A 72,089-nucleotide genomic window follows, 5' to 3' on the forward strand; every position below is an offset into this window, starting at 1 on the left:
CTGAAACTACTTTTGGCATCACCGGAATGTTTGAAACCACATTCGAAGACCTACAATTTTTCTGAATTGGTCGATCTATTAAAAAAAATAGAAAAGGACTCCCCTTCTATGGTTTCTTCTTTCTAAATTTCTCTTTTCTGAAATATGGTAAATTAAAATATTATGGTGCAACTGCAAGCATTTTGAAAGCTAAAATCTCAGTACAGAGATGGATAGGAAGAAATGAAGAAGCAAATAAACTACATTAATGTTTCTGAAATATGTACACAATGGACCCCAAGACATTATCCAACGCTTGGAACAATGAGTTGACTTGCTCATATCTTGGGAACTAAAGAAAACTAATTCCTACTCTTCTTAGTCAAAAGCAACAACAAAAAGACATAACAAAATTAATCAACTTTGAGTTGAGGACTGTTTTATTAGAGGCTGAGAAATTTTCCCAAATTCTTGATCAGGTGAACTCTTCACTTCCATTAGAAGTGCCACAACTTCCTTCATTGTTGGCCTTTCAACCGGTGATGAGTTGACACAGAACATCGCTATTCCAAGCGTTTGCAGCATTTCTTGGACCACTTGATCGGGTAAACCTTGTAGCTTAGCATCAAGAACTGTAACAGCCGGTTCAAAGCTTCCCATTTTCTTCTTTACCCACTCGACAATGTGAAGCCCATCACCTATCTGAGAATCAACAGCGCTGCGCCCACTAAGAATTTCTAGCAGCACAACTCCATAACTATAGACATCACTCTTTTCTGTTATATTCGCCGTATATCCATATTCTGCAACCATAATTAACAAATATTTGTGTCACACTCGACGAACTATGATTCATAAAGTAAACATTCAAAAAATGTTATGATCTATTTTGGCTTCTATGCCGAAATATTAGTAATTGAAATATCCCTAGTGCAATGTATTTGTTAAGTAATTAATACATTTCAGTTTGTATAATGAGAAGCAGATGCTTGAAAATGCATACCTGGAGCAATATATCCATAAGATCCTGCTACACTGGACATAGCATGGTGATAATTTGGCGAATTCATTAGCTTTGCAAGTCCAAAATCTGCAATATAAGCGTCAAACTTGGAGTCGATCAGTATATTATTGCACTTGACATCTCTATGAAGAATGGCTGGAACACAGTCATGGTGAAGATAAGCAAGGCCTTGAGCTGATCCAACTGCAATTTTGTACCTAATTTCCCAGTCCAAGTTTCTGTTACTTTGCAAGAGCTGATGAAGATTGCCATTTGAAATGTAGTTGTAGAGAAGAAGCTTAATGCTCTTGTTTGAACAATATCCCAATAACTTCAGAATGTTTCGATGCCTAATATGTCCGAGAATTTGAATTTCTGCTGCAAAAGAATCTACTGTCTCCTCGTCTTTCTTTGTTTTCCAAAGCTTCTTCACTGCAATCGCCTCACCGTTAGGCATTTCTGCTTTGTATACAACACCGGAACATCCTTTCCCAATGATGTTTTCATCTTTCAAGCAATCCAAGATGTTGTCGATGGTGAAATTGAACTTTTGAAAGGGGATGAAAGTCCAAGGGTAGGAAAAATCTTCTGCCCCTACTGAAGAGGCTGACATGCCTTGGGACTTCTGAAACACATATCTGTGGTTTCGCGTCACAAGAATCCATGTAGCCACAACTGCTATGGCTACAGAAATCAGAATCACCGCAACCAGTGCTATGGTTTTCGGTGACTTCAACCCGTTCCTTCCCATTATATGTGAAGAACAACTATAACCATCTACTGATTGACAGAGTGAATTCTCCAGAAAAGAATCTGAATTGAGAGTTCTAAAGAATGGTGTGACAGGAATAGGCCCCGAGAAATTGTTGTATGAAACATTCAGGGACGTAAGGCTGGTCAGGGAGCTTAGAATTGTGATGCTTCCACCCAACAAATTATGAGAAATATCAAGAGCTTGCAATTGTGTCAAACCGGACAATGTTTCAGGAAGTTCACCCGTGAAACGATTCGAGCTCAAATCCAAACCGATTGTTAAGCTTGTGACATAGCCAAGCTCGGATGGAATCTCACCAGAAAGACTATTTGAGCTCAAATCAAGTAGAGTTAACTTCTGCAAGTTCTTAAATGACTTTCGAATTGGACCAGTAAGCAGATTGTTACTGAGAATAAGTTTGTTCAAGTAACTGAGATTGCCAAAACTCGAAGGGATCTCACTGGTAAAGCTGTTCCGGCTAAGATCAAGTTGCTCTAAATTCACAAGCTCCCCCATCTGGTGTGGTATTTCCCCAGTTAGGTAATTGTTGTGCACATCCAACAGCTCAAGAACTGTAATGTTTGCAATTTCAGAAGGCAAGCCACCAGAGAAATGGTTCATGTACAAATCAAGAAACACGAGATTCTGCAATTGACCAATCTCCTTAGGAATCTGTCCGGAAAGCTGGTTCTCACCTAGCCTCAGCCTCACTAGAGACTGGCATCTCGCAACACTTCGAGGCAATCGTCCAGTTAAGGAATTCCCAAGAAGCAACAATTTACTCAGCTGCAACAAATCAAATATCTCCTCAGGGATTGATCCGGTGAGCTTGTTCCTCGAAAGATCAAGTGCATATAGCTCGGTACAGTTTCCAAAAGCAGCTGGAATGGTTCCTGAAACTGAATTCCCCCACAAGAAAAAACTCTGCAAGTACTTCAACTTACCAACTTGCCAAGGAATTTGCCCTGATAATTGGTTCTTATCTAGCTGAAGAGCTGTCAGGCTAGTGCAATTACTTAACTGCCAGGGTATAGAACCGGTAAGTGCATTATCAGACAAATGAAGCTGTTCAAGAACCAATAGCTTCCCCAAATCACTAGGAATTTCACCAGACAAATCGTTTGCAGAAACATCAAGAATCACAAGGGACGAACAGTTCCAAAGCTCAGCCGGGATAGGTCCAGTTAATGAATTTCCCCATAAAAGCAAGCTAGTAAGCTTTTGCAACTTGCCCAGCTGAGGAGGTATCGAACCAGTGAGCTTATTCATATGCAGATACAAGTACCTAAGCTCCGAAATCATCCCAAGTTCAGGCGGTATCGAACCGAATACTTCAGTATCATAAATTGCCAGTGTTTGAAGATTGATCAAATTCCCAAATGTAGGTGGAATAACACCGGAAAGACCGGTTGCCGCAACACCAAACATTGTGAGATTGGTGAGCAGGCCTAACTGTGCAGGAATTTCACCACTCAAATATGGATTTCCCCCAATCCTAAACTGCTGGAGTGACACTAAGGACCCTAACTGTGATGGAATTGACCCATTGAGGAGATTATCTTGAAGACAAAAGATTTCCAGTGAAGAAAGATTAGCTAACTCTGGTGGGATCTTACCAGTCAATCTATTTGAATTCAAGAAAAAGAACTGAAGTGAACTAAGCCCACCAAGTTCTGATGGAATAGAACCTGAAAGTGAATTAGAAGAAAGGTCCAAAAGCCTAAGATGAGCAAAAGAACCAAATGATGGAGGGATAGTTCCAGAGATATTAGTAGAAGAAAGATTAAGAAGCTGCAGGGATGAAAGGGAAGAGAGTTCAGAGGGTAAATAAGAGAGATTTAAGAATGTATTTGGGATAGAAAGTGAAATAACCCTTTCTTGAGGAGAACAAGTAATCCCTTGCCAAGAACATGGAGTCAAACTTGAAGGGTTCCAAGAAGAAAGCACAGAAGATGATGATTTTGCATAAGGGTCAGTTGCTTTAAGCAGAGAAAGCAAAGCTTGTCCATCAGAAGAAACAGAGCTCACTAAAAATACAGTCTTTGGGCTCAAACTTAAACAAGAAAACAAGAAAAACAAGAAATAACATGAAGGGAAAGTGAAAAAATGGTAGCTTTTCTTCTCCATTATTGAGTGAAAATCAAAATCAAGAAATGGGGTTGTAGAAAAAAATGGTAATGGTCTTTGAAAGTTCACGCTAAGAAGACAACATACATGTGGTGTTAATGGAGGTTTGCTTCAAACTCACACAAACTAAAAAAATTTACTTACCATGCATGTGAACTAAAAAGTTCTTGCTTATCTTTAATGGAACATTTATTAAACTGCTACTATTAAAGTTTTTTCTTACCGGAGATAATGAGCTCCTCCTCCCTGCTCCGCCGTACACGGCGGTGCTAGCTAGTAGCTACTAATGGTGGTGTTGGTAAAGATAGATGGTCACTAGAATGAACCAAAAGCATTTGTCATTTTGCATTTTCTTGGTGTTTCATGACCGCGGTGGACGGTGGTTGACGGCGATGGACGGTGGTGGAGAAGATTAAGTGAGAGTGACAGTTCTTGAGAAACTAAAGAGCAAACAAATGGAACTATACATTTAAATAGCAAAGAGCATATTTTTATGTGTTTTTATTGAACAAAGTGATTTGTAGAGCCACAATATTTTATGAATACCAAAATAGCGTACTTGTTTATTTTTATTTTTTTGGTTTTGAACTAAATTCCAAATTGTACTGAACTGATAACAATTAAAATCATTTATAAAATTGCCTTTTACAGGAGTATTATTAATGTTGGTTAATTATTCTCAAGATCATTTGCTGTAGGCATATTATTATGGACTTGTTTCTCTTTTGGTACTTATTGGAAATCCCTTTAAATGGCAAATGTCCTATTTTGTACATGCTAAAAAGAAAATATTTACATCAAATTAATGATAAAATTTATTTATATTCTATATTTATAATAAGGTATTGAAATATCCTTATACTTTATCAAATAAGTAGATCATAAATTCATCAACAAGACAAAAATACCTTAAGGCTCCTTTTATAAATAAGGATTTATTTGGTACCTGATTTGGAGGTGAGTTATGTAGGTATTAAATCCTTGCATAAGTAATTCGAAGGTAAGTTAGTTATGTAAAATAATAAATAAATTTCCTCATAACTAATCTTTATATTATACTAATATCTACATAACTCTAACTAGCTATCAAATAACTCCTAAATATTTACAATTACATATTAATCATATACTTTTAAAGACACATAACTTTATAAAAATCTACCGATTCAATAAACTAATAGTAGTAATAACTGATATTGGAGTGAGGCAGGCCAGCTTAGAAGATAGTGAAAGGTTAAAGAGAGAGATTCAGGATTATACAACAAATTCAATGTCTATTTTCTTAAACTTAAATATATTACTTTCTTCAATTTATCCCCGGACCCTGCGCATAGCGGGAGCCTTAGTGCACCGGGCTGCCCTTTTTATTTATTTTACTTTTTCTTAATCTATTTTTAAAAAAAATATTATTTTTTTATCAATTCTTTTATTTCAACTTTCACATAATATTCATGTTTAAGATTACAAAATTAAAATACATATCTTTAATTTAAAAAGACGATATGATTCAAACGTCTTTTTAATTTATTAAATTTTATGTCGAATCAAAACTAAATAGACAAATTAAAACAATGAAAATATATAGCATAAAAAATGTACTTCTCCTACGGCAAATGAATATTCAAATACTAATATGATGACTATGATTTAAGCAAAGGGCGTGTACTTAGAGGATAATTAGAGCATCTCTCTTTCTTTTTTTCTCTTCCTACCCTTTTTACTTGTATTTTTATATGTTTAAAAGTCAATCCGGTGCATTAAAGTTTTCCTATGCCCAGGATCTGGAGAAGGATCCGATCACAAGAGTCTATTGTATGCAGTCTTATTCTGGCAGAGGCCTGTTTCCAGGATTGAATCTGTGACCTTCTGATCACATGACAACAACTTTACCAATTACTCCAATACTCCCTTTCTCGTATTTTTATATGTTTAAGATAGTAAATTCAAAATTTTATTATTTTTTTACATCTCTACGTGGTGAAAATATGTAGTAAAAGGATAAGAGTGATTTTGTTATCGAGGAAGGTGTAGTGGGTGTGTTTTGGGAGTAGGGATAAAGAAAAATGTAATCACATGATATGAGAAAGAGAAAGGGTTTTATTAGAATATATTAACGCACAAGTAGCGATTAGGGTTTTTATTTTTACAGTCTTGCTTGTGCTTTTTACTGTATAGTCACACTAGATATCTTATCTTTTTTTTTAATATTGAGCAGAGGGTTATCTAGGGGCGGAGCTATATCTTAGCAAGGATAGTCAAATAAAAAATCTTCGTCGGAAAATTTTTGTAAATATATATGTTTAATATCGATATTTTTGGATATATACTAATTGTTTAACATCCTTGATATAGTAAAAAGATAACTCAATGGTTAAGGATGAACACCCTTTATTTGTCCTAAAGTATGAACACCCTTGAAGAAAATTTTGGCTCCGCCACTGGGGTTATTCGAAATAACTTTTCAACCTTCCAAGAATATGAATAAAGTTTGCGTATATCTCACTTTTCTCAAACTCCACTTTTGAAATTTAGGATTACGTATTGATCATTCGGTCTGATTGAAGTTTACCGATTTTAACTAATTGGTTATGATCAGTTTGTAAACATACTAAACCGTTGTAGAACCGTTAATTATATTGTCAATTCGGTTTATTGGTTATTGATTATTATCAGTTCGGTTATCGGTTTAACAGTTAAAATTTGACACTGAAAAAGTCATTGAAAATCACTTAGAAATAAAGTGATAAATCAAACAAAGCATGCACATGAGCTGACATATTGCATCTTACTCAAAAGTAAACACTGACAACTTTAGGATAACTGAGAGTTTGAGACAGTCAAAAATAAAAGCATGAAATTAAACCCTAAGCCAAGGACTTTATATACCGAATGGTATAAATATAATTTATTAATTTTCTATCGAATTTTCAGTTAACCAGTTGAAAAAAAGCCTCAAACAGTAAAAAAGATAACCCAATATAAAAAGTTATCAAAATTGTTAAACCAATAACTCATTATCGATAAATCAATAACTTTTTTTAATTCGAATTATTAGTTCTGATTCGATTTTGAACGGCTCCGGTGGAAATCTATCGGGTATATTGTTGTGGTAAAGCTTTAGTACTCCGTCCGTTTCTTCTTAATTATTTGTTTCTTATTGACTTGAGACATTATTTATTAGGATTTATTTTATTAAATTATAGTTATTAATTTTTTTTTTGTAAATCAAAGTTTAATTACTATGTATGTAATACTTTATATATTTATTTAATGATAATTATATAGTTAATGTTTACTAAGTTTCTCTTAATTTATTAAAATAAATAAGTAAAAAATAATAATAATAAATATAACTGACATATAAAAAGGAAAGGAGGGACTACTGCTTAATAAGGTTGAACATATTGTTTATACCTAATTTTACTAGTAAGTGGTAACATTTTGAGGACTGCGATAATAGTTAATGTTTGTATAGGTTTTAGTATTTGTTTCAGTTATTACAATGGCTTTGTGGTAACAGCCTATGACCCTATCTAAAAATTTACTGCACTTTGAAATAGTGATACAAATGTAACAACCTACGATCTATCTTGGGTCATGTCTTTGGTAAGCCGCAAATGTATCATGTCTTGTTTAATCAACTCTTTCAATACTTTTTCGATGTACCTCTCATAGTCAACCTTTCATACATTCTCACTGAGGCATCTGTGTATCTGCTCTTCACATACTCGAACCATCTCATATGAGTCTCGCCTTCTTTATCTTGTCCACCACGGGGCCACTCTCACTTTATCCCGAATATCTTCATTCTTGATCATATTTCTCCTGACATGCCTACACATCCATCTCAACATTCTCATTTTGGTTACTTTCATCTTCTGGATGTACTGCGAGTTCTTAATCGGCCAACACTCTACCATATATACAACATAGTTGGTCTGACATCCACTTCAATAAAATTTACCTTTAAGTTTAGGTGACACATTCTTATACACAAGGCACTTATGTGAGCCTTCATTTCATCCATCCTGCTCCAATTTTGATTTGTAACATCATTGTCGATCTCCCAAATTTCTTGATTATAAACCCAAGATATTTGAAACTTTCTTTTTTTGAGATGACTTGTGTATCAATCCTAACTTCCACATATGCCTCGTGAGTTACTTCATTAAACTTGCACTTCAAGTACTCTATGTTGATACTGCTCAACTTGAACTCTTTAAATTCCATCTCCAAATCTCTAGGACTCTATCGCTAACTCTATCGTAAGTTTCGTCAATCAAAACTATTTCATTTGCAAATAACACAAATCCTGGTATCTTCCCTTGGATATATTATATCAGTTCATCCATGCACCAATAATAGAAACATGTTAAGAGTTGATTTCTGAGGCAATCTATCAAGATTGAAAGTGTTTCAATCTCCTCCCACGTCCTCACTCGATCTAAGCTCCATCACACATGTCTTTATTTGTCATAATATAAATAGACCTTTAGCCTCTAAACATCTCCATATAATCCCCTAATAAAATTGTCATATCCTTTTTCCATATAACATGTCAGCTTAATAGTTAATATATATATATATATATATATATTCAAGAAATTGAACAAATAATTAGTGATACGACTCTATGAGCAAGGGTATAACTAAAGCACTCAAAGTTTAAATTTTTTAATAAATAAGTAGACAAAAGAATGAATTCTAGTTTTTTTTTCGTTTTCCATAAATTCTATTCACATGATATTTATTATCAAGTATTAGCTAAATTGGATCGATTCGACTTAATCAACAAGTCAAAATGAGCCTAAAAGAATATCAGCAAACTAATAATCTTAAAAATTCAGATAAAATGGATCTGCATTTCTTAAAGTTGACATATAGTAGTAATATATAATATCATCAAAATATATAATGATAGTTCTATATATTGATTAATTAGGGTTCCTTAATTAAAGGTAAGCCTCAATTCAATTTGGTAGAATATAATAATAAAACAATCTAAAATAGAGTTGAAATTTCTAAACGATTAAATAAACCTAAGAAATTAAAATTCTAATCAGTTGGTGTCTTTTTTTAAAAAAAAAAATATTAGTATTAATTTATTTTTTATTTTTTGTGGGGGTGGGGTGGAGGGGGGGGGGGTTCTTAGAGAGGTCCAACAAGTTCCCTTAGAAGGGTACAAAAGTCGGATAGTATGGGTTCAAAACGGCACAAGTTACATATACCCCCCCCCCCCCCCATTACTTTGTTTCTTCATTGTCCTAATACTCATATTTTTAGTATCTTACTCTTTTCTACACTTTTAATAAATACATATACATGTGCATACATAATTCTCATTTTTTTTAAAGTCAAACAGTTATCTTTTTTTTTTTCTTTTCAAGTATGATATATTCGAAATTCATTAATTTGAATAGTAGTAAAAAAAAAATACATTTTCTATCAAAATATTCTTCATTTCAAAATCCAAGCATCAGAGGTGAACCTAGGATTTGAAGACGATGGGTGCACCACTAATAGCTAATGCATGTTAGTTAAAGCATGTCACCGAATATCGATTTGTATGATATTTTATGAAACGTTAAATATATAAAACTAATGTACTAACGTATCAATAGGTGCATTTTGCACCATGAGTTTGCATGTTCGAAACTTTAATTTACTCAAAACAGGTTCCTTTAATTTGTCTCTTTCTTTTTTCTTTTCCTTCTTAAGGGTTGATCATTTCATGAATGTAGGAATATCAGTAATAAAATATTTTTAGTCTAAGTAAATCCTTAACGATGATGACCACGTTCTAATGAGTAATTTGGTTTACAACTTCACTTATATATTTGTTGATGGAACAACAACAACAATTAATGTGCAAATTTTTTTAATTTTTTTTTTCAATTCTTAATTAATCAATATTGAAAAATGATCTTATCTTAAAACGAATAATCTATTATATATTAATTTTAGTAACTCTGAGTTACATGATTCCATGTTTAATTTCATTGCTTCTAATCTACTACTTATTATTGATAATATAGGTAAACAATTGTTGCTTCGACCTTAATTTTCTCAAATGTCTTTTGGTTTCATACAGCCTTAAAGCACTACATTTTCATATTTTATAAGTGAACTAGAAATGAACTCTCTTTTTTTCTGAAACGGAGATCAATTCTTTTAAGTTCTTGTTTAATTTTTAATTTTTTTCTAAAAAAAATCAAAGAAGGAAAAAACAATGTTTCTCTTCTTTACTTCTGAAGTTGGAGGAAAATCTCCACTAAGGTTTATTAATATCTGTGGGAGTTTGCATCAGGGTAAGTTATCTATATCATATGGAGGTACGATTCTTTTCTGAACATGGTGTGAATGTGAAATGCTTGAATCGAACTGCGTGCCTTTTGTATAATAATAATTAGAAGAAAAAAAGTTATGGAAAAGGAAGTCAAAATAATTGAGAGAAAAAGAAGCAATAGTGGCAACCCAAATTCCAGCAGCCAAAACATAGTCTAATCTATTATTCTGCACTGACTTTAGGTCACCATAGTCCTATATTTAATTCTTGTTTATATTTATGGAGCCCCAAACCTAATTTCATTAGGGAAATAGGTACACTACTGACCCAACTCATTACACTTAATTAAATTAAATTAGACTACTAAAAAATTAATTTTCTAAACAGAATAGGATAAAGGTTCACTGAGACAAAATCATTCAAGCAGACATGAAAAGGACAAATAGCTACATATAATTTTAGCCATAAGCTCAAGATTTCCTATTCTTTTTTTTTTAGTTTTTTTTTTTTTTAAGTTCTTTCTTGAGAATTTAACAATCAAATAGGACAAGATAAATGGTTCACTTAAATGAAGGAGGCATCTTTTATGGGAATCTGCATTGAGCCAAGAAAAATTTTATGACTTTTTTGCAAGCTGTTAGATGTGAATTACATTAAACATATGTTGACATGGAGTAAAACTAAAGTGATACACACAGTCACACACCATGTATTATGGGATCTATTAACTGTAGATGTTATATGCATCCCTTTTGAGGCTCCAGGCTTTATGAAGTTTAAAGCATTTGCTTGCAAAACAAAGAAAATATTGTAAATAAATAAATCTGTGATGAGATACTTCAAGATCCCAGATTCAAACTATCTTCAATATTATTCTACATTGGATTGATTCAATTGGGTAGTACTGTCATTTTTTAGTTCTGAAAAGTCGAGAGTCTATTGAAAACAGCTAGATAGAGATAAAGTTTGTGTACACTTACCTTCCCTAAGCCCCACTTATAAAACTATACCGAGTATGTTGTAGTACTAGTAGTACTATCATTTCACTTTTTTGCCAAAGAAAATGGTTTGATTTAATGGTTAAGTTTGTGTCCTTACAGTCCATTGACCAAGAGAACAAAGTTGAATAATTAAATAGCCAGTCCTCCAACCTCTTAAACTAAATATAATCATCGGATGTATATTATATGTATAATATGTATATCAATATACATAATTAATATATATTCTATGTATACCAACTAAGAAAGTTAAACAGTTAATCCCATCGGCTATTTGTGTAAAAATCCCATCATAATTATTGTGTTCATTTTACAGCCTTACCCCACTCCTATAAGAATTTGAAAAAAGTATAAAGGTTGCAAAGATTGCTTCAAAGCATATTGGGGCCAATATATGAGACAACTGATTGAAGGCCCAACAAGGAAACTTCATAAGTCCATTTATGAAAGCATGATATTCCCAAAGGGATGTGAAACTTCAGAAGTGTGCCAAAAAGGAAAGTTAAGTAACAATGAGACTTATTAGTCACTTCAGTAAAGAATATAACTGGGATTTTGAACAATGATACTTTGTCATGGATGCTATCTAATGACCTAAAGACGTGCCGAAAGGATATACAGTTCAATACAATTTTAGTGTTGGGGGTCATGCCATGTTTACATTATCCCTCTCAAACTTGAACCAATTCCAATTAGCATACATATTTTCTTCATCTTCAAATGGTAGCCTGTCGGTTGGAAGGGGTTCTAGTTTCTTTGTTGCTGAAACAGTTCGTAGGCTCTGTCTGTACTTCTTTGCCATCTCTTTTGCTTCGGAAAATACTCTCTGCAGCGAAGGATGTACACTTGTTATGCAATTGTAGTTATAACGTTACGTGGAGTCTAAACTGTAGCTTTAAGATGTCGTGTTATTACACCATGTAAGGGAAACAAGCAAGGATGGCTGATTGTAACTAGCTGTGAGGTGAGCAATATTAAAGAGAGACAAACCTCCTTGTCCGATAAAAATAACCCTGGCTCACTTTCAAGGTTCGCAATACTGCATTTGACAAAAACAAGAGGATATCAAATTGGCAAACAATTTGCCTGTTACAGGAAATCAAGATAACAATTCCTTGGTGTGATTTTAGTTCAGAAATTTAATATGGAAAGTGAGGAACGGAACTGAGAATAAGCAGGAAAATAGTAAATCCATTGGCAGGAGCCTTAGCATCTCACAACTACAAAAGTATCTAGCCGCTTTTCTTGTTACTTGTTAGTGACATGCTAAGTAAGACAGGGCCTCAATAAGGAGATGCACACATGAGCGAAGGAATTGGAAAACCAAGCAATGAAAGTCATGTTTAATGCAATAAAACCTTTAGACCCATGTGAGATGTATTGTGTTATAGTCTTGTCCATGCACTCAAAGGTGTAGTCTAGTGGTCAAGAAATGGATTGAGAACCATGAGGTCTCAGATTCAAATCCCAACGAAGGTAAAAACACTAGGTTGTTTTTTCTTGATCTGTCCAAGCCTTGGTGAACAATGTTACCCCGTGGTCGGTACCTGTGATGTGGGAGGTAGCAGGTCTCCCGTGGAGTTCGTGGAGATGTGGGCAAGCTGACCCGGACACCATTGTGAAAAAAAAATAGTCTTGTCCAAGCACCCCAAAACAAACCCAGATTTTTAAGGTTGTTTGGAAACTATGTTATGTACTAGTATGAAGGCATCTCTTGTGACAGTCGTGCTGAGTCTGGTAATAACAATATACTGCTGTAGCTATCACGTTTAAGAGATCATCAGGTCATGGCATAACAGTTGTTGACTACATACAAGGGAACAAACATTCAATAAACTGAAGGAGCCTTTGCTGCCAATTCATCTACAGATTTATGTTTGCTCCGATGGGATAGCTAAATGTCTAACAACTCACACTTAGGGATTAGCCTTTCAATCATGCTAAATTCCCTACCAGGAGTGTGTGCATGGGTACGGTGACATGATCAGATCCATTGAGAACTCCTATTGCCTTATATTCCGAAAAATGGTACTAGTTTTTATGTGAAACCATTCGGTTAAATATTCTGTTTTTAGTGGTAGAATTTTCACTTACCATATTACTAGTAGTGAAAAACTATTTACCATATTATATGTGCCAAAATTACAATTTGGACCAACAAAACTTTATAATCATTAATCATCCTTGCAGTTCCAACATCGAAGAAGTAGCAACTAGACAAAACCGGAGCTTGAGTTGGAAATTCTGAAATTGTTATTTGACCTGAACTGGTTGCCCATGCACATTGATATAATTCACATGGAACTACAACCCCATCATGTATTTACCCCCTTCCAAATTTCAATCACAAATTTTAAATCTATTGCATTATCTGGCAAAGGAGATGAAAAAAAAATTAAAGCTGTTCAACGAACCAATGTACATAATGAGCACTGCTTTGAGCTAAGAATGATTATAATCGCTACCAAGTTGTGGACTTCAAAGGCTGCTTCATTCCAAATGGAGAGAAATGGATACTGAATACTCATATAGCCGACCCGAACTAACTAGAATTAAGGCACAGTTGTTGCATTCTATTTTTTGGTCTGTTGTAGTTAAGGGGGAAGGGACAGTAATTTGGTCTCTAGAAATGGGGTGACGAATGAGATACGATCCTAGGATCTCCAAAAAAGAATTGCTAGTAAAGGAAACTAACTTGTACACCTTTCATCTGAAATAGTTTGCAATATATATTACTTCGAAGTTAAATAGGACATGGATAAATTTGATAGTTAAAATATTTTTTGAAGCTATAGAAATTACAAGCAACACACAACTAGTTGAAAACTTTCCATCTCAAATATCAAAAAGTTGAAACATAAACAATCATAGTAGGTCATGCATCCAAAAGGTATTAAGGTAATCCTTGAGCCACATCTGATATCAACTTATAGGTGCATTTATCCCTACCACTGAATAGGGCATAATCAAGAAAATTATCTCGTACCTGAGAGATATTTTGTCAGGAAACATTGACCTCACAACCATAACTTTCACCTTCTCATCAACTGCTAACAAGTTATTCATGGAAGTAACCTTGCCTTGGGTGACATTTGAGATGTGTAGCAAGCCACTGAGAATTGAAAAGAAACAGACATATAAATAATTCGAACATATTACTTTCTTTTTCTGGAGGAACAAAGAGCATGGCTCACTTTAGTCAAAGATTGTATAAAACTTTATCTCCTCTCATTTACTCCCTAAATATATTTCATGAATTAAAACACCCGAATGATACCATAAAGTATTCAGGCAACAATCATAAATGATATTTAATTGAATTGCACAGGAGCTAGACTCCTTGTCACCTCTCCTGCTTCTTAAACACATGCACATGCATCTACAGTTCCATCGTAAGGGCACTATAGAAACAGATATAATAATCCAACACAAGTATAGACCTGCCATAAAATATGGTAAATCCCACAAATTTTACTATAAAAAATACAGATAAAATCAATAGAAAGCATAGCAAACCAAAGATATTATCCTACTAGTTGTTGTTTTTCTAAATTTATAATTAAAAACCAAATCCACACCTCAATCAATTGAACGTAAGACGAGCATATAAGATTCAAAACTCCAAACAAGAATAGCTTTTGTTTTTGAATTGCAAGATAGAATGAATAGTTTCTCTGAGTTGAAACAAGGAAACGGTCAAATGTGCCCCTGTATTATCCAAAATTGAGTAACTTTGTCCTCCGTCAAATATTTGGCCCAATATTGCCTCAACACTAGCAAACAGTCTCATTTTTGCCTTGACCTCAAACAGAGCTACAACCTAATGGTAATTTTAAACCTTAGTCATAGTTGAGGGGTAAAATTGAACCTGTCTTCTCAAAGAATTTGGACACGTGAGTACACCCATTGCACACCGGAATTTCGTTAATGGCAAGAGTAAATATGAGACGATTTGCTAAAGACGGACCAAAAGTGTAATGGAGGGAAAAAATGGGCAATTTCAGGTTGTACAGGGGCAATATTTGGACCTTTTTCATTGAAACAATTTAATTTCTACATGATATTGAACAACAATAGTGGTTTACATTACTCTACAACTCTATATCATCGCATATACCTATTTGTGCATAAAAACAAGAAAATACATGTCGATCACATTTTGCACCCATGGTCCGACAGCAAAAGTTCAGAGTTATCCTAGACCAGAGTTATTAAGTTTCTTAATATTACAGGCCAGTACTAACCACAGCTAAGTCCGACTTTTTTCTCTGGAAAGAGTAGCGTAAATTACCTTCGGTTTGTTTCACCAAGCCTTATCTGTGCGCCAAAGGGAAAAAGTTTTTTCACTGTTCCTTCCACAAGGGTCCCCTCTTGCAGATTTAACATTTGCTGTGGAATCCAAGATTCAAGATGAAAAGAAATAGAGTAAGACAAGAAAATAATCAAGAGAGGTTCTCAAACAATAAATAATTGAAAGAAAGTCTTGATAAAATTTGGAAAAAAAAAAGCAATAGAAGAAAGGAACCACCCCTAAAAAAGAAAAATGTGATAGAGCATAAAAAAACAATGAAATAATTAGGCACAAGACACTGGGGAATCATAGTGACAAGAACTAACCCAAGCTTCCTTCTCACTAAGTATTAAGTCATTAGTTTCTTCGTTTATTCTGGTAATAAGCACATTAATTCGACGCCCCACCTGAAATAACAAAACATAGATATAATAAGAAGCCATAAATACAAAAGCAATCCATGTCAATGGGAGCAGAAGACTCACATTGTGGAGATCTCACGAAAGGTTTACATAGTGCAGAGCACATTCTGGCCACCAAAAATTTGCACTTTCCTTTTTATTGTATTTTTTATAACAATTTTAAATTTTTGGGAAAGATGCCAAAGAAGCAGCACTTTGCCACTTAACCATTTGGTATGCACACAGTGAGCTTAGAAGAATGTGGCCAGCAACAGATACAATCGCAGTGCTTCCAACATATGTAGTGTTACAACTTAATAAATGTGATTTCATTTTCTATCAAGGAAAACAGCGCCTCCAAGCACTCTAATTTAATAGTTAAATTGTTAGAGAGGATAGAATCTCACTTGTTTTAAATGCAGAAGAAGAAATGTATAATTAAGTCCAAAGATACATAGGTAAATTAAATGTGAGAAACATAAGAATTATGATTGGTGAACGCTATCCAACTTACATTCTCCTTCAGGTCGGTGAAGCTATTAACTCTGTTCATTAATTCAGCCTTTGGAAGAAAAGCCCGTAACCCCTGCATAACAACATCCAACCTGTTTAACACAGAGAAGTAGACCTGCACTGGAGCTGGAGTCATGGAGGCATGGGGTGACTGGATTACCTCTATTCTTGTAAGAAGACCACCAGTATTCCACTCTGTTATCTTCACTTCAATAGGTTCATTTAGTTGTTTAATCTGTGGCAGAAAACTAGTTAAAATGCTAAGTTTCTCGGCTAAAAAACTAGGATAAAACAACCTAGAATAGAAACACCTAAAAGAACTGAGAACAAAGTAGTATCATCAAATTTGAGCCAGTACTTCGTGACACAGCACTCCCTCAGTCATTCTTAGCAATGGTATGTAGTTTTACATCTTCTCACTCAGAGCTCACTCATCCTTCAATTTCCACTTAACGTCCCTCCTTATGTTTGGTCTTCCACCAGCCCCTTTTTTTGTTCAAAATATAATAGAATCAATTCTCCTAGAGCTATATTATTTATCAGCATGAGTTGCACATGCAAACAGGTCAATGATAGAGCTACTCAAGATGTTCAAACGGCAATATCCAAAAGTATAATCGTGCTCAGAATGTACAGGGTGATCTAATTTTGAGCTTTGAGTACAGATTCTAACAAGTTTCTAACATATCCAAGAGGAAATTGCAGGTCAAGATTATCCCTTAAGAAATTCAAGTGAAGAAATAATAGTATTGAATAACAATTATCCAGAACAATTTGTGGTAAGATCCAGTTAATAGAGCATAGAGTACTTTAGTAGCTCCATTAATAAAGTAAAACATAAAGTTAATCCCAAACTACGCAGCTGATTGATTGGACTAAGTAAAACATCAAGTTCCCTACCATATGAAAATTTAAACTTTGAGTATTATAAAAGAAAGAAAGTGAGAAAAGAACCTGCCTCACTCGATGCCAAGCAATGCGTCTAAAGAGCCTTCTTGTCGACAGTAGTGGTCGACCACTGAGTGTTCTTCCAAGAACCTCAGCAAAAAGAACAGTCCCAGGCTCCACAACGGGCTTCCCTGACGTTGTTGATTCCCAACTCACTGCCTCATCATAGCTCACAATTCCCATTTTCCCTCTCACCAAAAATTCCTCAGCATCCTTCTCTAAATCACACAGCAAATAGTCCATCTCTTTGTCATACAAAGGCAAAACATCCTTAGTTAACATTGTACCCAATAGGTCTGCACCAACACTCACATCAAGCTTATTATCATTGCCTGAAACCACAACACCTACCACCAAATCACCCGGTTTTGGTTCGTAATACTCTACGCTAACCTTCTTACTCTCTTCTTCAACTGGATGAACCTCTTCCTCCTGTTCTGTATCACTTTCTTCTTCATTAGACTCCCTAGGCTTAAATAACTTATAAAAAGGCTCCAAAACTTCATCTTTACTAACTTTTTTCTGCTCCTCCTCTACATCTGCGAGAACCCCATTATTTATTTGCTTTAAGTATGGCTTATTAAGCAATTCAAGCTCTTCACTTTCAGGCATTTCAGCCAAATGGGTAGTCCTAAATTCTTCAAATATTTCGTTTTTAGAGCAAAACGAGACATGGGTATGCAAATTTATTTGAGAATTCCAATGGAGTGACAGATTCTTGGAAGATTTTGGGGTTCTAGCAAATGGGTATTTGGGAGGAAGGGGAAAAGCTAAAATTTGGGTAGCCGTGTTGTAAATAACAGAAGTGTTGAGGGGCAGAATTGGATTGAAAATAGAGAAAGACTTACATGGAAGAGGAAGAAGAAGAAGAAGTGGCATGTTTGCTCATCTGCTCGAATTGCCGCTTGTTTCGCTATCTGTTTACAATTGCCTTTGATATTTTTCGGGGGTTTTGTCCACATTTTTTTATAAATAATTATTAATTTTAGTAATATTTTTTATTTATTCTCATTTATAGCAATATTATTATTAAAAGTGAATTATGCATGTAATATAAATATATTATAAGTATTTTAAAATATATTATGCTTGTTTTAATAAAAAAATGACACAATGTATTATAATTGTAATAAAGTGTGAGATAAATATATTATTTATGAATAAAACTTGAATTATATGAATTTTATAAATCATTGTCGTTATAGGTATTAAAATTATATTATAAATATATTATAAGTGTTTAGTGAAAAAAATATTATTGCTATAAATGATAAATATTTTCTTAATACGGTATATTTATATAAGTTTCCCATATTCTTACCCGAGAGACAGACAAATGGACCAAGGAATGTTTGGGCCCAAGGGCCATAAAGATAGTGATAGAGCCCGTAGATATTTGTAAAAATGGCATGGGCCGGACACTTTTTTGGTCCATTTTTAAGTTCATAAATGACGGGTTTTAATATGAAAAAATTACCAAATTACACATCTTATATTCCTATATTTTCAATTATTCTCTATCATTTATAAAAATTTCAAAAATCCCTCTGCTGATACATACGAATGACGTTGATACATCGCAATTTGATATATAAGTCATTTTCATGATACATTGATACAAGCCAAACACACAATGTATCAGTAAAACATAAGTTTTATTGCTATTTTTGTTATGTTCATGATATATTAGGTGTTATAATCTGATTCATAAGTTTTATTGATATTACAATGTTTGGTTTGTATCAACTAGCAATGTATCATGAAAATGACTTATGTATCAAATCGCGATGTATCAACGTCATTCGTATGTACCAAAAATTTGGAAGAAAAAAAAAATTAGGTAATTACCAAAAAAGTTGAAATAAATTGTAATTGGGTTTTTTCACTATGGAATTTAAGTAATCATCCCAATAATATTAGAAAAGTTTTATAAAAATAATTTAAAATTATTTAATGATAATTTTTCGAATAAGATTGCCCTCCTAACCTATAGACAGTCGCTATTTTTCATGGTGATGTTTCTCCCCACACCAGACTGTGATGGTATACTTTGTATGATTAGATGAGTCCTTAAGCCAAACAGGCTGAGTATTAAGCTTCTTGTTTTAATAATGACTTCACTTTGATGATTAATACAATCAGTTTAATTACCAAAAATAATGTACGCAGTTTTTCATCATTAAATTAAGTTTAACATGTAATAACACATAATTCTTCATAATAAACCTAGTATAATACCCTTAAAATAAAACAAAAATATGTTATTTCTGATTAAATGGCCTAAAGATGCAAGAAGTTCATTTGAATTTCCATCGTCAAAAAAATATATTTATATATAACTTATAATATTATATATTGAATCTTTTTAATTTTTTCTATTTTAATTATTATTATTCTGAATTTTTTTTGTTACATTCACCTATTTGGTTCATTATTCAATTTGCTACCATTAATTAATACAGATGTAAGAACATTTTAGAAGTGCATTTGACAAATAAAATATAATGACAATTTCAGGCCACTTGTCCCAACAACAGAAATTGCTATTAATAGTCAATGTGGCTTTTGTCAACAGCATCATCATAGTTATCATATCCGAAGAGAAATTATAATAAAAAGCTCCTTGTCACCGTCAAATGTCTCATATTTAATTTTGGTTTTCCATCCCGTCACATTAAAATTTTTGTATCCGCACCCGATTAAATTTGAATTTGCATACAAAATAAACTTACGTTGAAGAATAAATTATTCGTAAATAAAAATGACTTTATATGTAATATTCTTCGAACTCAAAACTGGATCAACTCACAACCAAGTATTCGATTTCAACATCGATTTTATAAATTTTGGGGGGGCCGAAGCAAAGAATTGATAAGTCTAATGGAGGAAGAATGGCTGACATGTTGACTGCCTTCAATAGACGGAAAAAAAAACCAAGCGGATTAACGATGAAGGACTACTAGCATACTCCATCATAACTGGATAAAACTAATTGTATATGAGAAACTATGGTTGGCTAACAATATGAGTGGAGCTAGGTATATATATTTGAATTTTTACAATAAAAACCATGACACTGTCACTAATTAACAGTAATTACTAAAATTACTCTATTTTTCTTAATAAATGAAAAATAGAAACATAAGTAAATTAATTGAAGAATCAGAATAGGGCTTCCAACTTAGTACTGTTTAGGTATGAATGGGAAGTAATTATATGACACCATTCACTACCATTGACTATATAGCACATGCAATGTTTCACAAACTTAATACTATGATTTCCACTAATCAAATTAGTCCACTTATGACAAGATGTCACCAATTGATAAATAAAATGTTATAAGAATTGTCCTCCTCATTCATTCATGTATCGATAAACGATAATGGAGTTTTGATTACTTAATAGAACTCCTACTAAAATATATGACCACAAGTCGTTTCTGCACTTCTATACCAATCAAATGGCGTATAAATATAAATACTATTACCAACAACAAAAACAGAGTGTACATATATAGAAGGTTCCCGGCTAAAGTTTTTTATTTATAAATAAATTTAAATTTTATACATTAACAATATTAACACATAAATATAGTTTTTAAATAAAATAATATAGTGAATTTACTTATAACTAGAAACGAATTCAAATTTTAAAGTTACTTTAGAAACCCACTAACTTTAAATTTTGAAATCATCTTCAGAGCCTACAGCCGGTTGAATTCTGCTAACAATGTAGTTTTTTATTCTTTAAAGTATTGCCAGTAAATATAATTAAAATATATTATATAGATTAATAAATTAAATTGCTTCTTTGCTTTTTGGCTCCGCTTTCGTGTCATCGGTTCGGTTGTCGGCCTTGAATTGATTAGTAATATATTTTAAGATAGGACAAAACTAATCTTTGATACAATTAATGCAATCATTATACTTTACACGTATTTATTTGAGATTATAATCAAGAGCATGTGACAGTCTGACAGACTAATTAAATTAACTCATTGTACATAAATAAATTATTTTTTGAATAATTGGGAAACAAGAATAAGAATATATTCTTCTGATAGAGTCATCAAAATAAATCTAACGATATTTGAGAGTACCATGTAGCCATCATCTGTATAACAGAGATTTTCGTTCTTAAATTTTAAATTTTATCAACTTGAAAAGTCCAACTTGAGTACTTGTGATTATTTTAATTTATTTTAGAATTGATAAATGCCAAATCTAAAAATAATTAGGGGGACATGATGCAATTCATCAATATCAGCAACAAATTTTACGATGTTCTCTATAAAACTTATTTTACATTTCAAGTGTTTATGATAAGTATGTCATGATCATCAAAACTTGTTTGAGTTAAAATTCAATTGAATCTCCATCGTCAAATAATCACAATAAAAATATATATATTTTTATGTGTATAAATATCATGAATTGATGAAATCTGTAAATATAAAATACGTGCCTAGTATAGTAGTAAAAGTGACGTAAAATTGCTTAGTTTGAATCTTAGGTGTATAATATTTGTATTTTTTGAATTATCTTATTAAATTTTTTGACTTCATCACCATTCACTAATAATAAATATGAAAAGTGCAGTAATAATAGAATATTACGGGTGGGTTCAGTATTCTGATTTAGTTGATTATAATTTCTTAAAAACAAATTTTTCTAGAAAAATTATAAATTTCTTAAAAATAAAAATAAAAAATTAATTTCTTAGTGAAAATAGGAAAAATTAATTTTAGAAATGACATTATATATTAATGATGCTGTCCTCGTCTTCAGAGTACACCTTATCCAATTTTCTCCCAATCTCCATAGATCCAATTTCCACCATTTCATACTTCACACCACCTTCCATAGTATTCACACCACCTTCCATAGTATTCGTTTCTATATATATTATACATAAATATTTTTAAAATATTATTTTTTTTATATTCAAATGAATAACAAATTAAAGTAGGAACCAAGTGATAACGTCAACAGAAGAAAGTTGCAGAGGGATCTTCAATTCCGCTGCACCATAAGTACACTAACCTGACTTTCTATTTATTATTTATATTAATAAAGAGCTACTGCGATACAACTAGCATGCATGTAAAACATTTTTCTTCGTACCGACCCTATCGTACCCTACTCATCAATTTTGGTGCCACTAATGATTAATGAAAGCATTTTATTACTCCTATTTTTTGTTTTTTTGTTCATTATTGCAAAATTTTGTGTGGAAACAAGGAAAAAAGAAGACAATGAAAACGGTACTAGAAAATTCATGATTTCGAGGTAGAAAATATTGCTGACTTTTCGAATTAATTTCCATTTGATTGGGTATAGTCTCTACACCTTTGAAACTAATATAGGAAAATCCAGTGATAGAGACAAAACGATGACAATGACTGAAAGCAAAGAGTCCACAAATAACGCTATGGAATTTTGACGCACAATTGTTTGAATGAAAAATTACCTGACATATATAATGGTTTTATTATCTGATATAAAAAATTTCTCCACTTGAGATTCTATTACCTGACACATTAATGTTTTTATATACATATGTTTCAATCAATGTTTTTAAAATTCTAAACTCTCATCTTCCAAAGTTCGAGATATCAACACCATAGCTGTGACGAGATCACACCTAAGAAAAGAAGGTGGAGAAGAAGATGTATATGATGTCACGATGAATAATAAATTAATTTATACGGTGATAATTTTTAACTTGTAACCTAATACTAATTTATTTAGCTTGTTGCAGTGGAATTATTGTGGAGTATCATGTGAAAGAATTTTTAAACAAAAAAGAAAGTATAGTATACACGTTATTAGAAGTTAGTTGAGATGTGTTTCACTAACCACTAAGTGTTATTTTATGTAGGAAACTTACACTTCCAATTGTTCAAATATAAAACTCAAAAAACTAAAATAATTTAAATGTGCTTTTTGACTCTTTTAACTTTTTAATTAATAACGAAAAGAATTAAGGATGATTTTTTTCTTTTTAATTCTTCTCAAATGAGGAATTCACCACTAATTATATCGGAGATGAAATGTCATGAAATTGTTAAATCAGTCATTATTACGATGAAGCAACAAACGATAAATCCCTAATCCTCGATCTAAATGGAAATATAATTTTCTTACCAAGACTATTATACTCATTTCATTTGACTTTTTTTTTCTTGTGGTTACTCAAAGCTTTGACTTTGTGCAACTTTTTTGATGAAAAAGCTTGTGGTAGTTACTGGATTATAGCGGAGTGGTTGAAAATTTTCTTTTTTAATTAGAGATCTTTGATATGTATAAATATTCAGAATTGAGATCAAAATTTTATTAAAAGTGCTATATCTAAAAATAAATATTGCGATGTGTGAATTCAAATTTAGTTGACTCCTAATACAAGTATCAAATATCAGATAGGAAATAAAAAAATAAAACAACAAACCTTGCAAGTAGATATATATTAGTGGATGTTCCAACAATAAAGAAAAAAGGGGAAACAAAATAGAAGCATCTTTTTTTTTTTCCTTCTTGTTAATAATTGAAGAGTAGAATATCTATTTAGCTTGAAAATTTTTAGTAAATTTCTTTTTTTAGTAATTAAATTGCTTTTTTTGATAATACAATGCTGATTTAGCGAGTTGTAGAACAAACTATATTCAATAGGAGAAGGAAAAATAAAAAATAAATTCGAATTTTTAGTGCAATAATTATCAAGGAATTGAGAGAACTAATTTTTTCTAAATACACTCTTTTCTCCATTAGTGGAAAATAATAACAGTTGAAGTAGGTCCCTTTATCAGTATTTCGCATTTAAAGATTAACAGTTGTAAATAAAAGTCATTTCACATTAATTTTTGGTTAATGAAAAGAGCTCATATTTGACCGATTATTACCTTAACTATCGGTTTATATATCTTTTTATGATGATTGTTACATATAATTTTACAATGTATTATATTATATTATTTTAATAAATACAATATTTGATATAGTATATCGTTCTTTGTTGTTACATAATGTCACACATAAAAAAATTTGAATGATAAAATTAAAAGAATAGTAAGGTACGAGATAAAGCTACTATGAAAAGATAGGGATAAGAAATAAAATATGATTATTAACTACTCCCTCTGTCTAAGGTTGTTCAAAACCTAATCGAAATCAATAAACCAAGCCGAAACAAAGTTATTAGTTTATCAGTAATTGGTTATTGATTTAGCGGTTTCAGTAATAGTTTTAATTTTCTTATTATCGGGTTATCGGTTCATAACAATTTAAGATTTTTTCTTAACCGGTTAACCGATAATCCGATAGTAACTTAATAATTTATATTTATTATCATTCTGTATATAAAATCCTTCACTTAGGGTTTAGTTTCTATATTTTTATTTCTTACTGTCTCAAACTCTTAGTTATTATATAATGTTTACATTTGCTTTTGAGCAAGACGCAATTTATCAACTCATAAGCAAGGTTCATTTGATTTGTCACCTTGTTTCTAAGTGATTTTCAATAGTTTTTTTGGTATCAAATCTTAGCGGTACCGTTTATCGAACCGATATTGATCGATAATCGATAAGCCAATATCTTAATGGTTCTATAACGGTTTGACATGTTTATAAACCGCTAACCAATAAGTCAAACAGATAAAATTTAAAACCAAACGAAATCGACTGGTACGCAGCCCTACCTCTTTTTCATTTTATGTGACACTCTTTCTTTTTTATTCTGTCCTAAAAAGAATGTTACCTTACTATAATTAAAAATAATTTAACTTTAAAATTATCTTTTACCTTAATGAAATGGATCTCAACCACACAAATATTTAAAAATTATTTTAGAGCATAAGTTTCAAAAGTCTTTCTTTTTTTCTCAAACACAGCGTCAAATTAAAGGATGTCATGTAAAATGGGACGAAGGGAGTAATAAGTAAAAATAAAATACTAAGATAACACTGCATCACATCAAATTGATTGTTACACTAAATGAGACTTTTCATCGCTACTTAATGATAGATTTAAACAATACGATATAATAAAATTTAAGTAGCAATCAAAACAAATATAGTATTCAAACTAACCATACAATACAATATATACAATGGGTAACAACCATCCAAACAAGGTGTTAATGTTATACTATTAATTCATATATGTCCTTAATATTATAAAGTGGCCCAAATCTCTTCTTCATCTGTTACTTCTATTTTATTTTTTAAATTTTTTTATAAGAAAAATTTGGACAATTTCTCAATTTGTGCATATCATTCTTGTTTGAGAGGATTTGAAAGACCGAGTCTGTAAAAGACTTATCGAATGGATAAGAAAGACTTCGATCTATTCAATTTAAATTTAAGATCGATTAAAAGAGCTGCGTCCAGCACTTCTCTTTATCGTTTCAATTTTATCAAAATAAAATAAAATTTGTCACTTCCATCTAATTTAGCCAAAATTACCACATCAACCCTTTTTATTTTATCACTATCTAAAGTGACCAATGTTTTCACCATATATATGCATCATCACCACGTCAGTAAAAGAAAATAGTATTCTACCTTTGAGTCTCCAAATTTCCCTATTTCCAAAACAGGTAGAGTACTAATCTCTTTCGTTCAATTAATTGGTGCCAAATATAATTAGCCAGCATGCCTAATAAATATCCACCCTCATCAATGGCTTTACCAAGAAAAGAAAAGGTCAAATAAAATACTTCTTCCATTTCCTATTACTTAATCCTTTCATACGTCTTAAAAAAATAATAATTGAAAATATATTATATAAAATTAATTTCATTAGTGATATTTAAGAAATCTTTATTAATATTTTATGTAGTTATTAAATATAATGTTTTTTAAAAACTTTCTAAATTTATTAAAATGAATAAGTAAATGAAAATATTTAACTTTAATACAAAAAATAACTAAAATGAAAGAAGGAATTACATTTTATGTATTTATGTATTGAAAACATTCAACATATTTTTTAATCTCTCTCGTTCAATCAAGTGGCGCCAAATAGAGTTAGCTAAGATGCCTAATAAATATCCACCATCATTAACGTGCTCTAACCAAATAAAGTAATAGTCAAATAAAGTCACTCTTATTTTACGTAGTTATTTAATATTAAAAATAATATAAAATAATATTATTCTTAATACATTTTATTCAAACATTACTGGGAAATAAGTAAAATAGTATCACTGTCCACTTTGGACCGTGTCTTTGAAAGATATCACATTATGTTTTAATTAATATCACAAATAAAATTTTAAGAGCCTATTTGGATGATTTATTTTAAATAACTTATAAATTAAAAATTGCTTATAAGTTGGGGAAAAAAAATAGGTGCAACCCAATTTATTTATTTTGACTTACAAGCTGTTTTTAACTTATAAACTGCTTAAAATAAGTTTATTCAAACAAACTCAATTACATATTGAGGCTTATTTTAAGCACAAAATGACTTTAAGTTGGTCAGCCAAATACTCAAAAAAGCTGAAAACAACTTATAAGTAACTCATAAGTCAATCCAAATGGGCTCTAGTCAATGACTTATTTTTCAAGTAGTTATTTGGTTGTTGGTTAGAAAAGAAAATATTTATGTCTTAAAGGGGGTTTATTTCTAGCTCATTAAAATTATGCAAGTATTATTAATTTTTTTTATCCACATAAAGATAATACATCAATTTTCTTATAATATCTCTCTCTATATATATATACTAATTATGCATTTTTTAAAATCAAAAATCAATTATCGTATTAATTTATAAATGAATAGCTTATTTCTAACTAGCTAACGAACAATATATAATCTTCACAAAAATAAATATATGAATAAACTAGTTCTTTAATTAGCTACCAAACAACCCTAAAAGCTTGTGTGTGTTTCACAATATGATCTACTCCCTCCGTTTTATATTAGATGGGCACTTTCAATTTTCAATGGTAATTAAGAAATCATTAATATATAGGAAAACTTTATTATTTTGCTCTTTGTTTATATCAATGCAATATACATAAAGTATAAAAATAACTAGTATTGAAAATCGTTTACATTCAAAAAAATATATTAATTGTAGGAATAAAATAAAAAAATTAATTAATTTTATTTTAATTTAATAAATAATCAAATAATATAAAATAAATATTTTTAATAAAATATCCATCTAATATAGAACGAAAAGAATGTCAATTTCTTTTAAGTTCCACCTGTAAATTTTGAAACTTGGTAAATCAAGAAAATGATTATTTCTCAATTAATGAATAACAAAAAAATATGTGTCTGCTTGCGGGAAAAGTAAGGGGGACACGTGGCTTGAATGTGTTTGATAATGTGATGTACGAAAGGTGGTCCTTTTTTCTCAAATGGAAACTTCCTATTTAATTTCTACATCTCACATACAAAAGTCTTAAAAAACTTTTTTCAGCCACTAAAAAAGCTTGAAGCCCAGATAGAGAGAAGCCATTGAAGAAAGAAAGAAAGAAAGAGAGAGTCAGAGGAAAAAAGGTAAGTTCTGTCTTCATCTACAAAGTAAAAATAAATAAATGATCATGGATAATAATTTCTTAAAAAATAATCTTGGGTTTTGTTACTTAATTTTATTTTTTACTTAGTATGTTCTTGTTTTCAACTAGATTTCTCATAGGCCAAAAGTATTGTGCTTTTCTGCTTAACATTGCAAAAGTTTTAAGATTACAACAACCTATTAGCACGCTCTTATTAGTTGACTGAATCATCATCTCTATGGTATATCCTCCTTTTTGGATTATTTGTTTTTATTTTTGGCTCGATATCTGATATTTGGATTTAAGGGTTTTTCTAGTCTAGATTAAAGATTTATGCAGCATAAGATTTATTAAAGATGAAACCCTTCCTATCAAAAATAATTATTCTATCACAATAGTTGATGGTATATCTTGGTACACTTTGCATAATCTTCCCTTCATATTCTTCTGCCTTTCATTTTTTTTCTTTCTTTTGTCAAATTGCATTTGTTTGTAGCAGGGCGGCTCAAAAGCACATTAATAACTTAAGTATAAAATTGAATGAAGGCTTTAAACTTAAAAAATGAATTAATATGTTTTTTTACGGATTTTATTCTTCAAGTTCTATGAGATGTAGAATTGTTAATTTTTTATAATTAATTTCTTTTAATAATCTTTTTCACTTGATACTATAATTAATCAATTTAATCTTAACTCCAGTTCTATGAGATGTAGAATTGTTAATTTTTTATAATTAATTTCTTTTAATAATCTTGTTCACTTGATACTATAATCAATCAATTTAATCTTTACTCCATATGTGTCAAACTTCTTCAAATAATTCTCTCCTTTTATGTGAAAAATAATCTTTATTATAAATAGTACTTATTCAATATTTTTTTCTAAAATAATTTATAACCTATTATTCTAAAAAAATGAGACCCCTTAAATTTAGAAGTCTAAGATACTTGTTTTTTCTCCAAACCCTATCGGGCCGCTCTGGCTTGTGGATTGTTCTCTGTAAAATTTTAAAAAATGATTATTATTTTTTATAAAAAATTCAAGAAAAAGACTCTTTTGTAAATGTGAGGCACTTCCAAACTTGTCTATTTTTTCCAGCTTTTTCTTCTTGTTAATTTTATAGTGGAAAAATCCTTTTTGACAACAGTTTTTTTTTGGTTTTATTGGCCATAAATTTTCTACCTATAGTAAAGTTGTACTACTTGATAACTAGTGCATTGATCGCTAAAATTTGTTGAGTGCTCCGCACTAACCTACTAGGACCCCCTATTAATTAATATTTTAACAAATGTAATACTACTCCATCTACATTATATTATTTGTCCATTTTTTCCTTTGAGACATTTCTTAAAAAAATTAGAAATAAGAAATATTGTTTTTACGAATTTATCTTTTAACTCTTAACTTTATTTATGTGTTATCAAAATTAATAACAAAGAATTTTCTTTAAATAAAAATTAAATAAATTATAATTCATAATATTCAATAACAACTTAAAATATTTAAAAATATATATATATATTTTTAATAAAAAATAAATTTAATTGACTTTCAAAATTAAACTGCCCAACTCAAAGCAAATTAGCAACAATGAGATTAAATATTTAACCAAAAAAAAAATAATGATATTAAATGTGATGAATTCTTTTTTACCCCTAAGTCTGAAAAAGCGATAGCTAGCCTCAAAAGTTGTGAAAGTCTCATTGGCTAAAAAAGGAAATCTCAATATTAGCCACAAAACTTCATTATTGGTATTAGGTTGTGTTTGGATATTTTACCAAACGTGAATCTCTTCAACCCAAAGTCTTAACCATCATCTTTTATTCCAAAGGGGTTGTTTGGTTGCTGGTTAGAGTTATACAGAAATTAATAATACGTGTATTAGTTATGTAGATATTAGTAATGCATAATTAGTTATGCAGATATTAGTAATATAGGATTTAGTTATGCAAAGTTAAGTTATACAAGTTTAATAATTTCATTGAGTGTTGGTTTGTTATATTAAAAAACATACTTCTTGAAAATAAAATATTTATTTATAATTATACCCTTGACCTTCATTTCTTTTTTCTTTTTGCATTTTATTTAGTCAAAATTTTAGACAGAAACTTGAGAGTTGGGTGTCACATTTTTCAATTTCTTCGTGTAGTAAACCAATTGTGTGTGTGTATATATATATATATATATATATATATGTGTGAGAAGTTTGCTCTTTTTTTTTGATAAAAGATGTCACGACTTTGCTTCATATTAATGCTTTACAAAATTCATGGCAAGAACCGGTGGAAGTTTCCAGATAATGACTTCATCTGCTGTGAGTGTTATACTCAGCCATACACACTATCTTCTTTGAATGTCTACTTAGTTTTCAAAATAATAATAAATTGAACAACTTTTCAATATTTGCCTCTAAGAAGATGAAGAAATTTGAGATCTAGAAAAAAAAGAAAAAAAAAGAAGCAAATAGTTGATCTGATTGTATTCTTGAAAAAAGAGGTATATTTAATTGGGAGTGATAAGGGTAATTTAGTCATTTTAACTATTTTATTCATGTATTAGTTATCCAGGTATAAGTTATTTCATCTTCTAGCCCGCATAAAAAAATATATAAATTTGACTCATAAGTTATACATGTATTAATTATGTGGCATTCTAATCTGCCAATCAAAATATTATGTGAGTTAAATTTTATACATGATATAAAAACATTAACAAATATAATAAAACTTATACAATATTTTATACCTGAATAACTTGACGGTAATCGAGTAACCAAACGGCTCCTAAACGTTGTTGGCTGTGTTGTATTAGTCTGTTTGTTTGGTCACATTATTTGTCACACTAATTACGTTGTAGCATGGCATCCAAGAAATTGTAGTCGTATTTTATGATTAGGATGAATGAACCACCGACTTTATCTTGTCTTTTAGTTGCCCATTTGATACATATTTAATGACCAGATGGTTTGTGACTTTGTTCCCGTAAAGCGTACACACATGGCAATGAGAAGTGATGTACTTTCTATATTATTTAATCAAATAAATTGGGGTATACGATTTCTTAAATTTATTAGTAAATTTTATAATTTTAATATTAGTATTATGGTATATTATACATGAGTAGTTGAACACATAATAAAATGTTTTTATTAGATAAATTTTTTGTTTTAAATTTTAGAAAAGTTTATGTGTATTTGCAAGCGTCTTTAATTATTAGGGGTGTGCATCGATTGGTTCGATCGATTTTAAGTATTATTAGTTTGATTTATTGATTTTCGATTTTAAATATACTCTAAACAAATAACCAAATTATTAAGATATTTATTATCGATTCTCGATTTATCAGTTTTTGGTCTTTAACGATTTGGTTTTCGATCTAATCAATAAGAAAATGCTTTCAAAACAAATATATGACTTTTTCAACAATTTGATGCGATACAGATATACAATGAAACAAGCAAATCAAACGTTCTTGTTGTGAATACTCATAATTCACAACCCTAGCCGTCACCTAATCCTTGTCGTTGTCATTGCAAACTGTAACCGCCGTTCTTAGTTCTTTAGATTTTGATGTTGTGAACCTAAAGTAATACTAGAACATAAAGGGTAAATACAGTGTGAATTGTGAAGTATTGTGAACTGTGAATTATGTAGGGTACTGATAGTCTAATATAACAATTATATTAATATCTTTTGTTTGATACTTTGATATGTATGTATGAGTAAAAATTAAAATAACAAATTATTATAGTCTTAATGGGTGGTTGATTTACCCAATAACCTAATATTAAAAAATTAATACCGAAACAATAACCTATTTTTTTTAAAAACAAAATTATTAAATGACCATTAATCCAATAACCTAATAGCAATAAATTAGTAATATTTTTTTTTGATTTAGTTTATCAATCAATTCGATTTTTGCACATCCATATTAATTACATCTTAGTCTTAATAAGTCATAAAATATCAGGCTTGTTTCAATTGATTTTGATGTGTATACTTGAAGAAGATGAGATGTTTTATGTAATTAATTATGTATATTACGGACGTTTGAGAACACGCATAATTTTTTAAAAGTTTGAATTGAAAATGTCTAATAAGTACAATGTATTATATATTTAGATGCTCAATCAAAATATATTATAATTTAAGCGTTTATTAAAAAATTTAAGAAGTTATTAATGATTCCACAAAAATGAATAAATAAATGGAAAAAGATGCTTTATTAGTTGAATCAAAAAAGATTGTCAGACTACTAGCTAGTCAACAAATCCAGTTATTGGAGCTTGGGAAAGAATATATGTATGTAACAGTAGAGAGAGATGGGTATATATTACCGTTACAACGACTTGTTTATATATTAGTTGAAGGGTATTAAGTGACTTTGATGTTGTATTTATTGTTGCTAATATAAGTAAAGGAATATAAGAATGTAAGTAAGTTTTTAGATGAGGTGATTATATTCTTTAAAATAGTATTAGAGTGGATAGAAATTTTGAGATTGAATTTTACTATCACCCATAATAAAAAAGAATATTTAAGTGTTTGAACATGCACGAAAAAAATGAATTTGGCCGGTACATGAGAGGAGTGAATAAAAATGTATTCTTTCTGTGAATTTAAAGAGTTATTTGATTTGCTAATTAAATTATTTTGAAATTATAATTATTGGACGAATTTATTCCACGTGTGATGTAGGATAAAATATTCCACAAGTTGGTCTTGTGACTTCAGAACTTCGATTTCAAAATTTATCATTAACCACCCTACGTTGCATTATCATTATTAGTACTATTAATTTGAGCTATGGATATTGGAGTTTTGGCTCTTGATTTCTTTTGACAAAAGAGAAAATGAAGTACGTGTTTAGCACGAAATAAATGTTTTCTTAAAAATAAGTAAATTTCATACTTATTTTTCAGTATTTAGTAAATAAGTAAAATAATATTTTTAAAAATACTTATGTGTAATTTAGTAAAAATTATAGGTTAAGATGAGGTAGGGAATGTATGAAGGTCGCCACAGATGGAATGGTTAAAGAGTGCGGATTGGGGGTGTCGATGAATGAGGAAGAGATACTCCCTCTATTTCATATTAACTGAATTTTTAATTTTTAAGATAATATATATATTAATAAAAGTATTCAAGGATAAAATTTGATCCATATTTTTCTCTATTACTCTTTTGTTTAATCAACCTCATAAAGATGATTAAATGTGAAATCATAAATACAAATAATTCTTAGAGTATAATTTTATAAGTAGTGTAGTTTAATTTCTAGAAAATTACAAAACTTCATTAATGAAAAGGGTAAACATAGAAGAAGTTTCAGTTAATATGGAATAAAGGAATAATAAACTTAAAATGTCAATTAAACTTTTTTTCATACTTTCATTAGATAAGTTATTTTCCTCATTTCTAAGTAATTTATTTTTCTAAAAAATACTTAACAAAACACTTTAATTAAATAAACATCAGAAAATGGAAAATTATTTTCCTTATACTACCAAACACACCCAAAGGAAAAATAAAAATAAAATAAACAGAACTTTTCCATATGGCTTAGTGGTACTACACATGTGCACTAGAAGTCAAAGGACTACTTCCCCTATATTGACTTTACTTGGATTTAAAGAATGTTGGTGATACCCCACCTATTTTTTGCATTCTTTGATCATTATATTTTGTCCACATATTTGAAAGATTAAGAGTCTGTTTTGATTGTTTTAGAATTTGTTTTTAATTTTTTTATTGTTTGATTGATCAATTTAAAATTATTTATATTTAAAATAAGTATTAATAAATAATTGAGTTTGTTTGAATGGACTTATTTTAAACAACTTATAAATTAAAAATAAAATAAGTTGAGCTGAACTTATTTTTTTTTTAATTTATAAGCAATTTTCAACTTATAAAGTAATTAAAATAAGTCCATCCAAATAGGTTCTAACGAAACATTAAAATGACATCTAATGTTCATAAAATTTTACACTGAGATTGAATATTTTCTCATAATATTTTGTTAGTTTGTTTGAAAAAGTTTTCGGTGTTATCAAAACGATTCATAAATTGCAATAAAAAAATTTTAAAAAATCATTTACTAAATAATAGTTATGTAAATAAGAAAATACAAATTTCTACTTTAATGTCATGATGCTGAACCATTGCTGATTAGGGATGATTTCAAGTTAATTATTAATCAAATCCCATTACCATGTCACAACCATTTTTAGCCACAAGTATTATTCATTAAATTAATTATTCTCCTCTACCTTCCTTAATTATTTTTGTGTTACCCTATTAATTAATTATCTTAATTGAATATTCCCTTAATCAGATTATACACCTCAAATACCGTTGCAATTTCCACGACATAGTGTAGTGGTCGTTACTCGTTAACCCATTTTCTTCTTCTTCTTTACTGTAAAACTTTTCATCTAATTTTTTCTTGTTCTCCATAGAATTTTTTCTTTGAATTCACCAAACAAAAAAGCGAAAAAAAGTAACGGAAAAAAAAATGAGAGAGCGCTCAAGGCAACAGCATCAAACTCAGGTAATTACGATATCTTAGTTATTTTTTTTCTTTTTTTTTTGGTGTATCTTTTTTCCTTATATAGAAATGAGGAATTGCAGAGAAGTTGGGCTGAAAAATTGTGTTTCGGTTGCACGTGCCTACAGCTTTTTTGGCCGCGAGTGGTGATGCGCAAATGGCTCAATTTTAGTGCTAAGGACTCGGATTATAGTGCTGATCCTGACTCTGATCCTGGCTCCGGTTCTGATTCCGATTCCGGCCAAGGTCAATTTTCTCATATTTTTTTTTGAAATTGTGTTGTTATTGTGGATCAAGTAAAATTGCGTGTGCAATAGATCTTTATGGTGCAATACTTCTCAGGCGTGCATAGCGGTAGCTTACTGCAGCAGCAGACTAACTTTTTTCTTACTTGTTATTGTGGTCTATTATGTTTCGAATTGGTCTCTTTTTGGATTTGCTGATTTTGCTGGTCCATTGTGTAGAATTCTCTGATTGGCCGAGGCAGTCGGGGTTGAACGATGCAAAAGGCGGCCAAGTTGGTATTGATGGTAATAGAATTGTTTGTTGCTCAATTTAGTTTGAAATTGATCCAAAATGTTCATTTTCTGCTCCAGTAGGTTTTTCTGCTGCTCTTTGATAGTTTTATTTTTTGGGTCTTTTTGTGGGGATTTTGCTACAGTTGCTGATCTAGATATCTTTAGATGAGTATTCCAATGGATAATGACCTTTCGAATTTCCTTTAAGTTTTATTCTGTTGAAATAATTCATTATCCCAAACGAATGATGGAAAGGATGCCAAGTACAGAGTCAACACACTCAACACGATTGATTGTCAGTGTAGATTGGGACATCGATTTCTTAAGCTTTTAATAGTAAAATTTACATGTGCAGGTCTCACTATTTAATAGGTACTAATATGTAAAAAGTTATGTAATTTTGGTAAAAAGAGTGTGTAGTTGATTTTGCAGATGGTAAAAGTTTTACATAAAGTGGGACAGAGGGAGTATTAGTTAAGAGTCTATAAAGTATCATATAGGGGCAGGTATTCTGTATTTGATGTTTAAGGGAAACGTAAAATAGAAGGATAACGGAAATACGTTGTATTGGCTTTTTGAATGTTAACATTTACATGCAAATACTCGGGGTTCAAACTTGTTTGAATTGCTTTTTATTTATGAATTTGGTTTCTTGACATTACCATTATTCTCTTACCTAATTACTTCAATCCTAATTTCATTATTATACTTGATTAAATTGCTGTTGACCTTTTATGTCTCAGATGCTCTTCCCAAAATAAGAAGACGAAAATCAGAAACATTTAGGTCACAGTATATTAACACAAAAGAAATTAGGTATGCATCTTTTGCTTTGACTTTTTGATCCAAATAATACTGTTTCCATATTGGCCTGTGGCATTATATTTGTTTTGCCAGAAAAATTTACTGAGTTTGGTGCTTCCAGAGTATGTGTTGGCACGTGGAATGTTGCAGGAAGATTTCCTCTAGAAGATCTTGAACTTGATAGCTGGTTGGATGTTAATGAGCCTGCTGACATCTATGTGATTGGGTAAGTATTGCTCTTTGTTTGTGAAGTCCAGATCTGCAAATTATGCAAAAAGAGTGTTGTAGATTGCTCTTCACACAACATAGGTAGTGCAAAAAATTGCTTGGGCATAATGACTTTTACGCTGGTAAGTCACGGAGTCACAGCTTATCTTGGGGATAAGTTAGGCACCACCGCACCACCCATAGTTAATATCGAAAGTTGAAGGGATGCAAGTATTTATTTGGTCTGAAGTGTGTCACATGGTTCCTGTATTTTACCAATGATATCACTCCATAGAAGTTAAATTGGCTCGTCCTACAACTAAGTTCGTCTCCTTCAAATTTGCCCTTTTACCTACCTTCAGGTTCATGATTTAATGGAGGATACATGTTCCATTAGATAGTAAATCTCCAATTTCATGTACACCCATGCATGACATATACATCAGAAGTTAATTTGATATTTTGGTGTTATTTAAAAAACTTCTAAGTTATATTAACAATTTGATATTTTGGTGTTATTTAAAAAGGCTTCTAAGTTATATTAACTACTCCTATTTACATAAACAGATTTCAGGAAGTTATACCTTTAAATGCTGGCAATATATTTGGTGCTGAAGATAGCCGCCCAATTTCAGTTTGGGAGGACATCATTCGTGAAAGTCTGAATAAAGTCCCACCGATGAATAAGTTTAAATTCTTTAGTGATCCTCCTTCTCCATCAAGGTTTAAGCCATCTGAAGACGCCCCTGATATAGAAGAAGAAATCGCTTTTGAATCTGACAGTGGCAGTGAGGAGGAAATTGTCCCAATAAATGAAGAGTGCAGTGACTTTGTTGAAATCAAGGATGGATGTGTCATGGGAGGTGATACGATTGTGAAAAATGATTTAGCTGTTTCGAACAATACTAGGGGTTTGGAGACAATCAATGAGGAGTTTCAAACGCAATATCCTTCTTCAAAGAAGCTAGATAGGTTGAATTGCCTTAAACCAGACAAGGAGGAAGAAGAAACAGCAGAATCAAATGTGCAGTTTGCCAAAAAATTGACAAAAACACTTAGTGGGACAGAAAGAATTGGTCTTTGCTGGCCAGAGAGACCATTGGATCTTCTGGGAAAACATGTTTTAGAAAGACCTGGTTCCTTCAAATCAATGAAATCATTCAAAGCTTCTAAATCTTTTAACACTTACAGTTCTTTTAAGTTGACTATTAATGGTCAGAATAGAATACAATCAGATGCAACTCTGCTTGCAGGACTAGACCTTGAAGCTTTGATAAATAGGAAAAGGAAACCATCTTATGTGAGGATTGTGAGCAAGCAAATGGTTGGAGTTTTTCTTAGTGTATGGGTTCGTAGGGGCCTAAGAAAGCATATACAGAATTTGAATGTATCTACAGTCGGTGTTGGTGTAATGGGCTACATAGGCAACAAGGTTTGTTCTTTCATAACTTTCAGCTTTTTGGTGATTGCTTTTGATAGCTATTTGAAAGAAATGACATAATTCAGGCTTATTTTAATATTTCGAACTTATCAGTTTTATTTTATATGTTGCACTGCATTTCATAGATTCATCAGTAGATGGAAAAGCACATCTAACTGATCAAAGGATTAGAATTTCAGAAGATGGTTAGGATAATCAATTAATCATAATGTCACAGATATTATTGATGGTATGTATCTACTAATCCTTGAAGGATATTAGTGGATACAAATAGAATGATGTCCTGTGCACAATCTATGCTTAGTTTCGTATATTAATTGTTTCCTTTGCACCAAAATGATCTTGGATTGTGTATTTAGGTCCAAAAAGTAAATGAGTTCCTATAGCTGGGACCACACTATTACATTTTACACGGTTAACAAACAGATAGGCGTTGGCCACTTGAATCCAAAATTTAAATACTGTCAACAATTTTTTTTCTTTGAGAATGGTAACGAGTAAAAGTATTGTCAACATCTATGTCTATTTACTGGTGATTTATATTTTGGGATTGCAATGGACTTCCTATAACTTTGTGAGCTAAATAGACAGTATTTACCATTCAACTAGGATAAACTTTGCATACAACTTTGCTTGTCCATGCATAAAGGCAGTTCCCCTTTTAAGGATATAGGACAAACTTTCCCAGAGGACGAAATATAAAGTGTGGTCTAACTTAAAGGAGGGAAAGAGCAACTTCGACTCTTTATTCAACTTGTGACAAACTGCATTGGACAGTAATAAACCAGACCTTCTGTGAAAGTTGGTTACTTACAACTTTGTGATTAATTGCACCATTTAGCAGGTTTTCCATGCATACTCATCTTCTACATAAATTTTGGATAATTTCATGTGAACCTTTAGAAATTTGTTTTTATGCTTTGACACTATTAGATGCTTATCTCAAATGGTAGATGCTATTGAAAAATTCAGAAATTCATTTTCTTAAATCGATAAATACATGCAATTAATTGCAATTTGTTGCTAACTCTTTTCTTTCTTTTTCCCTGATAAGTAATAAAATTTCCAAGTAATTTCCAGAAGGAGGGGGTGCATGAAATGTACGTTACTCATCTCTTATTCTTTTCTTCAGGGATCAGTATCTGTGAGCATGTCAGTTTATCAGACTTTTTTTTGCTTTGTTTGTACTCACCTAACATCGGGTGAGAAGGAGGCAGATGCAGTCAAAAGAAACACTGACGTCCATGAAATTCATCGAAGAACACATTTCAATGCATTTTCTTTGATCGGACTTCCTAAGAGCATCCATGATCACGAGTGAGTGTGTGTGCCTATTTAGCAAACATTTCTGTTAAATCTGCAGAATTATAACCTTTCTTTCTCTTTTACCAACCGGATTTTCCCCTCCACCAAGTCTGATTTAGTTAGAGTATTTACATGTTTTTTCTCTGTTTGTGACTTTCATGGGGGACTATTCTAGGATGGTTTCTCAAGGAAAAAGAATGTCTTTGTTGATGTTGCAATTCTCCTTCTCTTTATAAATCAGTGTCAAGTCGGTGGCTGGATCACGAATAAACAGAATAGAAGTATGCCCAATGCCCCTGCGTTACAGTAGTCCCACTCAAGTCATAAAAGACACTGAAAGCCATGGACTGAAGAATTTAGCTTGTAATAGCTAAAAGAGGCCTCACTGATCCTGTGTTATTTAGAAATATTAGTATCGTTTATTGGAGGCAGAGGGAAGGAAAAAATTTATAATCCTGGAGTAATTTTTGTTTGCATCTCATGTACTGGCTCTGGTTCAGTGGTTCTCTGATGCTATATGGTGCACCCAGTATTATCCTCATTGATCTAACTCATTGTTCAATTTGGAAAATGCATGTACAATATGCTTCTTTACACCTGGATGCTGGCTAACAGCTTATTCACCAGCTAACTTGTAGAAAAAGCTTTTAACATACCTTTCAGAGCATCATGTGTTAAAGAAACTTTTTCCTCAATCCATGTGTAGTCGGATATTCCGTTGCAATTCTCCTGCAATACTATAAATTCCTTGGTACTGATTATGTTTTGTGGCCTATGCCTTCACACTTCTTTCAGCTTGTGACTGGAGTCTATTGATGGTGCTTGAGGTTTACTCTACTTTTATTCATCTAAAACTAAATTCAAGTTTCCTTGTCATTTGCTAATTATTAGAACCAAGACATTCCGTGTACAATCCTTCTGATGTTATAGACTTTAGTCTCGTCTCGTTCTTGAAAAGATTCAGATTAATGACAAGTTTATACTGTTGCAGGCGAATAATCTGGCTGGGAGATCTTAATTATCGTATAAATTTGCCATATGATAGAACACGGGAGCTGATATCAAAAAAGGACTGGTGTAAGTTGATTGAATATGATCAGGTAAATGTGGATACTCTCATACACTAAATGCTTACTTTCTCACTGATTGCAATTGAATTTCTGATCAGTCAATGTTCCTGGTTGACTTCTATGCTCGTCAAACACTTGCAGTTTCACCCTCTTATATTTCATTTAGTGGCTCAGTTTGAGAAGTCGCAACCTGTTGATGTCTTTTGCATAGATGACTTCATGATTTCTGCAGAAACTGTTTATTTTTCATCTTTACCTTCCATGACAACTGCATGTGATCTTCCAGTCCCCTATTCCACCCCAAGAAGTGAATTATCTCATTTTGTGCTTGTGCATCTGGAACGAAAGGTGGTGTGCAACAGACATCTACTTTAATCTCCACAACTACTGACTTGAGATTTGCAATTTGATGGACTGTTCTCAATGATAAAAAAAATAGAGAAAGAACAAGGCCTGTATTATAGCATGTTCTGGCTAGTTTAATTAGTTATCAGTGTTGACAATCCTTTTCAGACATCTTTGACGTTGTAATGTCCATAAAACATAACTGTGAGCCCAAAGTAGATGGAACTTTTAATGTGTTGAATTGATTTGAAATTGGGAGTATAAGAAATTTTACATTGTGATGATAAAATACGTCCTTCTATTTTTGCAGCTCAGCAAAGAGTTCAAGAAAGGTCGTGCATTTGATGGGTGGTCTGAAGGTACTTTAAACTTTCCGCCGACTTATAAATATGAAGTAAACTCAGAGAAGTATTGTGGAGAGGATCCAAAGGCTGGGAGACGTAATCCAGCATGGTATGTATCTATTATTATGGTTAGTTAAACAGCTTTGTTGTCTGTTCATTCAGATTAGTCTTTGTTTGTATAACCCAATATCTTAAAAGTTTTGGCTTAATTGTCATTAAATTTCTCACACCAGACCAAAGCTGATATCTATGTCCTTGAGTATGTGCTTCTTCTTTTTTTTTTTGGTCAAAAGTCTCTTTTACATGAGCAAATGTAAGTCCAATAGTCCTGGAATTTCCTTCTCAATGCATTAGCCACCAACATTTGTGATTTCCTTTATTAGAGTCATGATAATTCTTTTGTATTGTAGTCATGTGACTAGTTTTAGACTTCTTTCCATATTTGGAGATGAATTGGTATTATTGTGTGGCGATTAGATTGTTGTTGGTTCTGTTGTGAATTTCTGAGACACAGAAAAATTTGGATTTGCCCAAAACAAGGGAAACTCTGCCCGATTTTCCGGTTAAGGCTTGCTTTGGGATTCTCCCCCGATCATGATCCTATATTGGGTCGTGACACCCTTGCTTATGCATAATAAGCCTGCCATCTTAATGGCCATCTGGTGTTATCTCTCTCCAAGTATGTCCATGCTTCAATCATCAGGTTCTCTCATCAGAATGGCAATTTGTATGTCATGATCAGTAACTCGAATTGAGCAAGCTATTTTAATTTTTCTATACTCTTATTTAACGACATGCACAGTGAAACTTGAGCTAGTTTAATTTTTCTGTACTCTTATTTAACGTCATGCACAGTGAAAATTTCGCTTCCCAGTTCTTTTACAACCAATACTATTTAGTTGCAATATTTGAATTTCTTGTTTCTCAGGTGTGATCGAATCCTATCATTCGGGAAGGGAATAAGGAAAGTGTGTTACTGGAGATCTGAACTTAAGTTTTCAGATCATCGACCTGTGTCTGCCACATATATGGTAGAGGTTGAGGTATTTAGCCCAAGGAAGTTGCAACGGGCCCTCACTTTTACTGATGCGGAAATTGCAAAGGAGGAAACTGTCACAAACATGGGATTAGAGAGTGGAATAAGCCGATTCATATCAGATCAGGTTGTTTTCCAATGATATGTTTTAATTTTTAGAAGCATAATTCCTTTTTGTGCATTCATTTCGGACAAATCTTGTCATTGAAGCAGATAGAGGGTCAGTGAACATCATAACCAAGGGAGTCATTTCTATTAGTTATAGTCTCCTAACTCCTGCATGATTTTGAACAAGTATTTAACTTGCAGTGTAGGGTTTAAATTATATGAGATGGCTATCATCCATCTTGTAGTTGATAGATATATAGGAGGCGATGTTACCATGTCATTTTAAAATTTCCGGGGTTGTCAAACTAGAAAGAGAATCAGGTATTTTGTAGAATTGTTGTCTTCCAAGTGAAAGCAATCATAAGTAAAGAACATCTTGATACTTTAACTTCAAATACAAAGACTAAGAAGTTAGCAGTACTACAGAAAATGCCATGCATCAGTAAGTAGCTTGTTGATAGAAAAGAAATATATGCATGTTCAATAGCAATCAAGAAAGAGAGCCATGATCCTAAGTTTTTATGTATATCATATTTTATTTGGAAATATCGATGTTGACAAATATATTGCTTTTGATGATGGTGAGAGCTAGGGATTTCTAACCTTTTTTTTTATTATCATCTTTTTGCTGAAATAGGGTGAATCTTATTTGATGCGGTAAAAGATGTTCCCTAGGGGACAATTGAAGAGGCTGAAAGATAGACTTTCCAGGACTCACGAATTTTCATGAGTAACGGTTCTGCATATATTGTTTTGATTTTTTTATTCTTCACTCGAGGCTGTATATTGTATTTAGGTGATGCGTCTTTACTGTATATTGTTTGTTGTTCAGACTTCTAAGTGAGTGAGCTCATTTTTGTAGTCTTCCTTCTTAGTCTGCATGAATTTCTGAAGCAGTTGTACAGCATATTAGAAATGTCCTCAATATTGTTGCTCTCAGCTTTCCTGACAAACAACACTATCTACAATCCGAAGCAGGTTTGTCTATTCTATTTGTGTTTTTTTTTATATATACAAATCAGATGTTAAAAATGTAGCAATAAATAGAAGGATCTTACCCTATATGTTGCTATTGCTTCCTACTGTGTGAACTGCTACATGCATTGTTCGAGAAACTTTTAAGTTTCTTGCTCAAGATGATATTCTTCAGAATTAACTGGTGCAATGGCAGGGAAATAAGTTAGCAAAACTCTGATTTGCAACAATAGAACTTGAAATCTTGTGAGACCATATGGTTTATGCATCAAGGTAAGTCTTGAAAGACAACAAAGATGAATCAGAAATGCTAAAAAGAAGAAAAAGGAAGGGGAAGAGAACAAATGGCTTTCTGGCTTCTTTCCTTAGTTCACAAAATCACGACAAGTATATCATTGGTAGCAGTTTCAACTCATTTATTGGACCCGTGCAACCAGTGCCTATTAAACTTGTATTCAAATCCGGCTATTTTTCTAACAAAATCAAAAAATATAACTTACCGCACTGATTTTTAAATTATACTAATAGATGCATGACATGCAGTATCCTTACATCATTAAATTACTTAACAATAGAAAATTTACATGATTTGTTATTAATCCTAATGCGGGTAAGTATTTACCTTCGGAAACAAAATATTTATAGCAAAATTAAACATACTAATTTCGACATCAATACCTTGATACTGAGATTGTTGAGAGATATAGTTGAGATGCGTTCAAGTTAGTTCAAACATTATAAATATATATCAGAAAAAGACATACATAATTTGTTATACTTAGGAGTGTACATAGATCGGTTTGGTTTGATTTGGTTTATCATTAAAAAATAACCAAATCAATTATATTGGTTTATTAAATTTATAAACCAAATCAAACCAACCTAACGTCGTTATTTTGGTTTCGATTTTGCTCGGTTTTCTCGGTTTATTTTACAATTATATCGTGATTGAAAAATAGATCAAATTGAAAAAGTTGCTCCCTTGATTGTGTGATTTAATGCGGCACTTGAAGTTCTTAAATGAAGATTGTTTTCTTCATCGTGTGATTATATTACTTAATGGCATCTCAAAAATACTTGAACAAATAAAATCGAAAAAAATAAAATGTACAATGACATCTTCAAAATATTATCATTGGAAAACCTATAAAACTCATGAAAAGGCACAACACATGACAATTATTTTAGGAAAAATTACCAAACTACACATCTTATATTCCTATATTTTTAATTATTCCCTACCATTTGTAAAAATTTCAAAAATCCGTCATCTGATACATAGGAATGATGCTGATACATCGCGATTTGATACATAAGTCTTTTTCATGATACATCGTTAGTTGATACAAACCAAACACAAAATGTATCAGTAAAACATAAATTTTACTGCTATTTTTATTGTGTTCATGATATATTAGGTGTTATAAGCTGATTCATAAGTTTTATTGATATTACAATGTTTGGTTTGTATCAACTAGCGATGTATCATGAAAAAGACTTATATATCGCGTCATTCGTATGTATCAGAAATCTAGAGAAAAAAAAAGGAAATTCGGGTAATTATCAAAAAAATCGGGATAAATTGTAATTGAGCTTTTTCACAATGGGATTTAAGTAAAATACCCATTATTTTAGTCATATTACAAGCCCAAATATGAAATAATATATATAAACATTGAAAGTTATAAACCAATTTAAAACATACTTACAAAGCATACTATAATAAATATTTTTTATGTATAAAAAATAAAATAAAATTATATATGTATTTGGTTTGAATTCGGTTTGACTTTTTCTCTATTAATACCAAATCAAATCAACAATGATCGGTTTATTGTTTTGAACGCCAAACCAACAAAATCAAACTACAAGTCGGTTTGACTTGGCTTATCGGTTTGATTTGACTTGACACCCCAGTTACACTCTGTAAAGAATTAAAATCATAAACATAGAAGCAAGTAGCAAAGATGATCTGGTTCACAATTAAATTGTACCAAAATTTACGGATACAATTATATGATTGGTATTACAACCAAAAGAGAAGTTGGTTTCGGTAGCATTTTATTTTGACAGAGCTGAATCACTTAAACACTGGCATTATCAGGTACCAAGAACTCTTATTCCGTTATAAACTCCATAATTGAAAAACTTATATCTTTTGCTGGCTTATAATGAAGATACACACCTTCCCCTAGGGGGTATGGCATGGGTTAGTGCCTGATATTTTAACATTGGCTCAATACATTTTCTCTACCACCCTTTGAATTATGGCATGGGTTACTTAATGCTCAAGGCATTTTCTCTACCACCTTTCGAATAAAATGAGTTAAAAATTCTAAGCAAAACCAAAAAATTGTTTGCACCAGCCAACAATCAAATCCGGGTCTGTACCGTGGCAGGGTACTATTCTACCACTAGACCACTGGTGCTCTTACTCCTCTTCATAAGAGTCATAACATATTAATTGCTTTTCGTATGAATAATGTTCTGTTCACATGCCATGTAAGTCTTATTTCATGAAAACTTTAAAACTATGGGCTAAAAGACCTCCTTTTAATTATATACATGACATGAAATCTGACAAATATTTTACAAGATTTTACATTTATAAAATAAATTTTGAACATAAATTGCTTTCTACTCAATTAATTTTTGTTTCTTACTTTTTTACGGACTTAGTGTATAACATGAGCTTGATGCACACATTTTTTAATAGATTACTTTTAGATTATCGATTTATTTTGACGTATACACGGTCTTTCTCATTCAGTAACTTCATTGTGAGTTGCTAGATTTACATCCCAAAAAATCGATGCTCTTGAAACTTCAAAGTTAAAACCACACAAAAGCTTGGGGCAGTAGGAGTCTAGCACAACAAAATTCAATTATTTATTTTTTTACCATATTGGCTTCACCTTTATATTTATTTATCTTCAATTCCAGCATTGAACTCTGAAACTATTGAGATCTATCTCATATTATTTGACCAATTCACAATGAACTTCCTTTAATGCATGCCAAAAAAGACTTTGCTATAGACTTTTGCTGTTGTTGCAATGGGCTGAGAGAAGTGTCCTATTGATCTAATTTCTGCTTCCCTTTGGTATCGGTAGAAGGGCTTGGAAGCGCTTCCCAAATCTATAAATCATTGCAACACTTTTTTGAGAAATTAAATATAGATGAGAAAACTATACTAATTGTACAATAGCTAGATTACATTACAAACAGAAAAGAAAAGAGGAATTTAGAGTTATAATTATTCTTGAAGACTAATAAAATATGGTCCAAATTAGAGTACTTAATTAAGCAAAAGTCCCATACCATTTAATGCTTACTGCTTTTCTCTCTTTTTATTAGTGTTGTCTGTTCATATATCATACCGTCTTGACAGAAAGAAGACGTGAATGGGTCGAGGTCTACTCATTGGGTGGGCCAAGGCCCAGGGAAGTCCCCGGTAATTTCTGCAGAAATGCAAGTTCGTTAACAAATTAACTATATGGACTTAAAGAGTTTAAAGCCCACTTAAATATGGTGGAGCGCTAAATCATTATTTATGTGTTTCCACCATTTGATTCGGATTATCAAATGAAAAAATTAAGTAGCTAGGCAAATTTTACAACTTATTTATTGAAAATAACTACACTTTAAAAATATTAGTAAAAAGAATAATATTTTAATCAAGTAGTAAATTAATGGTATCCTAAATCCCTTCCTAAATTATTTAATTTTTATCCCACATTTTATGCACAATTTGATTTTTTTTCTCTTTCTTGCAATTATTTGATACTTTCTCTCTCTAAATTCAAATTAACTAAAAGGTGAAATATTTTTTTCTCTCTATTTCCCCCCATTTCTTGTAGAGATAAGATTCTACGTTTTCTTCCCACGTGTATTCATCTTTTCTCTCTCTATTTCTAAAAAATTATAGGCTTTTCTCTTTATTTTGTATTTATTCCTTTTATTTTCTCTTTAATTTGTATCCACTCCAAAGTAATGCTAATTAGAATTGTATTTTATATTAAAATTTATATTTTTAGGCAATTTTGTATCAATTTAATCCTTCATTCGAATAGCTATAAAATTTAGTATCTCTATTTTTTGTATTCATACAAATACTCATGTTTTTTCAAAGTAAATGTGTTACACCCCAGAAAATTCTGTGTTACTAAGACTATTGATGGCTTAATGTGAGTTCGAGGAGGAGAAAATATTACGAGTATAAAGAATGAAATTCTACCGTATTAGTATGAGGATAGCATGAGTATAATATTTGGAGTTCGTACAATATGATTGGAATGGTATGTTAAAAGATATATAGCCCTTGTAATCGAGAGTTAAGGTGGGACCCACATAATGGAATTTTTTATATATATAAAAATGACATATGATAAGTTATATGGATAATATATGTAAAGTTAAACACAACTCAAGAAGGAACCTTGAGCCAAATCCAAGTGTAAGCCCTCCAAAAAGATATTTTTAAGTTGTGTTTTCGGGAGATCTAATTTGGAGAGACCATAACATCATCATAATTCCGTAATTTGGAAAACCTCATAAAATAAAAGTTGTAGATAATTGAATCATATTTCTAATCATAGATCGTGGTAATTTATTCGACATCGAAATCAAAAGATATGACTATTTTACAGAACAAAGGCGTTGATCGCAATTAGAGAGCCTGACACGTGGCCGGACTACTCCACCGCCCTTTATCACTATAAGTAGGCTCAAAAACATGTCATAAACAGAATGATAATTGTTATATTCCATGATTTTATGCATTGGACTATTCGCGAGCTAATGGGCTATTATATTCCGTATTTTTATATGTTGAGTCAGTCTCAAGAGAATTGACTCAAGTTAAAGACGAGATCATCTTTAGACATGAGGTAGAAATCTTTAATTCCTAATTCTAATTAGAAGATATTATAAATTAATTAACCATGGTTGGATTATTAAGAGGGAATTTGAGATTAATTAAGATGAATTAAGTTAATTAGTGGAATGAAAAGTGGTCCCCCACTGCCACATGGCCAATTCTTATTGGCCCACATTTTTGTAAGGGACAATTAGGCCTTTTGGGCAACCACTTGGTCCCCTTATTGACAAAAATCTGCAGCCACTTCTTTTCCAACTCTAGAGAGTTCTCCAAGAAGGAAGAACTCTCATCTTCAACAAATGAAGATAGAGAGAAGCAACGGAAGTGTAGAGAAAGAGAGAGGCTGACAAGCTAGAGAGTAAGGAAGAAATTGAGGGGTTAAGTGTGGTGATTATTCAAGGTCATGGAAGAAAGGATGGATCCATTAGAGAAGCAAAAACATTTTTGACCAAGCCCTCAAGTTTTCAAGCAAATTGTGTCATAAAAGCCTAAGGTAAGATTTCATCTCCTTTTTCATTTTTTCCTTATCTTGAAGGTAATTGAAGCTTGTGTGAGTTGATAAATGAGTGATGAATGTATGAAATTATGGGTGTTGATGTTGAGGCATGGTAGGAGACGTTTGGAGCTGCTTGATGTAGAAAAGGATGAATTAATTTTGCTTAGTATTGGATTGTTATTGTTATGAATTTTATGATGAGACTGAAGGAATTAAATGGTTAAGGTTGAGGTTGAATTTGTTGTAGAACTTGTGGTGATATTAACATGGCTTTCTTGCATATGAATGAATGATGTTGTGGTTGTGTGTGACTGTTGTTATAGGCCATAAAAATTGGATGAAAAGTAGTATGAAATAAGGTGTAAAAATTGTTGGTGGTTTGCTTGGCTTGTTGTAGGTGTTCATAAGGTTTTTGAGCATCTTTATGTTGTTGGTTAGGGGCTATTTTGATAGGTTGTTGTTGTTCTTGTTGAGCTTGGAATATTAATGATAATTAAGGTTATATGTTGCATTATATATTGGTTGGGCTATTTTAGGAGTGTTTCGATAAAACGTTAAGACTGGATCATTAAGGATAATTGGAAGATGTAGTAGTTGTATGTGGGTTATTTGAAGTATTTTTGAATATCGTCTTGGATTGTCTTGACATGGCATTTGAATGTGTGATTATTGATGTTGTTTGGTGATTTTATGGTTGATTTGGAAGTGGAGAAAGTGAGTAGTATAAGGGAGTTGCTGCTCAGATTTTTGTGTTTTGCAAACCCGTTTTTGGATGGGACTGCTGTTAGTAATTTTAGCATAACTCTTTGTGTAAAGCTTCATTTTGAATCATTGAAGATGTTCTGGAAAGTTATTTCATAGATCTAAAATTTTCATTCAGGCTCTAAAACCTAATTTTGCTTTTATATACTCGAAAAAGGGTGATGACGTTAAGAGAAGGTACTGTCCAGCTTTTTTTTAGAAATAACCTACTAACGATAAAGTACATTTTATGCCTTTCCATAGCTTAATCGTAGTGCCTAACGTTTTAATATAGGTTGAGACAATATTGGGCAGCATATACATATTGAGCGCAAGTAAACGCTAAAGGTATGTAAAGCTAACCTTTCTTCCTTTTGGCATGATCCATATGAAACAAACAGACGACGCATACTTAAATTCCAAAGAAACTCCTATTCTTAGATACATTCGGATGGATAACGTTCTTGGTTTACAGAATTTATATTGTTATGTCTTGTCTCATGAGTATGATTCCAGCCATCCTAGTTGGCATAATTTATATTTTGATACAATACATATTTCGGTATAATTTGTGTTTGGCATAATGCCTAACGACAATAAAAGAGTACTTGAAATGACTACCATCCTGATTTTCAAATAATGGTTTGTTTTGATTATTCCATTAAGTCTTTAATGATGATTTAAATGCGTATGGTTACTCACTACTCTACTCATGCATGTGTTAATATATCTTTCACCGAGTTCTGGGCCGAATATGTATTCGTGCACAGTTTTACTGCATTATTCACCGAGTTCCTCACTAGAGGGCCGGGTACGGTATATATATATATGATGATATGATATGATGACATGGTGATATGATGATGGCGCCGAGCCCCATGATGATCTGAATATGATATACATGTATATGACAGATTCACCGAGTCCATAATGGGCCGGATATGATATATGATATGATCATGCATGATTTTATTTCATAAGGCACAGGTACAGTAATTTCTTGATTATCGGTATTATACTTGTCTCCTGATTTTCCCTTACAAATATTATCTCATTTATGGTATTTTATGCTTTATATACTCATTACATATGTCGTACTGACCCCCTCTCTTCGGGGGGCTGCGTTTCATGCCCGCAGGTACAGATACTCATTTCGGGGATCCGCTAGTTTAGGATTTCCATCCAGCTATTTTGAAAGTGCTCCATTATTCCGGAGCGTTGACGTTTGATATCGACCTTTTGATGTATATATTTGTTTATCCAGGGGTACTGCGGGGCCTTGTCCCGTCATATGTTATGATTGATATTCTTAGAGGTCTGTAGGCATATATGTGTGGGTTGTATATAGATGTTATCCAGTTGTACTAGTATGACTAATGTTTTGAAACGTCTCCATTCATAGTGGCAGCCTTGCCGACTTGCGTATATACATGTATATTTGGAATGTAGTGTGTAGTGGAAGCCTTGTCGGCTTGCGTATCTGTATATGATATATAGCGGGACATTCCTACATGTAATGAAAGCCTTGTTGGTTTACATACTATGTTATCTTTTGACGATTGTGACTCCCCAGGAGACAGGTGATTTTGATATATATATATATGACTTTTTTGAGGCAAAGTTCTACCCGTATAAGTCCCCTATCATGTTTAGTTACTGACAGGTGTATATATGAGTGTCCAGTTTGGGCACTAGTCACGGCCCACGGGATTGGATCGTGACAAAATGGATACAATTTTTTTTATCAAACTAATTAGAATTGTATTTTTTTTAAATGGTTGTATTACGTATCGAATTTGTTGTTTTTTCATAAAATTGTAGCCTTTTCTCTTTAGTTTGTATTTATTTCTTTTATTTTCTCTTTAATTTGTATCCACTCCAGGGTAATGCCAATTAGAATTGTATTTTTTCTTTATATGGTTTAATTACGTATTCAAATTATTACTTTTCTAGAAAATTGTATCATTTCTCTACAATTGTATTCACTCTGATACGTATGACTTTTGTATATCTATCAATTTTAAATTGGGAAATCATGCATATTTCGTGAATCTTATTCTTTTTTGTTTGCATTCACTCCAAGATTATGCCAAAAGAGATTTCATATTTTCATAAAAAATGTATGAAATATATATAACAATTGTTTCCTGTTAGAATATTATATCCGTTTTAAAATTTTATTCATTTTAATTTGTATTCTTTTAATATTTATATCACTTTAGATTTCACATATCTATTATAAGCCCTTTTTTCCTGATGATTTCTTTCAAAGAATTCAGCATCCTTCACAAAAACAGTTACACATATATGATACTTTGACAAATCTTTGTTATCTTTCTTCAATGACACATACATAGGTATACCCATCTCGTTGTGTATTTTCAAAGGTGCAATATTATCTTAGATCTTATACTTCAGCTTCATGCAATTATATCTCGAATCAACACCAATTTGTTTAGAACTCCTTCACTAAATTTTGAAACGTTGCATACTCCTTAAACATAATAGCCTCTATCATGTAATCAGCATAGCAATTATCTCCGTTCCATTTTCCCGAATGCATGATCAGAAAACTAATGTTCCCCATATCTAATTGTCTTTCCAAAATAATATATTACAATCAGATAAAAATTGTATTCCAATAGCAAAGAAGCACATTGTATTCTCAAACCATTATTATACAAATATTCATCTTATTCGTATTCAAAATCAGATCAACAAACAAAATGATTAATATACAAATATTCCAAACGTATCACAAAACAAAATGTATCACAAAACAAAATATATCACAATCACTTTAAATAAGATTAAAAAAATATATCTAAAGCACATCATATTTCAAAATAAAATGTTTTACAATCACTTTGTACTCCAAAACAATTAATATACAAATATTCAAAACGATTCAACATTTGATTTGTATCCATAATCCACATTGCACAATTGATTAGTATGCATATGTTAAATTGTTTTTACTATGACCAAAATTGATGGGATAGTAAATTCAGGATATAAATTTGATATAAAAATATGCAATTATAAGATACACATCAAAATGTATCTATATTTCGTTTGTATTCCAAACAAAGTGTAACGGACTCAACAGACGATTTGTATCCAAATTATTTTTTCACAATTTTGATTTCTGATAAAAAATGACATGACGAAGCAAATTCTGTATCAAATAAGATTTGCACAATGCATACAATATTTGTTTTGCCTTCACCATCAACTGAGAGAATTTGAAACAAAATTGTATTCGAAAAAAATTGAATTCACAATAACACATTCAAACAATTTTTATTTTTATTTTCAAAAGAGTGAAGTTTGGTTCATTTGCAGTAATCTTACTAAGGCCAATTATAAATCAAACATAAAAAACAACCATCTTTTACATTGACCAAAAATCCAAAAAGATACCCAAATTCAAATACTAGTTGTTAGTAAACTTAGTCACAACCTTAGTCCCTTCAAAAACAACATGCTTAGCCAATTCACCTGACAAAATAAGTCTTGTAGTAGTCTGAATTTCCCTAAAAGTAATAGTAGGCTTCTTGTTGATTTAAACGAAATTTGGAGGTTCAAAACAAATAGAATTCTAAACAAAAATTGAATTCGAAATACCTGATTGAATTTAACACAATTTTAATTTGTCAGTATAGATCTCCTTTTTTTTAGCCACAAACTTGATCCATCGAATTGCATTATACAAGAGTTGAATCTCGTTAATAAAGATTGAGAATGATGATTTAAGCTCGTTAATAGAGGAAGAGAGAAAAGATAGAATTGAGTCGCCTGTTTTGCACTCATAAAAGGAAATGTAACTAAATGAATATTTTCAGAGAAACATTACCATAGTTGAAAAATTTTTCTCCCATATTTTTCTCCAATTTGTTATTTATTAGTTGTATTCTTTTCATTTTTTTTAAAAAAAATACAAAATCAGGCGAAATAGCAACTTAAAATATTGTCATTTTCAATAAATATTGAAATAAGCTAGAGAGTCCTATAAACACTAAAATATTGGTGTTTTGAAAATTTCCTCTAATTTGATGAGCTTTGACGATTTTCTAGGTTCACCTTCTTTGGGCCTGTTTGGTGATACGAGAAATTATATGAGGTGAAATTTTATTTGAATATATAATTTAAATTTTTAATTTATATTTTGTTATAAACATAAAAATTTTCATAAGTTATGAAAATTATCAAAATTGCTTCAATTTTTGTATACAATCTTACCAAATAAATAAAAAAAATTAACAAAAGTATAATATTATCACAAAACTGTTATTTTAAAAAACAAATTACAATATTTATTGATGGAGCATTAGTTCAATAAAAAAATAACATGAAACATTAGTTCAACAAAAAAAAAATATCGAACATGATTTGTAGTGTACTATATTTATTGGTCAATATCATTAGTAACTATATCATCATGGTCATATTCCGTGAATATATCATCATCTCTTTGATATTATCGCAAAAAAATATGTAGTTATAAAATATATAAATTAATTTTTTTATTTTAAAATTGTGAAATCATGATATAATATTTCTAAATCAAGTTTTTAAAAAAATTGAGATTTCATCTCATTACGTATCCAATCGCTAATTTTATCGCATAATTTCCTAAGAAGTTTAATAAAATAGGCGGGGTTTACGTGGAAGAAGATAAGCCAAGTAGCAAAGTAGGGACATGTAAACTCAGAGAGAAAAGTTGGTACAAAGATAAAACCCATTGTTGAAAATCAAATTCAAATTTCCCAATCTCTCAAAATTCAATTCTCATCATGTTTATTGTCAAGGCAGACACCCTTTTCATTTCACTTTTTTTTTTCTCTTTCATTTGATTTGATTCTTGTTGTTCCAAAAATGCAGACGTTGAGAGCTACGGCATTTGGGCTTTATGGGTATATGAATTTCACTAAATCTGCTTTTTCGTAAGTCTCTTTTTTGTTTGTGTGTGTGAAATGTATGAATTTTTTTAATTTATTTGAAGTGGGTTCTTCTCATAATTATTACTGCAACCTAGTATGGTAAAGTCGGAATTTTAGAACAACTGAATACAGTGTATTAGTAATGATGAAATTATTTTTTATTCACTGTTTAGAGCCCGTTTGGATTGAGTTCCTTTTCAGCTTTTGGACGTGTTTGCTTAATGCTAACTTTAAGCCAGAAAGTTCTCAAAGTAGTCAAAAATGAAAAGCTAGGATTCTTAACTTTTTTTTTTCTAAGTGCTTAAAGTCATTTTCGACCATGAAAATTAGTTTTATATCCCTTATATTTTAACTAAATTCCCAAACTACCCATTTTATTTTTTTAATCCTAAAATTCACATAATTTTCCTCATTTAAGCACTTTTATCCAAATACTCAACTGCTTATTTATAAAAATAACTTTCATCACTTTAAAGTTCTAAAAACACTTTATACATAAAAGTTATTTTTTTTAAGTCCATCCAAACGGGCTCTTAGTTTGGTGTATCACCGATTGTTCTATCTTTAATCATGCTTATCAATGTATTAATATATTGGTTTGCTATGTATTATTTATACAACCTATTCAGTATCATACGTTGTATAACTAATAGATCTACCAATTTTACATAGATTGAAAATTCTACCAAACAAAGGATTAAATAATATCATGACTGGTACATGTATTATTTTTCTAATACATCCTACCTGGATAGGTTCTAAATTTACTAGTTAATTAACTTCTTGACACTATTTGAACAAAAGTTATTGAGTTGGATCGAACCATAACTGGACTTTTATATCCTCCCCTGCTTACAAAGCTACATGTTGATAGAAGAGTAAGTATCATTCAGATTTTGCTTATGAGTTTCAACATGAGCAGATTTGACTGTCTGAGAATTTCTGCTTATACACATAGTTCCCTGTAAGATGATGATTAATTTGTTACTGGTTACTGTGACTTTGGATATTGGCTTTTGGCTATGCAAATCAAGCTGATAATTCCTGTTTTTTGGGTGAAGTGAAGATTAAAGTGGAAAATTTGCATTTGTCAAATATGGTTTTGTTTGAGCTATTTGTTCTTGGAGAACTTAAAAAGAAATATGTCGAAAAGGCTTTTTATCTTTTAAGCCTTGGAATTTACTGCTGTATTTGAGGATTGAGTCAATTTATGAAACGGATGGGTGGATTTTAGATCAGCATAATCTTGATTTGTTTTTGTGATCAAGTTACATTTTTTCCCCTTCTATTGAAATTATCTGAAAAGTGGTATGGGAATTTATTTGTGTCGTGAGGATAGTATAAAAGAACGGGTAGCTCCGTGCATGAAGCATCCCGCATTCACTCACAGTCCAGGGAGGGGCCGCATCGAGGGGGTTTGATGTAGGCAGCCTACCTTGAGCAAAAGTAGATGGATGATTCCACGGCTCAAACCAGTGACATATAGGTCACACAAAGATAACTTTACTGTTGCTCCAAGTCTCCCCTTCAATTTCAAGGATACGATAAGTTAATCTTTGGCAATAATTGAATTTAGGGAACATGCAAAGAATTTCAAGTCAGAAGATATGCAAGTTCAAATGGATGGAAAGAATTGCATTGTCACAGGTGCAAATTCCGGCATAGGTTTCGCAACTGCTGAGGGTCTCGCTGCACGGTGCTTATCTTGCCTTTAGTTCTTCTTTCTCAGAGAGTTGGCATTGAGAGATCAATTCAAGAACTAGACTTTGTCCAGTACCACTAACAGCTATGTATTGTGAATATTTCAAGTGGGGCAACCGTCTACATGGTATGCCGTAATAAAGAAAGGGGAGAGGCTGCTCTTACCAAAATTCACTCAAACACGGGAAATAAAAATGTCTACTTGGAGGTAGTTCTTACTTCTATTATCTGAATGGTGTGAGACGATGTTTTAAAGTTCGGTTTATTGGTTATTTCTGTCTCAAAATATATTGGCAGGTTTGTGATATTTCATCAATCAATGATGTCAAATCCTTCGCTTCCAGGTTTTGTTCAAAAGAGGTGCCAGTACATGTCCTGGTATTTTCTCATTTGTGAACGTTTTCATTGGACACCATCTAATGGTCTTCTTAGATGATTGCGATTCTTCTTGACCAGTTTTTTTTTTCTCTCTCTCTATATATATGTATGAAAAGGTTAATAATGCTGGCCTGCTTGAAGCTAATCGTGTCATCACACCAGAAGGGTAGGCAGGCTTATGTTAATGCTTCTGAATGCTTTCATAAAAACTCAACTGGACGGCTGTTCAAAGGTTAATGATATCCTTTTGTAATCTAAAAAACAGATATGAGCTGAGTTTTGCTACAAATGTTCTTGGAACTTACACCTTGACTGAGTTGATGTTACCACTCCTCAAGAAGGCCGCGCCTGATGCTCGTGTTATCACAGTTTCCTCTGGTGGAATGTACACGTCTCCATTGACTACTGATTTACAGGTACAAGGAGTTTCTAATTTTCTTAATACCTTGATCTTACTAGAAAACTTATTATCTGATAAACTATCTTGCAGTTTAGTGGTGACATGTTTGATGGGGTGGTACAGTATGCTCGGAACAAGAGAGTTCAGGTAAATTAAAAATGGTCTTGGAAAAGGGTACTTATAAGAAAATTGTTATTGGAAAGTAATTTTGAATATTCTAGAATTATCTAGTGCAAGCATTTTGATGTTATTCATGTGACTTTTAGGACATCAATGTGATTGGTGCATAGCCTTTATGCTTACTAAGTGCATGCTTTTAAGCTATCATTATCATTGCGGCTAAGTTCATAATGTTTGTGCCCATGCATATAGTAAGTGTGAGTCTAGAAGTCTCTGTTGACACCTATAAAAACTCAATGTTGTTATGTTAGAGTGAAGTTTTTCTAATGATAGACGTGAACTTAATATCTATCCCCCTCTTCCATCCTCTTTGTCCGCCTTATGAAATTATGAAGAACCTGCCTTATGTTTGAATATTTCCTCCATTAAGGTAGGTTTTAGTATGAAGTCTGAGAAAACATTATTCTCAAATGCTGCTTGTTGTTTTCTGTTTATAGTGAGTTATAGATCCTAGAGAAACAAGTGATTTTCCTCCCCCTATTTGTAACATAAAGGTTTGCTCCTTGATGTGTAAATATCCTTCTTGGCGTAAAAAACCTAGAAGAGTTGGTTCATCACAATTGGCATAAGAGAATATTTTGCTTCAAAATATTTAAAGTTTCATCTAAGAAGTTTATTGAAGTTCCATGAACAATCCTCCCTCTATAAACTCCCATTTGTTAGTTATAATACTATATAAAGAAATGTGATGTCATTTAGTCCTTCTTTTTAGGAAAAAAAAGGGAAGAACTTTCTCTAGAATGTCTGATTCAAAGGCTGGAAGGTTTTCTTCATTCTTTTTCCCAGATATATTATGGCTACTTCTTTATATGTTTAAATTATATGCTTGAGTTGTGGTCTGAGTAATTTTTCTTTTCTGACTGATATGCTCACAATCTGGTGTTTCTTGGCCTTTGATAATGAAGTTATGAATTCTCTGCGTTCCGTGCAAACTCTCTTTGGATGGACATCATGAATTCAACACACTCCTCATGTATTACTAGCATTAACAAGTCTCTTGCAAATGTATGTGTGTGTGGAAGCATGATTTTTATTCATAAAGTGATATCCTGATTTCATTTACCTAGCTTATGAGTATGCCGAGAACAAGGCTCCTACAGATATCTGAATGATCATGTAAGAGATGTGTATTTTAATCTTTGATAGCTATGGCCGTTTGTCTCCCCTCATTCCTAGATTTTTTTTTTTCAGTTTTATCTTACAGCAAATTGAAACTTCGATTTGTTGATCCCAATTAATGCCTTTACCTTGTTCAGAACCGAATTTTGCAATGCCACTCATATGGTTTATTCGAAGAAATTAGTTGATGATAGGATCTCCTTAAGTCACATGGACAAATATAGTGCATTTTTATCCATCTTGCTAGGACATCAAATCCTTCACCGTGAGTTAATATTTAAATAGAACCATTGATAAAGTAGGGAGTAATCCTTTCTAACTTTTTACAGTGGAACAGCTTTAGAGTTCCCCCTTTCATTATGTTTTAGAACTCAGTAAAAAAGTTTACTACTTGGTCATGAGTCATGACAAAACATTTGTCCCTCCTTTAAATTTTGTATGTGATTTTCTTTGTATCTAGTGTAGTATAGATAAACAGGATGTACCGACATGCATGTTTCATTATGATCCTCCAAATCAACAAATGTATATTTCTTTCATGTGTCTTGCTTGTTTTCTCCCCATCTAAATTACAACTCTCTCTGCTTTCTAGAACAAAACTATATCATATTTGTCAAAGCTGCCATCAACTCAATGGATTGTGTATCTTTCATTTCAGATTGCACTGACAGAAAAATGGGCTGAAATGTACAAGGATAAAGGTGTTGGTTTCTACTCCATGCATCCAGGGTGGGCCGAGACGCCTGGAGTAGCCAAGAGTTTGCCGGATTTTTCTAAATCGTAAGTTAATCGTCTTGATAGATGATCCTTGCTTTAATAATAGTCATGATACATGAAATTCATGTTTTGTAGGTTTGAAGGAAAACTTAGAAGTAGTGAGGAAGGTGCAGATACAGTTATCTGGTTGGCTTTACAACCAAAAGAGAAGTTGGTCACTGGAGCATTTTATTTTGACAGAGTTGAAGCTCCAAAACATCTGCCATTGACAGGCACTAAGAACTCCCATTCCGTTATAGACTCCATAATTGAGAAACTTAGGTCTTTTGCTGGCTTATAATGAGGATACATACCTTCCCCTAAAAGAATCCTTAATGCTCAAGTTTGTAACCTTCCCCTAAAAGAATCCTTAATGCTCAAGTTTGTACAAGAAGATTATGATCATTTAAAACATGAAACTAGTTTTGTTAATTTGTATTAATTTTGTAAAATGAGTATTTCTTGTGATTAATATTATCGACAAAAAGGGGGTTGCACCAGCCAGAAATCGAACCCAGGTCTGTACCGTGGCAGGGTACTATTCTACCACTGGTGCACATGTTCTAAATTAGTCATAGGCTATTTATAGTTTAATTCAATACATTCTCTTTGGTCTTGTGAGTTTATGAAAAATGTGCTGCTCACATCCCAGGTAAGTCTTATTTTACGAAAACTTGAAAAAACTATGAGCTAAAAGAGTTTGTAACGTGTAAGTTATAACCTAAAGAATGCTTAAAAATATTTCACATTGTAAAATAATTTTCTCTTCACAGATAGATTGTATAATATAGTTCCAATGTGATTTCTTCTCTTCTATGGATCCTGAGCTAATTTTGAGCATAGCACGAGTTTAGTGCATGTCTTTTTTTTGTGGATTTTTTCCAATAGATTGCTCTACAATTATTTGTTTTTATGGATAACATCTAAAATTTGATGCTCTTGAAACTTTAAAGGTAAAAATCTAGATCAACTAATTCATCCAACTACTCATAGTTACATCAACATTCAGTACGAGATTAACAAGGTCATAGATTGTTTTTTCAGCTACTGCATCTTCTATTCATGACACTTATATAGGATAGATGAGTTGGCCAGATAATTTGTAGCATAAGCTACTGAAAACCTCCAGACATTGGAAGGAGAGGCTCAACAAAAATCTATGCAGGTGGTATTCCTGATGACTCCGGGAGAAGAAGCCTCTGGCCTTCAGACTTCACCAGATTCAGCTAGAGTAAGAGTACAAACAGTTGCAAGATCTAAAAATGCAGTCCACAAACTGCAGCGGATATGAGTCGACTATAGCCAAAAGTAGCATGTAAGCGACAAGATAGCTAAATATATTGGAAGAATGATGCAGGCATTGACATACACCAAATGCAGTGACCTCAAAATTCACCACGAAAAGCAACATAGCAAAATCTAGTACAGAATAAATGACATACAGACAGTCCTTCATGCTCTCTTCATAGCAGCATATAAGCCTCTAGCAACTCATTAGAATGTACCACTTGAAAGTTGAATGCTATATGGTTCCACTTAATTAGTTTAGAAAAGTCCCACACCGTGTACTGCTTATTGCTTTTGCTTCTTTTTAATAGCGTTGTCAGTACATACATTGCATCTTGACTGCAAGACGATGTGAATGGGTCCAGGTCTGCTCTCTAAGTGGGCCAGGGCCCAGGAAAGTCCCCGGGCCATTTCTGCAGAGATGCAGGTTCGGTAACGAATTAGCTTCACGGGCTGAAGGAGTTTGAAGCCCACTTAAAAATGGGCTTGGGCTGAGACGAGGTGGAGCCTATATGGACTTCTGCTCGGGAGTGATATTGGCCAATTCTAACAGTTATTCACGTGGCCCAGTTTAAACTGGGCTAACTGAACGGGGCTTATGTTCTTGCAGTCTTCTCTTTTATTACCAATATAAATTTTGTAAACTTTACCTAAACCCCATAATGAAAAAGTCTAATTACTATATATCCCTCATTGTATCAAAATTATCCGATATCTCTTTTTTTTCAACTTTTCTGATACATTAGTTTTGTATCTGATACATCAATTATCTAATGAGTAAATTAATGAAGATCATCTATTTATGGATAATATCTTAATATAAGGGATGATTGGTTCTTTAAATCAATTACTAATCTAATTAATGAGATTAATTTGGTTAAAAAATAACGGTTGTGAAGTTGAAGATTCAAGCCAAAAAAACAGAGCATAAATTCAAACCAACTTCGATTTCAATTTTTTTTCAGTTTTGGTGATACATAAGTTATGTATCTGATACATCAATTGTTAAAAAAATTAATTGTTATGTCCATGAAGATTCAAGCCAAAAAACAGAGCGTCGTCTCGAATGGAAAAAACAGAGCATCAATTCATACCGAATTTGATTTCAGTTATTTTTTCACTTTTGTTGATACATAAGTTATGTATCTGATACATAACTTTAGCTATAGAATAGTTAATGCACATCAGCTATTTATGGATAAAAGATTGACTCTTTATATCAATTACTGATCTATTAAAGAAGGCGACAGTTATGTACATGAATTTTAAAAATTAATGTATCGGAATCATTAAATATTGAGAAATGAGAATCTGATACATGTGCATGATGTATCATAATAAATAAAACTTGATTCATGTATCAGAATTCACAAAATGTGACACTTATAAATATTATACTCGATACAAGTTTGATACAGTAGAAATATAAAACATAAACTTTGATTTTATATTCGATTTTGACACCAGAGAAAAACATAGTAAATCTGATGTATGGAAATATTAAAACATATTAAATCTGATACATTACAGTTTATGTATCAGATACATTAAAAGAATCAGAATCACCTAAAATGTTTACTATAAAAAAAAACTACTGGACATCAATCAGTTCTCCTTGGTTTGGAGAGATGTCTCTCCTAGTTTTTTTTGGATCGTCGTTATTGCTAACACAACCATCCATGGCCTTCTGACAACAATATCTCCACCTATTGATGATTCAAAATCATCAAGAAAATTAGCCCTATATGCCGTTCCGAATCTCAATGGGTGGGACGGGATCTTCTTGATGACGTATTTCATTCCCTGCATTGACATGAAAATGGTTAAATACAACTTGAACTTTATACATAAATACGATGTATCATATGCATTAAAATTTCTGATGCATGAGATGAGAATCTGATACATACAGAAGATGTATCAGAAACAATTATATATTATATTCTGATACATAAATGTAGAAGTATCAGAATCATTAAAACTTGAAACATCAAAATATTACACTTACACATGATATATCAGAAATAGTAAATCTTCAAAAAAATGCATTTGAAAAAAACATTATGTATTTGATACATAAATGTATATGTATCAGAATCATTAAAACTTGAAAATAACAAATACTGAGACTTAAAGATGATGTATCAGAAATAATAATTCTCAAAAAATTGCATACGAAACAGACATTATGTATCTGATACATAAATGTATATGTATCAGAATCATTAAAACTTGAAATAACAGAAACTGAGACTTAAACATAATGTATCAAAAATAGTAAATCTCAAATAATTGCATTTGAAAAAGACATTATGTATCTGATACATAAATGATATGTATCAGCTTCGTTAAAACTTGAAACAACAGAAACTGACACTTAAACATGATGTATCAGAAATAGAAAATCTCCAAAAAAATACATTTGAAAAAGACATTATGTATCTGATACATAAATGATATGTATCAGAATCATTAAAAATTAAAACAACAGAAACTGACACTTAAACATGATGTATCAGAAATAGAAAATCTCCAAAAAAATACATTTGAAAAAGATATTATGTATCTGATACATAAATGTATATGTATCAGAATCATTAAAAATTAAAACAACAGAAACTGACACTTAAACATGATGTATCAGAAATAGAAAATCTCCAAAAAAATACATTTGAAAAAGACATTATGTATCTGATACATAAATATATATGTATCAGAATCATTAAAAATTAAAACAACAGAAACTGACACTTAAACATGATGTATCAGAAATATAAAATCTCCAAAAAAAAATTCCTTTTAAAAATACATTATGAATCTGATACATAAATGATATGTATATGGGAATAAAAGTAAATATATTAGGGGAATATGTGTAAAAGGGTAATTTACCCATAAATTTTAGTAGTTTAGTGTATAATTATGTGTCTTTAATTTAATTTTTGAAATTATATTTCATACTATATTTATTTCGCTAGATGTATCACGCTAATTTAGGAGTGAATCGCGCTAATTAATGACTCATGAGGATATGTCCTATCCTTTATCCCCTAAAAAAATTCAAAATTCTTCTCGTTAGTTTGAGTATCAGCAATAAGATGCATCTTTACTACCACATTATTTCGCCAGATATATGTATTTGACATTTTTACTTCGCCGAATCTTAAAATTTGAATGTATAGTACTTTATTTTCAGTCAAATGATGGTGAATAACTAAAGAAGATGGGAAGAGAAATTGGGCTTATTGAGACTTGAGAGTGAGAGGCATAATCTAGATTCTAGGGGGTGATTAGATGGGTAGATACATAGGGAATCCATTTTAGGCTTATTTTGAAGAAGTGATGTATCTCACTATAAATTTGGTACAAAGTTATTAAATAGTAAAATAATATATAATTGTTCAAAGACATACATTTAATTAGTATAAAAGGTATGAATGTTTGAGTGAGTAAGTAATTTTTCCTATGTCACCTACGCTGTCCATTTGGCATATGGATTTGGCCCACTTTCTTAATGTTTTGTCAATTTAATTTCATTATTTTCCCTTGTCAAACAAATATGTATAACACATATATCATTATTTAAACACCGTATCATTTATACTGTATAATATATTGACATATTCTCGTAGCACTTGATTAGATCGTGGGAATCCTTTCGTGGGAATACAATTTTGAAATGAAAAATTTCAAGAAACTTGGGCTTAGCATAAATGCTGAAATTTATTTTTATACTCTTTCAGTCCTGTAAACAACAAATTTTTGAGCCGAGAAAAATAAATAATCAAGACCGAAAAATTAGAGTAACAAAGTGTAATATTTGATTTCAAAATGTAGTGCGTATTACAATCTCTATAATAATCATCTGATTCTTTAAATAATATGAAATATGTTGAACTTGAATTTGATTTAGAGTCAAGGGCTTGAATAGCTTGATCTTGAATCTTCGTCTTCAAATTTGGATTTGAATTATTCGTCACGAACACTTGTATGGTTATGACGAATAATAAATATGAACAAGTAATTTGATCTTGAACTTCTTGATATTTTTTTCTTCGTTCTTGATCTTGAACTTCAGTTTGAATTTGATTACTTGAACTTTGTAAAAAATTTGTGGCCTTTGATCCACGAGCTCTCTTCTTGCTTCTTGTTCTTAAAAAAAAAACTCCTTCTGAGAATAATGAGGACCCCTATTTATAATTGTAGAGAGTGGTATGAGGGTGTGATTTGATTGGTTGGTTTGAACATGATTTATATATCAAAAATATGCTTAAGTTATTATTTAGTTATAACTTTCATTGCCTAATTGATTTAATTCTTTCTTTAAAATTGATCTAGTTAGCATGTTGTTAGTCACTTTTAGGATGCCTATCAATTTGATAACTTAAAATATCATAATATATTCTTTGATTTAGCTTAAAATGAGTAAATGCTTATGTAATTTTATTTTGGTGCATGTGATATCAATTCGAGTCCATCTTTGGACTCCCATCATCTTGCTCAAATGATTGAAAAGTTAATACATAGAAAGGAAAATAATATTCATAATTTGAATATTGATATTGGGCTGTATACACGGAATACAGGTGGAAAGCAGTGTCGTATACACTAATATACAGTGTGTATACAGTTTGATATATAGAAATAATATTGTATACACTGTATACAATATATATTCAGCCTGATATTTAGTGATATATAACAGATACAGGGATTAAACACTGTATACAGTATATATACAGTCTGATATACAGTGATATATAGTTCTATACAGCATATACAAGGAACAAACACTGTATACAGTGTATATAGATTCTGATATACAGTTATATATAGTGATATGCAGTGATATACATCAGATACATGAAATAAATTCTGTATATAGTATATATACAGTCTGATATAAAGTGATATACAGTGATATACAAAAGATACAAGGAAGAAATACTATATACAGTGTATATACAATCTGATATACAGTGATATATAATGATATACAACAGATACAAGGAAAAAACACTGTATACAATTTTACAGTGTATATACAATCTGATATACAGTAATATGCATCGATATACATAAGATACATGGAACAAACACTGTATATAATATATATACAGTCTGATATACAGTGATATATAGCAGATATATAGAACAAACATGCGGTTTACAATGGGAATACAGTTTGATATACATAAATAATATTATATACATTGTATATAGTATATATACAATCCGTTATACAATGTATATATAGCTACGATATATAGTGGAATTGTGCTTAAGGTCCAAAAGGCAGACGGCCCAACAACTTAGTCCAGGCGTACAGAAACTAAGTGTCGGACCATATTTTAATGTGTTATTTATTGTATTTATATTGATTCGGATTGTAATAATTTATTTACTTATGTTAATTATGCTTGTTTAGATATTAATTTTAATTTATTTTAACTTAATTAGATTCTTCTAAAGATAAATCAATTCAAGTTAATTTTACTCTTTAAATGATTTTCTACCTTTACTTAGTTATTTGATAAGCTTTTACTTTTTTTATATACATCTATATTATTTTCAATGTTTAAGTTTGATTATTTTTTCTAAAAAAATAATTTTAAAGTCTTCGTTTTCTTTTAAATTAATATTTTTAAAAGTTAGTCAAATAATTTTTTAAATCGTCGGATAACCGCGCGTTAGTGGATACTTTGAATGCTTAACACCTTCTCAAAGTGGAAATAAACCTCGTACCTTTTTCTCTGAATTTTTAAGACTTAAATCTGTTAGGGTCTTTTAAATTAAATTTTCTTTATTTCTTTAAAAAAAATAAGTGGCGACTCCTTTTTTTCTAAAATTGATTTTTTCTCTATAAAGTTGAAATTAATTTTAAACCGTCTTTTTTCGACATAACAATAGGGAAGTTAAAATAGCAAGTTCTCTATTTTTGTCTACTTTTTTATGTATATTTATTTTGTAGCTTAAATATATTACTTGATAATATTTACATAATTTTTAAAATTGTCTACTCAATGATATGGATTAACACATAATATATATTAATTAAGGCGGTACACATATATTAAATTAGTATTATTAAAAATGAAAAGCTCTAAAATATAAAATTGAATTATAATTTTACCCCTACACCAAAGTAAAATCTAAACTAACTAGGTAAATAATTCGTCATCCTGAAATTTATCATAGATAAAACTATGAATCTTCTTATTTATGAGCTAAGTTTGAAAAAGGGTACCTCTCAACTTTTTCTTTATCAATGACCAATGGATAAATTGTAGTTTTGTTCGTACTATGTGTCTATTCATCATCAACAAAAGCACCACAAAAAAAGAACTGAGGACAAGTTCCTTGTTTCCTTGTCTTTTCTCAAAGCTTTCCTCTCTTCCTTGGTGGTTAAGTTCTCACCAGTATAGTAAAAATTATTCTGTAGAATATATATGAATAGTATTAAATTTGGTGTATTATATAGTAATATTGAGATTAATTATACTACGACTATTGGTTTGATGTATTGAGGATAGTTTGTCTTTATCCATGTTTATTTATATATTAATAGCTCATGTCATAATTTGTTATCTACTAATATACCCTAAAATACTGATTAAGTGTACATTCATTCGAAAATGAAAGTCTATACAAGTCGTAGGTTTCATGTGAGCTTTCTCAATCAATTTTAAAGTCATATTCTCACACTCACTTTAAAGTACAATCATTTGTCTTACTATTGAACAGTCTAAGCAACACCCTTTATTTTTTTATTGCACAATTTATATCCCATGGAAGCTAATTCCTGTAAACAGGAAATGATCTTTTGAATATAATAAGGTGAATATCTCAGGATTAAGATATAGATAAAATTTATATAACATTTGATTGATGATATATATCATCATTTAAACGTATAAACTTATTCTAGACTTAATTCTAAGATATCTCATTTAAAATAACCACTAAAAGCAAAAACGAATCAAACTCATTCATTAGTTAAATTCATATGTATAGACACTCAACTTTATCAACTACAGTAGAAAAATCAGAACCTTATTCCCCTTTTAAGTTCTTTATAAACTTCACCATAACCACAACCATTTTCACCTCTCAAAGAAACCTTAAAAACCATTTTTTCCCCTACTTAATAGAGTATCAAGAAAATATGGCCTACCAAAACGTCAATGGTTGCATTTCTGATTCAATTGAAATTTTTGATCCAAAACCTCTTGCAGCAGTAGCTTGTGCTGTTCATCCTCCTATTGTTGCATCTTTCAATGATAGAATTCGTCCACTTCTTGATTGTATAGACAAACTCCGACACCTTAACATCATGCAAGAAGGTATCCAGCTTCCAACCATCGTAGTAGTCGGGGATCAATCTTCTGGAAAGTCTAGTGTTCTCGAATCCCTTGCTGGGATCAGTCTTCCTAGAGGACAAGGCATTTGCACCAGGGTACCCCTTGTCATGAGGCTGCAGAATGATCCAAACATCACTGCACCAAATCTTCATTTGGAATACAATAATAAGTCAATCCCTGTTGATGAAATTGGCATTGCAGATGCTATCGTTCTTGCTACTGATGAGATTGCTGGCCATGGTAAGGGCATATCTAACAACCCTTTAACATTAGTAGTTAAAAAAAATGGTGTCCCTGATTTGACCATGGTGGATTTACCTGGCATCACTAGAGTTGCTGTACAAGGACAACCTGAAGACATTTATGAGCAAATTCGTGATATTATTATGAAATATATAGTTCCTGAAGAAAGCATAATCTTGAATGTTTTATCAGCTACGGTTGATTTCCCTACTTGTGAGTCTATTAGGATGTCTCAGAAAGTGGACAAAACAGGGGAAAGGACTCTGGCTGTTGTCACAAAAGCTGATAAAGCCCCTGAAGGGCTGCTTGAAAAGGTTACTGCTGATGAAGTGAATATAGGGCTTGGCTATGTTTGTGTGAGAAATAGAATTGGGAATGAGTCCTATGAAGATGCAAGGAGTGATGAGGGAAGGCTTTTTTCAACTCATCCACTTCTATCCAAGATTGATAAATCGATGGTTAGCATTCCTGTTCTAGCACAAAAGCTGGTGCGTATTCAAGCAAGCATTATTTCAAAATGCTTGCCTGAAATTGTGAGGAAGATCAATGACAGACTTGCTGCAAATCTTGCTGAACTCAACAGGCTTCCTCAACATCTAACTTCTGTGCCTGAAGCTCTGACGGCATTTATGCGCATTCTGAATTCATCAAAGGATTCATTAAAGAAAATTCTTCTAAGTGGGGAGTTTGATGAGTACCCTGATGAAAAAGAAATGCACTCTGCAGCTAGATTGGTTGAAATGCTTGATCAATACTCTAAAGAAATACATTCCAAGAATTTTGGGGAAATGGAGGGATTCTTGATGGAAGAGATCATGGTTTTACAGGAAACGAAAGGGATTGGATTGCCAAACTTCCTTCCTCGAGCTGTTTTCCTTAATGTTTTGCAGAGAAAAGTGAAGGGAATTGCTTCCTCTCCAGAGGATTTTGTGGGGAAACTGTGGAATTACTTGGAGAGAGTTGTTATCAAAGTTTTGATGTACCATTGTGAGAACTATCCACAGCTTCAGTCTTCTACTAGAAGAGCAGCCCAAAACTTGATTGCCAAGAAGAAGAATGAATCAGTTGATTGGGTAAGGGGAATCATTGGGATGGAAAAGCTGACTGATTACACTTGTAATCCTGATTATTTTGCTACGTATAGTAAGTTCATGGCTCAACAGGACATGTTCATGGAGATTATGAATGATCGTTGGAAGTATTCCGTGATAAACCTTGAAGGTGTAGGAGAAATCGAGGTTGGTCATTTGAGAGAGCATCTAGATGTGGTGCAACAGGCTTTCGATTTGAAGATGAGAATGATGGCCTATTGGAAAATTGTGCTAATGAGGCTGGTGGATTCTATGGCCTTGCACATAATGTTCAGCATTCGAAACATGATTAATAAGGAGATGGAAGACGAGATCATTCTAGATCTGATGGCACCTCATGGTGGTGGTATTGAAAGAATGCTTGATGAATCGCCATTGGTTGCTGAGAAACGCAATAGGCTCAAAAATAGTGTCAGGTTGCTCAAGGAGTCCAAAGAGGTGGTGGCCAATATCATGGACAGGATTTCACTTCATGATGATCATGAAAGTGCCTAGATTAATATGTGGTACTAATGAGCAGGGCACTCCTTGTCCATTCAGCCAATCTTCCTAATATCTAGTTTATCTCCTAATATCCAACTACCAAAGTAGATTAGTACTATGTTTTGGTTTCACAAAATGTCTGTAGGCTCCTGGAGAAGTATCGCAGACGAGCACGCTAATGAGGCCCTGAGCCGGAGAGATGAAGATGGGAAGGTCAGAATATGAATCGGAGTTTGCAGAAGGGGACAAGCTAATATTAAGTAGTTTAGTTGTGGAATTCCTACAGTAGGAATTGAAGTGTCTGTGCCCTTGCTTGTATGTAGTTCTTGACTTTCTAGTTATCAGTTAAATGCAAATCATGTTTATTTGTCTTATTGCCCTAATTGAACGAACTTGAAATCGTTCTGCTTTTGTAGTTTTCTGAGGAATTCCTATTAAATTTACCATAAATGCCTCAATATAGTGACATGTTTATCAAGGAAATTTATGCTGGTGTTCACTTGAGAAGTGGTTCAAAACAAATTTCAACTGTCAGTGACTCGGTGCATATAGATAAAATTATTTCAGCAGTAGAAAATCAAAACATAAGGCTTGAATACTATTGTTTCTACGGGAAATACATATCTGACGATACTCACTTTTTTCATCACGGAGTGTTAAACACAAGTGTGGAGTCAACTGCAATTTCAAATCACTATGATGCATTTTTATTTATTTATTTGAAGATAACTTTCTTATGAGTAGCTGAGAACAAGGCTCTTACTGATATCTTAATGATCATGTAAGAGATGTATTTTCACCTTTGATAGCTAGCGCCGTTTGTCCCATACCGTTTGTGGAGCTTCTTTAATCTTAATTTTAATCGTATTGTCTCTTGACTGCAAGACGACGTGAATTGGTTGTGGACCATTCACTGGGTGGGCCAGGACCCAGGAAAGTCCCCGGGCCATTTCTACAAAGATGCAGGTTCGGTAACGAATTAGCTTAACGAGCTTAAGGAGTTTAATGCCCACTTAAAATGGTCTTTGGGCTGAGACGAGGTGGAGCTTATGGACTTCTGCTCGGGAGTGATATCGGCTAATTTTGAACAGTTATTCACGTGGCCCAGTTAAAACTGGGCTAACTGAATAGGGCTTATGCTCTTGCAGTCTTCTCTTTTTCTTTTGATTGGTCAAAGTTGTGGTGATTAGTTCATCTGACCTCAGGACTACGAGGCTGGGAACATCTTAGTAGTCAGGATAAGTCCAAACTATAGCCCTTTCAAAGATTTTGGGTTAATACTGTTGGATTTTAAAAGTTTGAATGAAAAATAAAATGTTGTGATTTTTTCAAAAAGTTATAATTTTTTTAAGAAAAAATTATTTGATTGAGTGCTTTTTAAAAATTAATTACTGATTTTAGAAATATTTTTTATTTATTACCATTTATAGCAATATATAGCAATATTATGATAAATCTACATTTATATTAAAAGTAAATTATGCATACAATATAAATGTATTATAAGTGTTTTAAAATATATATTATGTTTGTATAGTAAGAAACTGACATAATGTATTATAAGTCTCTTAAAATATGTAATAAATGTATTATCTATCTATAAAACTTGTATTATATATGTTTTATAAATAGTTCTCTGCAATATGTATTTAAAATGTATTATAAATGTATTATAAGTGTTCAGTGAATTTTTTTTTATTGCTATAAATGATAAATATTTTTTAATATTGTATATTTATGTAAGTTTTCCTTCTTTTAAAGAGTTGTGACTTTTGTGAAAGATTGTGATTTTTGTGAAAGATTGTGTCTGTTCCGATAAGCTACAATAACACTTGTTCACACTACCATTTATTGTTTATAAATAGAGGATTTTCCTTTCATTTTTAAATATAAAATTTCTTCTTCTTCTGCATATACTTTTCTTTCAAACAAAGTTGAGTCTTTGTGTGATTTTGTTGCTGACTTTTGAGTTCGTTGAAATTATTAAAATTTGAGGTACCGCTACTTCTTTAATAATTTATCCATTTTATCTTGGAAAAAAATAATCCATAACCTCGGGTATAGTGAGGGGATTAAATTCCTTAAAGACACATAGTGAATTCTGTGGATTCGGATACTATTTTTTATTTTCATCTTTATTATTTCAGGTTTGCTAACCTTAATACAGGAGGAGTAACAAGCTTAAGGAATTTAATATTTTTTTCCTGAGATTTTTGGATTGGGGCACCACAGCTCTTAAAAGTCATTACCATGGTATTTATGGGAGAAGAAGCCTCTGGCCTTCAGACTTCACCAGATTCAGCTAGAGTAAGAGTACCAACAGTTGCAAGATCTAAAAACGCTGATCATAGAGTACATCAGTCCACAAAATGCAGCAGATATGAGTCGACTATAGCCAAAAGTAGCATGTAAGCGACAAGATAGCTAAATATATTGGAAGAATGATGCAGGCATTAACATACACCAAATGCAGTGACCTCAAAATTCACCACGAAAAGCAACATAGCAAAATCTAGTACAGAATAAATGACCTACAGACAGTCCTTCATGCTCTCTTCATAGTAGCATATAAGCCTCTAGCAACTCATTAGAATGTACCACTTACTTGAAAGTTGAATGCTGTATGGTTCCACTTAATTAGTTTAGAAAAGTCCCACACTGTGTACTGCTTTTGCTTCTTTTTAATAGCGTTGTGTCACAGACTTAGATTTCCACTAAGACTTCCGTGCGGCACTTGACAACTTACTCACGAATCTTTCACGATCTTGTAAGCTCAAGTAAGCCTTTAAGACTAGATCGCTAAGGAAATGCTAGATTGCAAGAAAGACAAGAGAGCTTTTATGAAGAAGGCTTTTGTATTGCTTTGGAAGAATGCTTGATTGCTTGATTTCTGGATGGTTTACAAATGAATGGCCCCTCTTCTATTTATACTACTCCTAAGGGGCTTAAGTGTAAATAAAAATTACTATACAAGTCCTTCCATATTTACAAAAAAGTCCCTACTCTAGAACTCTCCACACACTCTAGAGAATTCCAAGACTTCTCTACAAGTTTCTACAAGAATCTAGAGTCTTCCACTAACCTCTCCAAGACTCTAGGTTCTTCTACCTTCTTCTAGAATTCTCTTGGACATTCTAGAGCCTTCTATTAACCTCTCTAAGACTCTAGGTTCCTCTACCTTCTTCTAGAATTCTCTTGGACATTCTAGAGCCTTCTATTAACCTCTCCAAGACTTTAGATCTTTCCTCCGTCTTCATGATCAAGTGGCGGGTCATGACAGTTGTCAGCACATACATAGCATCTTGACTGCAAGACGATGTGAATGGGTCGAGGTCCGCTCCCTAAGTGGGCTAAGGCCTAGGAAAGTCCCCGGGCCATTTCTGCAGAGATGCAGGTTCGGTAACGAATTAGCTTCACGGGCTTAAGGAGTTTGAAGCCCACTTAAAAATGTGCTTGGGCTGAGACGAGGTGGAGACTATATGGACTTCTGCTCGGAAGTGATATTGGCCAA

At 31.8% G+C, this 72,089-nt stretch overlaps 5 protein-coding genes and 1 long non-coding RNA gene across 8 annotated transcripts; 4 read left to right on the plus strand and 2 right to left on the minus strand.

Annotated features, from left to right (window-relative positions):
* Positions 1 to 221: 221 nt before the first annotated feature.
* LOC129904562 (LRR receptor-like serine/threonine-protein kinase RGI5) lies at positions 222 to 4,358 on the minus strand. Its single transcript, XM_055980120.1, has 2 exons — positions 983 to 4,358; positions 222 to 782 (listed from the first exon to the last, which is right to left on the minus strand). Exons 1-2 carry the CDS (start codon positions 3,861 to 3,863, stop codon positions 397 to 399), a joined length of 3,267 nt encoding a protein of 1,088 aa, XP_055836095.1. The 5' UTR covers positions 3,864 to 4,358; the 3' UTR covers positions 222 to 396.
* Positions 4,359 to 11,590: 7,232 nt separating this feature from the next.
* Positions 11,591 to 18,241, minus strand: LOC129902997 (protein PIGMENT DEFECTIVE 338, chloroplastic). The gene is made up of 8 exons (XM_055978469.1): positions 17,310 to 18,241; positions 16,516 to 16,590; positions 16,357 to 16,428; positions 15,768 to 15,848; positions 15,442 to 15,539; positions 14,137 to 14,262; positions 12,141 to 12,189; positions 11,591 to 11,976 (listed from the first exon to the last, which is right to left on the minus strand). Exons 1-8 carry the CDS (start codon positions 18,180 to 18,182, stop codon positions 11,797 to 11,799), a joined length of 1,554 nt encoding a protein of 517 aa, XP_055834444.1. The 5' UTR covers positions 18,183 to 18,241; the 3' UTR covers positions 11,591 to 11,796.
* A 9,475-nt stretch (positions 18,242 to 27,716) lies between these two features.
* LOC129902176 (type IV inositol polyphosphate 5-phosphatase 3) lies at positions 27,717 to 42,532 on the plus strand. 2 transcript variants are annotated; one of them, XM_055977253.1, is made up of 12 exons: positions 27,717 to 27,816; positions 34,279 to 34,370; positions 34,451 to 34,613; positions 34,832 to 34,897; positions 35,629 to 35,701; positions 35,811 to 35,915; positions 36,464 to 37,328; positions 38,470 to 38,654; positions 39,634 to 39,742; positions 40,368 to 40,510; positions 41,330 to 41,564; positions 42,183 to 42,532. In XM_055977253.1, exons 2-12 carry the CDS (start codon positions 34,335 to 34,337, stop codon positions 42,204 to 42,206), a joined length of 2,004 nt encoding a protein of 667 aa, XP_055833228.1. In that variant the 5' UTR covers positions 27,717 to 27,816; positions 34,279 to 34,334; the 3' UTR covers positions 42,207 to 42,532. The 2 variants fall into 2 exon arrangements, with proteins under 2 accessions (XP_055833228.1, XP_055833229.1); XM_055977254.1 differs by having other exon boundaries at positions 34,496 to 34,613.
* A 5,086-nt stretch (positions 42,533 to 47,618) lies between these two features.
* Positions 47,619 to 50,206, plus strand: LOC129903485 (uncharacterized). The gene is made up of 3 exons (XR_008770282.1): positions 47,619 to 47,892; positions 48,932 to 48,984; positions 49,775 to 50,206. It is a non-coding gene; the product is annotated as an uncharacterized LOC129903485 (long non-coding RNA).
* Positions 50,207 to 53,338: 3,132 nt separating this feature from the next.
* Positions 53,339 to 58,545, plus strand: LOC129903907 (uncharacterized). 2 transcript variants are annotated; one of them, XM_055979427.1, is made up of 10 exons: positions 53,339 to 53,447; positions 53,521 to 53,582; positions 55,156 to 55,275; positions 55,389 to 55,488; positions 55,578 to 55,658; positions 55,775 to 55,824; positions 55,924 to 56,074; positions 56,149 to 56,205; positions 58,016 to 58,137; positions 58,210 to 58,545. In XM_055979427.1, exons 1-10 carry the CDS (start codon positions 53,433 to 53,435, stop codon positions 58,412 to 58,414), a joined length of 963 nt encoding a protein of 320 aa, XP_055835402.1. In that variant the 5' UTR covers positions 53,339 to 53,432; the 3' UTR covers positions 58,415 to 58,545. The 2 variants fall into 2 exon arrangements, with proteins under 2 accessions (XP_055835402.1, XP_055835403.1); XM_055979428.1 differs by having other exon boundaries at positions 53,521 to 53,552.
* A 7,976-nt stretch (positions 58,546 to 66,521) lies between these two features.
* Positions 66,522 to 68,952, plus strand: LOC129904057 (dynamin-related protein 4C-like). The gene has a single exon (XM_055979584.1). The coding sequence runs from the start codon at positions 66,566 to 66,568 to the stop codon at positions 68,588 to 68,590; it is 2,025 nt and encodes a 674-aa protein (XP_055835559.1). The 5' UTR covers positions 66,522 to 66,565; the 3' UTR covers positions 68,591 to 68,952.
* Positions 68,953 to 72,089: the final 3,137 nt, after the last annotated feature.

The sequence above is a fragment of the Solanum dulcamara genome, chromosome 9 (genome assembly GCF_947179165.1).
Source record: "Solanum dulcamara chromosome 9, daSolDulc1.2, whole genome shotgun sequence".
NCBI classification, from domain to species: domain Eukaryota; kingdom Viridiplantae; phylum Streptophyta; class Magnoliopsida; order Solanales; family Solanaceae; genus Solanum; species Solanum dulcamara.

Excerpts from the sequence above, each read along its gene's own strand:
- LOC129902997 (XM_055978469.1), bottom strand. The coding sequence starts at position 18,182 with ATGCCACTTCTTCTTCTTCTTCCTCTTCCATGTAAGTCTTTCTCTATT. Across the intron at positions 12,190-14,136 it reads CCTGACAAAATATCTCTCAG|TATTGCGAACCTTGAAAGTG; the intron begins GTACGAGATAAT and ends TGTCAAATGCAG. Across the intron at positions 11,977-12,140 it reads TATTTTTATCGGACAAGGAG|AGAGTATTTTCCGAAGCAAA; the intron begins GTTTGTCTCTCT and ends CCTTCGCTGCAG.
- LOC129904057 (XM_055979584.1), top strand. The coding sequence starts at position 66,566 with ATGGCCTACCAAAACGTCAATGGTTGCATTTCTGATTCAATTGAAATT.
- LOC129903907 (XM_055979427.1), top strand. Across the intron at positions 53,583-55,155 it reads TTCACTAAATCTGCTTTTTC|GGAACATGCAAAGAATTTCA; the intron begins GTAAGTCTCTTT and ends AATTGAATTTAG. Across the intron at positions 56,206-58,015 it reads CTCGGAACAAGAGAGTTCAG|ATTGCACTGACAGAAAAATG; the intron begins GTAAATTAAAAA and ends CTTTCATTTCAG.
- LOC129902176 (XM_055977253.1), top strand. The coding sequence starts at position 34,335 with ATGAGAGAGCGCTCAAGGCAACAGCATCAAACTCAG. Across the intron at positions 34,371-34,450 it reads GGCAACAGCATCAAACTCAG|AGAAGTTGGGCTGAAAAATT; the intron begins GTAATTACGATA and ends GAGGAATTGCAG. Across the intron at positions 34,898-35,628 it reads CGGCCAAGTTGGTATTGATG|ATGCTCTTCCCAAAATAAGA; the intron begins GTAATAGAATTG and ends TTTATGTCTCAG.
- LOC129904562 (XM_055980120.1), bottom strand. The coding sequence starts at position 3,863 with ATGGAGAAGAAAAGCTACCATTTTTTCACTTTCCCTTCATGTTATTTC. Across the intron at positions 783-982 it reads TTATGGATATATTGCTCCAG|AATATGGATATACGGCGAAT; the intron begins GTATGCATTTTC and ends TTATGGTTGCAG.